Source organism: Magnolia sinica, chromosome 11, assembly GCF_029962835.1.
Source record: "Magnolia sinica isolate HGM2019 chromosome 11, MsV1, whole genome shotgun sequence".
Taxonomy (NCBI): Eukaryota; Viridiplantae; Streptophyta; class Magnoliopsida; order Magnoliales; family Magnoliaceae; genus Magnolia; species Magnolia sinica.
In genome coordinates this window covers 77273379-77345467 of record NC_080583.1, presented here as the reverse complement: position 1 = coordinate 77345467, position 72089 = coordinate 77273379, and the positions used below count along the sequence as shown (strand labels likewise).

Here is a 72089-nt window from a genome sequence, read left to right as displayed (position 1 = left end):
AGATCGCATTCCTGTATTGTTTTGCATGCTATGTTGTTTTTATGCTACTTCTTGTCTAGGGCGGTGATATGTAATCTTGAGGGGAGATCACACTGAGTTGGCCACTCATTCATCAATATTCAACTGTACAGAGGACGTAGGCATAGGAGCTGACGAGTATACGGCAGGCTTGGAAGATGTGGCGGTCGAGGAGGAACTTTATGACGGGGAGCCGCAACAAGAGGCGGCCGCCTATTTTGGGCTAAATCAGTAAATCAACCCTTTTCTTTATTTCAGTACATTTAGAGTTATATAAACTCGAAGTTTTGTAATTGGCCCCCAACTGAGTGGGCCAGAATATTGTTCGTATGTTGGTTCAGATATATATTATGCTCATTTTCCCACTAACTGCACTTTGATTTACTCGTTGATTTACCATCACCTCCAGCTAACTCCTGGGTTCTTGGAATTTGAGACATATACTCGGGTTCCGAAAACTGGGGCGTTACATTACCTTTCTGTGCAGGACCAGGGTTCGTTCTGAGTACTTAAAGCTCAGCGAAGGGTGGTCCAGATTTTTGCATTAACATTTTTTGGCACCGTGTATGGGAATCAAACAAGAAGACTTGGTTGCTCTACATAAAAGAAGGCCAGAGGAAAGAAAAAAGCGATCACTATGGAGCCCGAGCCAAATGAGCAAGCATGCTCCTCCTTGGTACTTCACGCTGCGTCGGCTCCAACGGGACTGTCTCAGCATTTTTGAAACCGAGGAGGCAAATACCGAGCCATGCAAAATGAGCTCCAGGCTTTGCGGGACGAGATTAACCAGATGAAGCAACGACAATGACAATCACATTCCTTTCGGGAAGTGGTCGTACTAGCAGTAGCAACTGAATCCGCGCATCTGAGCACAAGGCCGGAGGCATCTCAGAATCCGTCTGCTAGGGTCCCAGATTCTACTCGGAATCCGACAACTTGGGCTCTGACTAACATTTCGGCCACCTCGGTGCTAGCCCCGACAGATCTTCGCCATGAACTGGAGAGGAGAAGAAGGGGCAAAGCTCCAGAGGTTGAGGCTCTATGAGAGACTAGCCGAGAACCGAGATCCTTGGGAAGCCCAGCTTACAGAACTCCACATCCAGATCCAAACCTTACAGCAGAATCAATCGGCCCCCGTCCCAACCGTAGTACAAACAATGATGGAAGAGACTAATCCTCCCTTCACCTAGGAAATCATGAATGAGGTGATGCCTCCGAGGTTCAGGATGCCCCCTGTCATTCAGTACTCAGGGTTTGGAGATCCAATGGAGCATGTAGAATCTTATCGCTCCTGGATGCAGATTTAGTCAACTACGGAGGCGATGTTATGCAGAGCCTTCTTGATAACCCTCTATGGGGCCGCCCGGAATTGGTATCAACAACTCAAGCCGAGGTCGATCAGTACCTTTGCCAAGCTCAGCAAGGCATTCATGACACAATTCATCGTCGGCAAGAAGAGTCGTAAGTCGTCGGCTCATTTGCTTACCCTTAAACAGGGAAGCAAGGAGTCATTGAAGGAGTTCATTTCTCGCTTCAACGAGGAAGCTCTACAGGTAGGCGATTATGACGAGAAGATGGCCTTGTCCGCCATAATTAGAGGACTCAAATAAGGAAAATTCCTCTTCTCCATAGGGAAGAGCCCGCCGACCACCATGAGTGAGTTCATGAGCCGAGCCTAGAAATACACGACTGCTGAGGTGTTCTTTAGTTCACACAAAAGCGACCAGACTGCTGAGCACTCATCATCCAAAGAGAAGAAGCGAAAAGATGAAGCAGAAGCGCCATAGCAAGCTAGTAAGAGGAGGTCCAACAACGGTCCTTCCCAAGACCGAAGACCGAGTAAGAAACCCAAAAGCAGGTTCAGCTCGTATACTCCTCTCAACACATCCCCAGAGCAGATCCTACTCGACATCCAGGATCAGAAACTATTGCATTGGCCAAGCTGCATGAAGGCAAATGCCGAGTACCGAGATAAGCGCAAGTACTGCCGTTTCCACCGAGATCACGGCTACAATACCAGTGATTGCGTCGATCTGAAGGAGGAGATAGACCCTCATTCGTAAGGGTCATTTGTGCCAGTATCTGAAGGAGGAGAAACCCACTCAGAAAGACAGTCAGCCGAGCAAGGCTACGGAAGAAACTACAGAGATATGGACGATCTATGGCCGACCGTCTGGAGGTGGTGACTCAAATAGGGCTCGGAAGGCACATTCCTAGAGTTCCAACCCTGAGCATCACGTATGTTCGGCTGAAAGGCCGAGGAAAGAGCCTCAAATAAGCCTGTGCAATCTAACCTTCACAGAAGATGATGCTCGCGGGATTCAGCATCCTCATGACGACGCCCTGGTGGTGGCTATGACAATAACTAATTACAAGGTCTACCGTATTCTGGTCGACACCGGAAGCTCAGCCGATATAATTCACTCTGAGGCGTTTGATAAGATAGGGATCAATAGCTCGCACCTCCGACCTGTGAAGACTCCATTTAAGGCTTCGTCGGAGATAAAGTGATCTCTGAAGGCGTCATCTCCCTCCCAGTGACAGCAAGAGAAGGACGACATCAAGTAACTCTCCTGGTGGACTTTTTGATAGTGAATGTGTCATCGGTGCATAACGTCATATTGGGTCGGCCATCTCTTAACACGATGAGAGTGGTAGTGTCTACCTATCATCTGATGATGAAATTTCCCGCGGAGGGAGGGGTCAAATACGTCCGAGGAGATCAACGTGAGGCACGGAGGTGCTACTTAGTGGTAGTCAGAAAGGGCACGGTGAGACATGCCCTCACCATAAATGTGCTTGACCCCAGAGATCCTGCAGAAGACTCCCTTATGAAGGATTTGGTGACCGTCCCCCTCGAGGAAGCCAACCCGAGCAAAACAATCCAACTCGGATCGTCGCTAGATCCCGAGCAGCGGGTCCTAGATGCTGACCTTTCTTCGGCAACATAAAGCGTCTTCGCATGGTCGCACGAAGACATGCAGTGCATCTCTTCAGATGTCATAGTCCACAGGCTGAATGTGGACCTAGAGCACAAGCCGATAAAGCAGAAGAGGGCATTCAACCCCGAGAGATACTCGACCATAGCAGAGGAGGTGTCGAAACTCCTCAGCGTCAAGTTTATCGAAGAAATACATTACCCGGACTGGATCGCAAATGTGGTCCTCGTGAAGAAGACCAACGGAAAGTGGCGAGTTTGTGTAGACTACTCGGACTTGAACAAGGCCTGCCCCAAGGACAGCTTCCCCCTACCTCAGATCGATCAGCCGGTTGACAGCACGGCTAGGCACGAGCAGCTCTCCTTTCCTGGACACTTATTTCGGGTACAACCAAATTGCAATGTACCCCCCAGACAAGTAGAAGACGATCTTCGTCACAGACAAAGGGCTCTACTGTTACTGGGTCATGCTATTTGGCCTAAAGAATGCTGGGGCAACGTATCAAAGGCTAATGAACCAGATATTCGCCTGACAGATTGGTCGGACCATGGAGGTCTATGTCGATGACATGCTCGTCAAGAGTATCAAAGCATCCGACCACATCACAGACCTCAAAGAGACCTTCTCGATGCTCCGAAAGTACCGTATGAAGTTGAACCCTGCCAAGTGTGCCTTCGGTGTAGGCTCGAGCAAATTCCTCGGGTTTCAAGTCAGCCAGAGGGGCATCGAAGCGAATCCTGACAAGATCAAAACACTGCTCGACATGAGCTCGCCACGGACTAGGAGAGGGATTCAATGCCTCACAGGACGAGCAGCAGCACTCGGACGGTTCATATCCCGAGTCCCTGATAAGTGTCTTCCCTTCTTCCAACAGTTGAAGGGTCACAAGAAAGCAGAATGGACCTCGGACTACGAGCAGGCTTTTCAGTAGCTAAAGCAATACTTGGGCTCGCCAACTCTGCTTTCCAAGCCTGAAGAGGGCGAGCCCCTATTCCTGTACGTAGCGGTCTCGGCCTCAGCCGTCAGCTTCGCACTTATTCGAGAGGTGGGGGGTAGACAGCGTCCCGTCTATTATGTGAGCAAGGCAATAGTACCAGCCAAGACCAGATATCTGAGTATGGAGAAGTTAACCCTTTGCTTAGTTGTCTCGGCTCGAAGGCTACGTCCGTACTTTTAAGCACATTCCATCATCATCCTCACTGACTCTCCCCTCCGACAAGTTCTCCAGAAGCCCAAGGTATCTAGGCGGCTTACAAAGTGGGCAATATAACTCAGAGAGTTCAATATCCAATATCGATCGAGGACTGCGTAGTCGACTTCATAGCAGAATTCACTAATCCGAGTGTCAGGATCGAGGATGCGGGTGCGAAGACCATTCCCGTGGCCCCTCCAATCTCTCGCTTCTCGAAAGTATAGAGGCGGATGGGGGAGATAGCAGATGGGCTCCCTTTATGGATGGATCATCTAATGGTAAGCGCTCTGGGGCAAGGATCGTCCTGGTTGTGCTCGACTCAACCACCATTCAATACGCCATCAGGCTCGGCTTTAAGGCCTCCAATAACGAGGCAAAATATGAGGCTCTGCTAGCTAAACTCAGACTGGCGGCCAGTTTGGGAGTTCGGCTCCTCAAGGTACGATACGATTCTCAGCTCGTCGTGAACCATATATCCACCGAGTATGAGGCCAAGGAGACAAAGATGATAGTTTATTTGACCGAGGCCTGAAAGCTGATAGAAAAATTCAAAAACTGCACCATCAACCAGATTCCGAGGACCGAGAACTCTTGGGTCGACGCCCTCGCAAAGCTAGCCTCGGCCACTGAAGGGAAGATTCCTAGAATTGTCCCTGTGAAATTTCTGAATAGCCTAAGTATCGACCAAGCCAACCAGGGGATGGTCAATCTAGTGTAGGCAACTCCGAGCTGGATGGATCCGATCATCAAATATCTTACTACTGGCGAACTCCCTCAAGATAGGTTAGAGGCCCAACGCTTAAAAATCAGTTCAGCGCGATACATAATCCTAGACAAGACCCTATACAAGAAGGGGTACTCACAGCCATACCTCAGGTGTCTTCGACTTGATAAGTAAGACTATGTGATCCGAGAGATCCATGAGGGGATCTGTGGAAACCATTTTAGGGGTCGAGCCCTGGCTCAGAAGATACAATGCCAAGGGTAGTTCTAGCCGACCATTCGAGAGAAATCCAAGAGTTTTGTCTAGATGTGCGACAAGTACCAAAGGTTTGTTACCGTGCCGAGGCAACCTGCGGAAGAGCTGACCCCTATGTGCGGGCCATGGTCGTTTGCTCAGTGGCGGATCGATATCATTGGACCTCTGCCCCCCGGACAAGTCAAATTCGCCATCGTGGCAGTCAACTACTTTACCAAGTGGGCCAAGGCCGAACCAGTGACAAAGATTACAGAGCAGAAGGTGACTGACTTCGTTTGAAAGAATATCATCTGTCGGTTCAAAGTCCCTGACAACGGGAAGCAATTCGATAACGACAGATTCAGAGGCTGTGTAGGGGCCTCGGCATCTCAAATGTGTATTCCTCGCCACGTCACACACAGTCCAATGAGCAAGTGGAAGTTGTGAACAAGGTCATTAAACACCACCTCAAGAAGAAGTTAAAAAAAGCTAAGGGCGACTGGGCGGACGAGTTCCCATTCATCCTCTGGGCCTACATGACCACAGCCCGGTCGTCTACAGGAAAACTGTAAGGCCTGTATCCTAGACCGTACTGTTCCTTAGGCTTCTGCGGTCCTTTCAGTCAAATTCCGACAACCCTCGACCCATATCTGACGTTTGCGCGTGATCCTAAGCCGAGTCCTGCATACCTAAGTCGACTCAAGCCGAAACTTGTATCTTAGCGACCGCGCCGTCGCCGCTGTTCCAATGCCGCGACTGCGCACCAATCCGATACCCAGGTTAAAAGATGTAGACCTGCGTTCATTTCGAGGAAAATGCCATACGTTGCGAATTCTGAGAAAATCTTTACAACATGTTCCATCAATCAATCAATCAATCAATGTCAAGTACAAGTCAAGTACACTACATACCCCAAGTACAACAACCCATCCCTTCCCATTCTCAAAGTCAACTCTCTCTCTCTCCACCCATCCTTTTCTTACAACCCCATCACTCCACCCATCACACATCATCCCATCCCTTTTTACCCATCACTTTCCTCTCTTCACTCCCAAACAACCCAAAAAACATCCCACGTCCAAGCCTCCCCAAGCTCTCCCAAAACAACAAGTGTATCCCACCCTCTCATCTCTCATCCCCACTGCCAAAACTCCATCATCCACCATCAAAAGTTGAGCATGGGAGCTAAGGAGGATAAGGGAGCAAGAAGAAGGCCAATAGGTGGGTGATCTAACTGTCAATTTTGTTATTCGAAGGCCCACATATGGTGGGACCCATCTTGATGTATGCTTTGTATTTAGGGAGGGCCCATAGTGGCTGGGTCCCTCCCCTTCTCACCAATCTCTTGTTCTCTCCCTCTTTCTCTCTCTCTCTCTCTATCTCTCTTGCATGGATGATAGTGTGGATGTGTGTGTGGCCCACCATACACCTAGATCCATAGCTCAACTGGCAGACTGAGTGGAGATACCTCGTTTCAACACTTGAGGTCTTGGTATCGATCCCTAGCGAGGGTGGCTAACATGGAGTGTGTACACTGACATGGGTGTGTACTAACAAGCTAACCCAAAAAAAAAAGTGTGGCCCACCATGAAGTGTACATTTTATCCATGCCATTCACCTTCATGGGACCCACCCAACGGATGGATTGGATCTACGCCGTCCATCCCATTAGCGGGCCTGGATGGAAAGAAAAACACAAATATCATATTGACCCAAATCAGGTGGGCCACGTCCATGTGGAACCCACCTTGATTTTATATTCAAGCCGTCTGTCCAGCATCCCTGGACGCTGGACGTGGGTTCAGTGAACGTGAACTAATAGTGGGATGTCCTAACAAGCAATATATATATATATATATATATATATATATATATATATATATATATATATATATAGGGAAAAGGTACTATGCACTCGACCTCACGAGTCCGTCCCATGAGGTCGAGCTGTGTGGGCCCCACCGTGATGCGTTTCGAACATCTACCCCATCAGTCAGATGCACCATTCCATCATGGGCCTAGGTCTCAAAAATCAAGTCAATCCGTGACTTTTGTGGGCCACACCACATACAGAAGTGGGGAGGGGCCGTGCACCATTAAAACATTCATAATCATTTTTTGGGCCCACCGAGATGTGGTTTACAAATCCAGCCCATCCATTATGTGTGTCCCACTTGAATGAGGGTTCAGACCAAGTTTCAGCAGCATTCAAAACTCAGGTGGGCCCCACCAAGTGCTTTTATATGTTTTAACGGTGTCTTCACATGATTTTAAATGGTATGGCCCACCTGAGTTTCGTATACGGCTGATTTTTGGGATATCCCATAATTTAGAGGGCACCCATCAAATGCACGGTGTTGATGGTCAACACGCATCATGGTGGGGCCCACACAGCTCGACCTCACTGGAGTTTATCGTGAGGTCGAGCGCATAGTAACTTTTCCCATATATATATAATATATTTATTCAAGGTTTGGGTGGACCACTCATGCAGACCCCACCTTGATGTATGGGGCTAATACACGTCGTTCATCCTATTTCTCTGCCCATTTTAGACGTTAAGCCAAAATATGAGGCCAATCCGATAATCAAGCGGGCCATACTATAGAAAACTATGATTACTACTATTCAAGGGTGCTAGGGCCCACTCTGACGTTTCTATACACCAAAACACATCGCATATTGGGCTCATTTGGTCGATCATGAGCCGTAGAATTTAATGGGTAGAGTGGATCCACTTGATGTGGGCCCCACCTAGGGAAAACCACGGAAAAACATATATATACACACTAAGCAGCAGGCGTTGCTGCTACTGTCGTCCAGAGGATGGCGCAGCAGTGTCCTCCAGCGCTGTGGAAGGTGGCCAGGGACCGTGGGCCCCACCGTGATGTGTGTTGAACATCAAAGTTGTAACGCCCTGAAAATAAGGGGTCGAGCAGACGCCCAACTCCTGAGTTCCAATGCATCACTTATGTAACATAGATAATGATGATTGAATGTTGTCCGTATTAGTGCATTAACATGAATGAGATTATACCAAAATAGCATATCATACTCTAGAGACATTTAGATTACGCAAGCGGAAGACTGTGATAAATATATAAAACATATAAGTGATCGCAAGTCCCCAGAGCATGAGCATGTCACTAGGTTAAATAATTACAAGTATAGTTCCAAAATTCACAAAATGATACAATGTAATGTTCAACTAGTTTACAACCCTGCAATCCTGTCAACGTAACTCCAGGTCTACCTAGACCCGCCAGAGAGTTGCATGTAAGAGAACTCCTCATCATCATAAAAGTCAGGCTCTGCTTCATAAGCATCGTCATCATTTGCAACTAAACTAGAGTCTGGTTGGTATTTTAAAACACTGTCCCAGAGTGGGAGTGAGTGATCAACTCAGTGGAACTATAAGGCAAAGGTTAACATATTATCAATTCAGTTAAGCAGTAATGATAAAACAGTACAACAATCATATCCTAAGTACTCTTGTTAATGCAGGAGTGATATGTCGTAATAATGTATGCCCTCGCCTGCACTCCCTCAGCGATATCATCTTACGGTCGCGCATGACAAACTCCCTAAACGTGCGCTTCCTCGCCAAAGCATATGCAATGCGGTATGTGATCATGTTAGCTAATATTTAATTAGGTTTATTCATACAGCAGATTTAGGAAGCTAAGGTACCCCCCTTTATATCATTTACCCAAACGATGATCCATTTAGGGTCGTCAATCCTAGTTCATCATATACGATAGGCAAGTTTCAGGTCGCTATGGAGTGGCTCGTCACCTCAGCGCAGGCCTAGTTTATACTCGAAGTCACTACAGAAAGGCTCGTCACCTTAACATAGTCCTAGTGTATACTCGAGGTCACTACGAGAGGCTCGTCACCAGATCGTAGGCCGATAGCTCGAATACAGTGTCCCATACCATCGTATTCGGCTCACGAGTTTGGCTTGCTCACTGGACACTACGGGGAGGCCCATCGCCCCAGCGTAGGCCGACAGCTCGACCACGGTGTCCCATACTACCATGCCCGGCTCATGAGTCTTGGCGGATCGTGGTACCAAGGTTAAACGGACTTTTCACTGGTAAGTTGGTACCTTAGATTCAAGCAGTAACGTCCATACATGGTGAATATACATTAGGTCAATCAGGTTACTTGACAAGCTCGACTGATACGAGCGTACGCTGACTTAATCGACATGGAGCGCGTAAGCACTCCATGTGGCCTAACCACTGTCGACAAACAGCGTACGACTCGGATTCATTGAACGTGTTTTATGTGGCGAAACGACCTCGGCCACTGATTCGGGAATCATTATCGATTGCCTGGATTACATCGTAGCCCCAGTCACACTCCAAAACAATTGCATTCACATGTGATAGTCAAAGACAGCATATGATAACCAATCTAAATATAAATCTCATTTGAGCGTTTCAACAAACGCATAGTGCACATGTTATTATACATAGGCATTTCATCCATAAATCACGTAGTAGTAAGATAGGTTACATAAAGGAAACTTTAACTATAGATAAGGGAATTGAGAATCCTATCTCAACACCCTCATTAAATACATTTTTACAAGCATTTTCTCATTCAGGCATTTTATCAAACAGTTAGACTTCACATATCACATACATGTGATAAATTAGTTATAACCAATATTATAGTAAATCCTTTCACAAGGGAGTTGCCACACATACAACAATCATGTATTCTCAATCAATAATCATGGCAAGCACAAATCATAATTCTACTTTCATTCAGATATTTCAACAAACACATGGAATACACTATATTCAACAAAATTCATATATATGTGTAATACACGAAAAATATCGCATCTAGGTACATGTGACAGCAATCAAGTCAGTTATAAATCATTAACTGACATTGAAAGCCTTGAAAATCATAACCTAAACGTTTATAGTCCACCTTCCATTGGTAAACTTGTATCGAACTCAGTTTGAACACTAAGTCTTCCTCTACGGCACAACGGCAACCTATAGCATGAAATAAGTTAGCTATTTCACCATGTACTCTATTTAGATACCTAAAACAGATTAGGGTTAGGATTTTTTACCTAAAAACGGAATCGGAATCGTCGGTGTAGCGATCCAGGTAGGAGGATTCGGTACGTGGAGTGGTGGGATCGAATCCCGGCAACGAACCCCAACTCTCTCTCACTTCTCCTCACTTTCTCCTTCCCTTTTCTCTCTTCTCTCTCCTAGGGTTTTGAAAATTCGTATGGAATGAGAGATGGGTGAGTTAAGGCCCTTATATAGGCCCAGAACTGATGTCAATGGCCCCAGGGCCATTGTATACTTAGGTTATAGCCAAAGGGTGACTGTTTCGGGCCAACGGAACTCATCTGGAGGTCTATTTTCTGCATACGGTTTAGAGAAAGTTCCTTGACAATGGATCTATGTCAGGTTAAGTTTTCGGTCCGATCGGATTTACGGATCGACCGCGGAGGACCAGTTTTAATTCAACGGCTATCGTCACTCGATCAGGGCCACAAGTACACTGACATGTGTTGAAAATTTTTTCTGATCTGAGGGTGTAGTTGGGTTAGAATCTGATGGTCTGAAACCTTAAATTTGGCATGTAAGCAAACAACCTAATTCACTTAAGTTTGAGTTCATTTCTAAAGATATTCGCATTTCTCACACACTTCGATCCGGGCTCAAGTTGTGCGTTTCTGGATACATTTGGATTTGATTTCCGAGATGGTTGTCAAGCCCAGTAAGGCGGTCATAATCGTATAGTTTCGTGGTAATCGAATTTTCGATGAGCGGTCCAAGTCCAATACAGAGTTTCAAGATGCTCCCAAGAGCAACTAGGTTTTGAGATGGATCCTAGATTTTTAGGTAATGTAGAGTTAGCAATTCTACTGGTTTTATGTCTTACAGATCGTATTGAAAGCAGTTCAAGCTAATCTACCTGTAATGACCCAGAAAATTTTGTGCCAAGACCCGAGTACTACCTCTATTTTTCCTTAGTAGTTAATTGGAGTAATTAGTGCTAAACTTGATTGCTTGTGAAATTTGCATCAATCACTTTAAATTTGATCTGCATGAGTCAAAATCTGTAGAATAGTTAGCGCTAGGTTACTCTGAAATCTGGGATTCATTGCTAAATCCAGTTGCTCTTGAGAATTTTTGGAAGTTCTGGATCGGACCTGGACTGCGCGTCGAAAGTCCGATAGCAATGATCTTAGGTAGCTTTAGTCACCATGTTGGACTTGACCATCACCTCAAAAATCAAGTCCAGATGATGTTCTGGGTCAATTTATCTGAGTCCAGAGTGAAGAGTGTGAGAACTGTGAGAAATTAATAAGATTTTATGAAATCTGAGTCGGGTCGCTTGCGCGACGATTTTAAGCAATCTGACTGTTGAATTCTGACCCAATTTCACCCTCTGATCAGGAAAGGTGGCCCAGGCATGTCCTTGTGCTTGTGGACCTGATCGAATTTCGGCGACCGTTGAATTGAGTGTGGTCCGCCACGGTTGATCTGAAGATTCGGTCGGTACGAAAACTCAACCTGACCAAGATCCATGATCAGTGAGCTTAAGTCCGACCTCTCGTGGAAAAAGGCCCACCGGAAGTGCTCCGTTGGATCGAGAGAAGACTGTTTTGGTTATAACCTAAGTATACCTTAGCCCTGGGGTTATTTTCATCAATGTTAGGCCTATATATAGACCTTAAAACCCTAACTCTCTTTTCCATACGAATTTCCTAACCCTAGCTAAGAAAGAGAGAGGAAAAGAGAGAGAAAGTGAGAGAGAAGTTGGTGAATCATCTTAGATTCTTTTCTGTTCTTCTTCATCCTTAAACCTTCACTTTAGAATTGTTATTCCGGCGATTTTAAGTTCATCCTTGGGTAAGTTAACCTAACCCTAATCTGTGTTAGAGCTTAGAATAGTCTTTGTATTGTTGTAGCTCACTTCTATTCTTGCTTTCGGTTATCTTGTCGCCGTTGACGAAGACATATCGTCTAAATCAGTTCGGTGTTCCATTTCTGGTTAAGGTGCGGACTTTAATCGTATAGGTTATGGTTTTCAAGGCTTTCAATGCTAGTGAATGGTTTATTCTTGCTATGGATGAAATTTCACATGTCAAATGCCATGTTTATCTTGTGTTCCTGATATGCATGTGTTATATTGCGATTTGTGTATTCTATGTATATGTAGGAAGTACCGTATACGTATAAAATATGCACATGTGTTTGCCATGATTATTTGTCGTGTATTTATGCAAGATGTATGTGTGACAACTCGGCAAAAGAAATTGTCCAAATGCGTGTATTTCAACATACATTATGTATGTTGTATTATGTATTCTAAGTGTTTGTAGAAATGTCTGAATGATCTAAAGTGTAATATATCAACCTAGTATGGGCGTTGAGAAGCGATTCTCAACTCTCCCACTAGTGTGTATGATTTCCTTCATGCAAGTTACATTCCTTGTTGTTTAATTTCAAGTATTACTTATGTGAAAATCCATGTTAAGTTGATATTCTTCAACTGCTCATGTACCACATGGTTTGAGTTGTTATTCCATTACTATCCTAAATTGTTGACATGAATATCTGTTGTAGTGGAATATGTTTGGAACTATGAGTAGTCCAGGAAATCGGTAGTCGGTCTTAAGATTGTGGCTGAGGCTGCTTTCGCCACAAAGGACGTGTTTTGACGATCCCGAGTCGTATTAGAGTTGTCGGCAGTGGTTTGGCCACACGGAGTGTTTGCGCACTCTATGTCGTTCAACCCAACGTGCGCTCGTGCTAGTCGAGTTCGTCAAGTAACCCGATTGTCCGATGTATGTTCACCATGTATGGACGCTATTGTTTGAATATAGGGTACCAAACTTACCAGTGCAAATCCTGTAAACCGTTGTACCTTGATCCGCTAAGACTCATGAGCCAGACATGGTAGTATGGGACACCGTGGTTGAGTTGTCGGCCTACGTTGGGGTGACGAGCCTCCCCGTAGTGACCAGTGAGCAACTAAACTCGTGAGCCGATTATGGTGGTATGGGACACTATATTCGTGCTGTCGGCCTACATTAATTGGTGACGAGCCCTTTGTAGTGACCTCGAGCATGCCTGGATACCGCATTGAGGTGACGAGCCTTAGTGTAGTAACGAAGGTATGATAGGCGTGCATTGATTGGTGACGAGCCCTTTGCAACGACCTAAAACTATATGATCGTCTGAGATGCTTAGGACTGACGACCCTAGAATGGATCACTGTTTGGATGGTGATAAGAGAAGGGTACCTTAGCTTCCCAATCCTGCTGTATGAAAAAGACTAATAATAACTTGGTAATTATGTTCATGCACCACATTTGCATGTGCTTTGTAGACGTGGCGCACTTTGAGGCAATGTCATGCGTAACGTAAGATGAAGACGCTGAGGGTGTACGCGTAAGGGCACATATCATTCTACATACATCCTTGTATTAACAAGAGTACTTAGGACATGTTTGATTATCCTGCTTTATCATTACTACTTGATTGAATTGATAACATGTTAACCTTTGTTTTATTGTTCCACTGAGTTAATCACTCACTCCCACGTTCTAGGGCGGTATTTAAACACCCACCAGACTCTGTCTTAGCTGCAGATGTTGATGAGACCTCTGAGGCAGAGCGGGAGATTGAGGATGATGAGGCTGCTTTCTCTTTTATGCAGTTTTCAGACGGGTTCTAGTGAGCCTTGTTCTGATGCGCAGGATGCTGGGATTTCTTTTGGGATTAAACGATGTAATTTGATACTTGTAATTTTGATAGTAACACTTATAACACGACCTGGTATGTATATGTATTTCAGGGATTTGCACATGTACACTTATATTTCTTTAAGTCTTCCACTTGCGTTCTTCACTTATCCCTGAATTATATTTGCAGTTTGGCTTAATCTATTCCATGTTTTATGCACTTATAAAGACAACATACATCCATCATTCAATATGTTGCATAAGTGATGTTTTGAAACTCGGGAGCTGAGTTATGCTCGACCCCCGAATTTCAGGGCGTTACACTACCGATTAATTCAGCTTAGTACTTAATTAATTTTAATCTAATTTCTAAAGGATTCGGTCCTTAGCGATTTCTGCCTGAGGTGGTACTCGGGTCTTTGTATGAATTTTTTCGAGATGTTACAAAAGCCGTGTATTTGATGGGCCCCTTTTAGTCATGGGGCATGCCAAAAATCAGTCATACTTGGGAGCTCAGGTGGCCCACACGACAGGAAACAGTGATGAATTGAACGTCTACCATAGGAACTCCACTGTTCCAGACGTTTTGGAGAAATATGAAATTTATATTTTTTTTTATATATGTCTGTGTGACCGTATCTGCAGATGGATGGAAAATAAACGTTATGGTGGGCCCTAAGTAGGACCCACCCGTGATCGGAGGTTTGGCTAGTGTACCACACATTAGCCCTATAGCTGTTGACATGGTAGGTCATGTGGAGCCCACCTTGCTTACATGTGCACCCAATGTGTGGGATCCTCCTTTATATATGTGTTTTATCCTAACCATCCATCCTATTGGCAAGCCCGTCTTAAGGCTTAGGACTAAAAATAAGACAGATCAAGGATCACGTAGACCACACTGTAGAAACAGTGGGTTTGAACGTCCACCATTAAAACCCTTGGGCTACAAGGTTGGACCAATATGATATTTGTTTTTCCTCTAAATCCAGGTCTTTGTGACCTTAGGAAATAAACCCTAAGGTGGGGCCCACTGGAATTTAATCGTGAAAAATCATTGTCTCCACTGCTAGTTATTATATGGTCCAGTTGATCTTTTGATATGATTCATTATATATATATATATATATATATATATATATATATATATATATATATATATATATTGATTTCTAAAAATCGATGAGTTGGGTTTGGTCTATTTGAACTCAGCCCATTCGACTTGGCCCAGTTGATTCGGCCCATTGTTTCAGCCCATTTGACTAGGCCCGATGTGATATATGAGGCCTGATGTTGAGGCCCATGTGATGTGGCCCATTTGATGTATTTGGAGCCCTTAGGTCGAGGCGCAACGGGATGTACATAAGGCTCATTGCAATGTGTGATTTCACCATGGTTTAAGTAATAATGTTCATAGCAGGCTGTGCCTTGGGAGCAATAATGGTTTGATGTCCACATTGTAAGGATGATGTTGGTTAAATGTCCGCATTGTCACTCTCCCTAGGGCCCATTGATAGGCCCATACTTATAGTGTGTAGGCCGTCTAGGCCCATCTTCGCTATGAACAAAGTCCATCACCATATAACATGTTTAGTATAGATCCATGATTCATGCTCATACGCATCATATGTATGCTTGATATGAGGAGTGACTGATCATAACATATGCCTTCGGGCAGATTGTTTTTGGGCTCCCTGATAGGCGGAGTTGCCCTTCATGAGCGCGCGGTTCGCTCAGGATAGTTGCATGTTTGGTAGGGTGATTCATGCACATGCATTTGTGTGATTGTGATTATTGTATGCCCTAGCGACATCAGGGCCATAGCCTCCACAGACACATCGTGGGTGGCTGGATTGAATATCGAAAATATTATTTCTAACATCGGGGCGCCATAGATGTCCCTAGGTAAAAATTTTTAAACTCGATAGTACCAGAGGATGACTCCAACGTCGAGACAGAGTGGATGCATGAGACCGCGAGGGTCATATACCAGTAGACCGCGTCTCCCACTGTGTCATGGTCGGTTAGAAAGGGGTATGACCTTACCCTCCTAAGTGAGGGGGCAATTTCTAGGTTGAGTTTGACCAGCTTAAGGAATGGGTCCGCTATCGACGAGCCGGGCCCGATATTGGCAGGCGGATAGTAAGGTCTCTTCCACTCTCCCAGTTGTGCATTTGGATAGGGGCGGCAAGCTGGCGTAGAGTGTATTAGACCCCGGTTATTATCTAAAATGAGAACTGTACTGATATTATTATCCAAAATGAGAACTGTACTGATATTTGATAAGCTGTATTGATATGTGGATTTGGATGAGGATTAGCATGCTTGGGTTGCATCTTGCATCGCATGGTCTTGATATGGCCGATAGTATTCATATCTTGCACCACATAGCCTTGGTACAGCTGATTGCATTCGTGTACCCATCAACATGATTCTGTATTACTCTGGTATTGCATTCTGAGCACGTTCATACTACGCACACACTTATACCACCCTCTAAGCTTTCTACAAGCTTATGCACGATTGATGCATGTAGGTAACGTTAGGACGCAGCCATAGCCTCGCCGCAGTTGGAGTGTGCAGTCGAGCTTCTGGAGTTTTTGTTATTTTCATTATCTTGTATTTCCCATTCATACGTATTGTACTCAAAGTTTTTTATCATAATAGTCGATTTTGTTATGGTGTTCTTGTGGTTATTGTTTATGGGTTATGCTTATGGTTATGCTCATTACGAATCAAATCATGTTTGAAATTCTCCTTCTAGGATCCCAAGATCAGAACCTGGTGTATGGGTGCCAGGAGGCGAGAATGGGGTACTATGAATGCTGTCAGCGCCGAATTCGGCGATCGAAAATTTTATGAGCCCGGTTTTCGAGTTTGGGGCGTGAAAAAATCCCTTTCTTGTTGTCTTATGGATTGAAGGCAATCGTTCTGGTCGAGATCGACCTCCCTACAGCTCGGGTAAGGAATTATCATGGGGATCAGAATGCCAAGCAGATTGCGGCGAACCTCGACCTAATTGAAGAAGTTAGAGATATTGTCAGACTCCGAGTCGTAGCTTGGCACCAATAAGTCACCCGATTCTATAATTCAAGAGTCAAGATGAAGCGGTTTCAACAAGGTGACTTAGTCCTTTGTCGCGTCTTCCAAAGCACTGCGGAGCCCGGGGCAGGGACGCTCGGACCGAACTGGGAAGGTCCTTATCGCGTGGTCGGCTCGGCAAAGCCTGGGTCTTTCTGTTTAGAAGATCTAGAAGGGCATCTGCTATCACATCCCTAGAACGCCGAGCATTTAAAAATCTACTACCCCTGAAGAGGAAGGAGCTACTAGCCTTTTAGGGCTCTCATAAAAGCTATGTATGACTTAGATCTACTAGCCATCTAAGGTTATCAATAAAAGCATTATCTATTTCCCTTCTACCTGCTCTTGTTCTACTTGATCTATTATGCAAAGAGTCATCTCTCATGTGCAGAGACGAGCTCGGCGAACCGATCCCTTAAAGAAGGGGTCGGCTCGTCATTTGACAAAGGTCTACAGAATCGATAAGCATCACCTCTCATGTGCAGAGATGAACTCGACGAACCGATCTCTTAAAGAAGGGGTCGGCTCGCCACTCAACAAGGGCTTATAGAACTACAAAAGGTCCTCTCATGTGCAGAGTTGAAGCCCTAAGATGAACTAATCCCTCAAAAGAAGAGGCCAGCTCGCCACTCTACATATGCAACAAACCACAACACAAGCATCCACAAGTAAAGCTTTCAATAAAACAAAAAGTATTCGACGATATCCGACTTGTTTATCACAAAAAGATAAAGAAAATTGGGGGAGTTAACCCAAGGTTGGCTCCACAGGGGGTTCTGCTTCAGGGGCCTTCTCCGGGGGCTCGGCTTCAGGGGTCTTCTCAGCGGTGGCCACCGTTGGAGGAACTTCTGCCTCTATGCCTGGAGAGTCCCCAGCATCTGCCGCCAAGACGTCCAGATTTGGATCTGGATAAGCATCTCAGACCTCATCTAAACGTACTTTGTGGCCGACGTTGTACACAAAATCATAAATCTTCTCCAACTCGTTGTTCCGCTCCTTAAAAGACTTGAATCCCTCCATAGCCAAGACGACCTAGGACGCAGGCAAGGCCTCCAGCTCGAAGCGCTGTCTGGCAAGAGCCTCAACAGCCTCGCGCTTTACCGCTTCTAGCTCAGTTGCCAACCAAGTGTTGTCCACCCTCGAGTAATTTAAGTCAGACTTAGCCAAGTCTGCACGAGCCTGTAACTCGTTGATCTCCCCCTGGAGAACCAACTTCCTTAAGTGACCCGCTCCCAGCTAGGCCTTTAGCTGCTCTGCCTCCGACACCGAGGTCTTTAATTGGATCTTCAGCTGCTCCACCTCCGACATCGAGGCCCTCAAGCGTTCCTCAACCTCGGCCTTCTCCCCCTCAAGCTTAGCCATCGTCCTCAGCTTTTCTCGAGCAAGGATGAGCAATGACAGTAATTGGAAGGACACAGATGATCAGATCGACAACTAAAAAAAGGGGGGGATAAAGTAATCAAGATTGAAGTCTACCGTGTAGCAGCATGATGCGAAGTCGTTCACTACCCCATTAAGGGGTCGGTTCAGAGTGTTGACGGCGCTCTCCTTTGCATGCTTTGCTGCCTAATCATTTAGTAGTGCCATGTGGTGACCTTGCGCGAGCGACTCCTACTCCTAAGAAGGTGCGGAATTCGCGAGCTGCCTAAGGTCAGGCGCAGCCGAAGCCCGATCCTCGACCTCAGGCATGGCAAAGTCTCCGACCAACGCCTCGGCCTCATCCATCAACTCCTCAACAGTGAAGCGGAGGTTAGGGTTGAGGTCATCAAAAGGATGAGGAGAAGGCATCGCGACTGCCACTGCTTTTCCCCCAAATCCTGGGGGGTGATGATGGTTGAGCCGCAGAAGCTGGAGCACGTGTTGATTTGGCACCTACACCGCAGCTACCTCGGCCGTAGGAGCCTCGGCCACAACGACCTCGGGTATGGAAACCTTCTCCCGGGCCTCAGATTCGGGTGCTGGGGTCTTCTTTCTCCAAGCCCTCACTTTGACCTGAGCCACCGACGCCGACACCAAAATATCATTGAACGAGGGACGCACTGCCCCCTCCCCCCCACCTCTCTCTCTCTCTCTCTCTCTCTCTCTCTCTCTCTCTCTCTCTCTCTCTTCCTCTTCAACCCCGCGGCTTCAGACATTCTCAATCAACAAAAAGGGTCAACCTCATCGGGAAACTCAAGCATGAGATCTAGTCAAAAGGCTTACCTAGCACAGCTACGAAAGGTCAAAATCTACAAAATCCAAACGAAATAAGGTTTTCTGGACTGATCTTGTAGTGTCAGGTGCGTCCTTCCTCGTCGAGCAGACGAGCCCTGGCTATTTGGGCTCGGAGGTGGGAAGACAATTCTGATGCCCCCTTCATATAGTCTACAAGCAAGAGAGAGGCTATTAGAGTAAGCTGCGAGCAAAAAAGACAAGAAAATCAACAAGTACTTGGTTCAGTACCTTGGAGGCTGAATTGGGTAGGTACTTGGGTTCGGAGGTGTCCAAGCTTGGATGTCGGAGCCTCCCACTCTCCCGAGACCCAAAACCATTTCTCCTTCCAATCTTTGTTGAAAGTAAGAAGTTTGGTGACAAGGCCTAGAGTGTATTGTGCCCGGGCAGAGAAGTAGTACCAATATGGCTCGGCTTTGTCATGCTTTGCCTGGTACATTGCCAGGAACTTGTCCGACGAAAGCTCCTGGTTCTTCACCTATCACCAAATGATGTACAACGACACCAGAATACGCTACACATTTGGAATGAGCTAACCCGGAGCAAGTTTCAACTGTACCAGCACCTCACGCACGAAGGGATGAAGCGAAAATTGGAGTCCGCACTATAGGGCGTAATGGAAGATGGCTACTTCTCCATCGGAAGGGGCTCCCGGTCCATCTATGGCAGAAGGAACCCTCATGTGCACCGAGTCTGGGATCTAGTACTCGGCTCAGAGACGAGCCATCTGAGACTCAACAAAGATCGAACCCCACGGAGTTCCAGCTTTGGACCGGCCACCCAAAGGCCCGACCAATGACCTCCCAGCAGGGTCTCGGGATATCCTCGTTGTCCCCTTAGCCCAATTCTTAGACTTCGCCCCAGCACTCTTGGGTGGGGGGTAGAGTGGGATGGCCTCAAGAGGACCTTCCGAGCTCTGACGCTCGGAATCTGTACTCTCGGGCTCCAACCCGTTCAAGGCCTCGCGGATTTTGTCCGAATTGCTTGACATTGTAAAATGAAGAAAGAAGTGATAGGGGACTCACAGTGCTGTGGCGATTTACTTCGGCAACGATATCCCTCTCCAGCAGGTGAGCTCGGACGGAACCCTCTACACCGGCAACAAATCTCGGGAAGAAGGGCGGGGACAAGAGAGCCATAAGAGTATTCAAATGTGCGGAAAATGAAATGGAAGAGGCGTCGGGATTTTTTTATAGCCCGAGTCCGCCACCTGCCATCATGATGAGCAGTTATAGCCAAAGCTAAAATGGCTCGGATCCAAGCCCTCCTGTGCACGTGGTAATCCATAATATGAGTAACTAAACATCATCCCGACCCGCGGGCAGTCAATAATTAATGCCTAGTTGTCTTTATGCATCGTTCCAATCCACGAGCCGCCAGTGCTTAATGCGCTGACGATCCTTTGTATTTCGAGATACACGTTGCATCCCCTGATTCACTCGGCCGAGCCGCTTCGACATCTGCGGCCATGTGGCCGATGCACAACGGTAAGAGCAAGAGCAACAGCCAACCCCGTGTGAAACATGGATCCCAAAGACCATAATGAGGATGCTTCGCCCAGCCCAACCGTCATAGGGAAATCGATAGTTCATCTCCCCAGGCCTCGATTCGCTTTCCATCACTCTCTGAGTCTGAGCTCAGACTTAGAGTGTAGGGGCTTCTGTTATGGGGAAATTTGAATCAAGCCGAATCGAGGTTAACTCCAACATCAGTGATAGAGCCCCTGAGCAAACGCATATCCAACCCGAGGCAAATGTCCAATCCGAGGATGCTGAATGATGACATCGACCCTGGACTCGTCTCAAGTTGTGCACTCTACAAGATGGGTCGGGCCTCGAAGCCGTGATGTCACGACCAATCCGATTGAGACAGTTCGGAACGCAGGAGCATCTGTTCGACCATTATACTACCGAGTCGAGGGTCCGAACTGAGGACCTAGTATTCCAAGTCGAGTTTCTCATTAATCCGCTTCCATACATACATAAACTCGGATCACCGAGTGAAGTTCGGACCATGAGGTCGGCTAGGATAGAGACTACGTCTCGATGGAGGCAGTGTTCGCACCATGATCATGTAGTGCTCGTGGTACGATCGGCACGATCTTGGGATAATTGCCAATTACCGCACGCACGTAGCCCTCGCGTAGTGGCTATGACCACGCCTAGATTATTGAGAACGTCCTAAGCGACCCTTAAGTATAAAAACAGCACATTTCTATAGTAACAGGTAAGCAAGATCTCATACCCTCTCTACTCAACACTACTTAGAACCAAATTTCCTAGCCTGACTTTGGCATCGGAGGGTCCCCTGCTTGAGCCAGTCTCCTTTGCTTACCTTTTTGTGCATGACCAGGGTTTATTCCAAGTACTCAAAGCTCAGCAGAGGGTGGTCCAGATTTTTGCATCCACACAACACACCCCCATCATATGATCATATTTGTACTTTTGGTTGCCTGTTTTGTTTATTTACCTTCTTCTGAACGCACAAAACTCACTGCTTGGTCTTCCAAATGTGCATTCATTGGATATACGCCCTACTAAAAAGGATTCATTCGCTATGATCCTCAAATTCATAATATCCAGATTTCTAAAAATATTTTTTTTAATCAATATTTTTTCCAACTACATCTTGAGCCTCCTGATTCTCTGTCTACCGTTTCCTTGCTTGATTTTTCCAACAAAACAACATTTACTCTATTTAACTCTAATTTTGTGTATCAAAGGAAGAGGAAAGACACGACTATATGACAAGTAGGGCTATGATCCTGAGTAGTATCTTGTTAAAATTGTGACACCAAAATCACTACAAGTGTATTCACTCTTTTAAGTTCACATGACACGTGTTTCACACAAGTAAACAAGGCCCAATTATTCGTAGACCATCTGGAGTGGTATTTTTTACAATTTCTTCCAGAAATGTGACCTTTAAAATAAGGTATATAAGGACTAAGGTAGAGTTTGGATTTTTTAAGTGAAGGAGGAGTTTTATCTTACACAAGAAAAATGTTAAAAAAAAAAAGAAGAATTTATTCAAAATAAGATTCAAGATTCCAAAGTTTTCTAAAAGATATTCTAAAGTTTATTTTATTTTTCTCAAGGTATCTAATGCGAGAATATCTATTGCTCGTATTGCAATGGTTGAAGGTTCTTCTTTTTAAAATTTGATTCAATAATATTTTGTTGATTCTAGCAAAAAAAGTACTTCATTCCTTGATTTTATAATCTCTCCTTGTTATGGTGTATTTTTTATTATTAGATTCTATGTGAATATAAGTCCAAATGGTGAACCAAAATTGTGATTTTGTGTTTGTGTTTTTCTATTTCTTCTTTATATTAATTGCACACAATTATTTTATATTCTATATGTCATTAACATTAAGGGGTGTTTGATTTTGATAGCACTTTGCTTAAAAAGTAATTTTAGTCACATTAAATAGGCAGGTTTTAATCATATTAAGTGGCAAGTAGTGATTTTAATCACTTCACATCTCTAACAGGTGATAGTACATAAAAGCCAACAAACCTGAATATGATCGCAATATCTTCATCGAATAAGTGGCATTTAAATGGACTAAGCGAAGGAAAGTGATAGATGGACCATTGTCTAATATTCTGGATTTTTAAATTATACACCGTGGATGACAGGTAGGACCAGAATGGACGGCTCTAGGGATATCCAGAACTACAGAGACTTTGATACCTGCATTTATTCTCGAGAAGAGATCAAGCGAGCGGCTTCCGCGGATCCCCGATCCACTGAGGTGGGTGGGATCCCTTACCATGGGGCCCACTGTGATATATGTGCCTTATATCCATGCCGTCCATCCGTTTTGAATACTCATTTTAGATCATGATCCTAAAAAAGATCCAACTCTCAGATGGACCACACCATAGGAAAAAGATGTAATTGAAGGGCCACAAAAGTTTTGGATCAAGCTGATATTGTGGTCTCTTCATCCAGATCTTTGTAACCTTATCAACAGGTTGGATGGCAAATAAACATTACGATGCCCCCATGGGTAGCAGGATTGGCTACTCCCCCTGACACCAGCTCCGTGGGTGGTGGTCGGTGCTCTGTGGGCCCCACCATGATGTATGTGTTTCATCCATTCCGTTCATCCATTTTTACAGATCCTTTTATTATTAGATCCCAAAAATAAGAGGGATATAAATCTCAGGTCGACCACACCACATGAAAACAATAGTGATTGGATATCAACCATTAAAATCCTCCTAAGGCCCACCATACTCTTTATTTGACATCCAATCTGTTGATTAGGTCATACAGTCACAGATGAAGAGAAAAAACAAAGATCAGCTTGATCCAATACTTTTATGGCCCCCAAAATGTTTTTAATGGTTGACCCTCATTCAACACTTTTTCCTGTAATGTGGTCTACTTGAGATCTGGATGTACCTCATTTTTGGACTCACACCGCAAAATGATCTGTAAAAATAGATGGATGGCATGGATGAAACACACACATCATGGTGGGGCCCACATAACACCGACCATCAGCCATTAGCTGGTGTCAGGGGGAGTAGCCAATCCGTTTCCCCCCATGGAGTTTTTAACTGTGGTGATTCAATCGCTACTGCTTTCTTTGGAATGGTCCACTTAAGATTTGTATCAGCTTCATTTTTTGGATCATGCCCTAAAATGAGCTTTCAAAATGGACGGTATGGATGTAAGGCACATACATCACAATGGCCCCACAGGGATCCACCCAAACCACCCCCCGAGATGGACGCGGATTAGCCACCTACACGTTGAGTAGCGAGACTCACTACTGAAATGACGTCACCAAGTTCTGTGGGGCCCACCATGATGTATGTATTGTATCCACACCGTCCATCCATTTGGAGAGATCATTTTAGGGCACGAAGCAAAGAATGAGGCAGATCCAAAGCAGTAGTGGATCCCACCACAGAAAACAGTGGGGAGAGTGACGCCCACCGTTGAAACCTTCTTAAGGTCCAACGTGATGTTTATTTGAGATCCACACCGTTCATAAGTTAAAAAGGCATGAAAGAAGGGAAAAAAACAAATATCAGCTTGATCGAAAACCATTTTTACCCTCAGAAGTTTTTAATGGTGGACATCACTCTGACCACTGTTTTCTGTGGTGATGTCCTCTGGAGCTTTCGATCTGACTCATTCTTTGGCTCATGCCATAAAATGATCTTTCCAAATGGATGGACGGTGTGGATACAAAACATGCATTATGGTTGGGCCCACAGAACTGGTTGACGTCACTTCAGTAGCGAGTCTCGCTACTCAACCTGTCAGTAGCTAATCCTCGCCCGCCCCAGATCAACCCCCTACATTAATTTCAGCGTTTGGAGCTTTGCTAAGCCCACACGCGTGTGCAATAAAGCTCATGCACATGCGTCGCATGTACCAACATGGCACAATAGGTCAAAGATCCAATCCATCCATCAGAAAGGCAAGGCTTTATTAATATCCTAGTCCAATAATCAGTTTGATCCACTGATCAGGTGGTCCACATATGTACGGCTCTGAAAAGCTCGGCTGAAGATATTCAGCCCATGTACACGTCTCCAATATTGGGCCCACACGCTGACTTCACCAGAACTATTACTGGATAAGCATGTAAAAGAGCGGATCAACCTTATGAATGGGTTGGATCTCGCACATGTGCTAGACTGGCACGTGTGACAAGTAGATGGGCTTTGTTGCACAGATGTATGCCCTTAGCAAAGCGCTTGATTTTGCATCCAATTTGCAAGGATCGGGTAACTTCACTGTTGGTTTATCCAAGCCATTAATCCAATGGCCCCTATCTTGGACGGATACTGCAGAAAGACCACTCAGATTGGAAGGATCCTGACCATCAAATCTTTTGCCTTTTCCCCATCAAGTGTGTAGTGTTGGTGCAGCTCTTAACCATGTAATTTTAATGCCAACAATGTAAATGTTACAGTCGCTCAAACGAAGAGATTATCAATCAATGGATGAGATAAACCAAAAATAGGGGATACTGCCCCACCTAGCGAGAGACGGACGGTCCTGTCGTGATGTATGTGTTATCCACGCCATTAAAGATGATTTTATGGCATGAACCCAAAAAGGAGATAGTAGGGTCGAGTGGACCACACCACAGTAAGCAGTGGGGATTGAGAAGTTTAACTTTGAAAACTTCTTGGGGGACACAAGTTTTGGATAAGCAGATATTCATGCTTTGCCCTTATGCAGGTCTATGTGACCTTATGAATAGGTTGGATGGCAAATAAACATCGATGTGGGCCCTAGGAAGTTTTCAACCGTAGGACTTCAACGTGACCTTCTGAATAGGTTGGATGGCAAATAAACATCACGGTGGGCCCTAGGAAGTTTTCGACCTTAGGATTTCAATGTGACCTTATGAATAGGTTGGATGGCAAATAAACATAGGAAGTTTTCAACAGGACTTCAATCCTCACTGATTCCTGTGGTGTGGTCCGCTTGAGCATTCCATCTGCATCATTTTGGGCTCATGCCTCTCCAAATAGATGAAGGCCAGGATAAATGGATTTCCAGTAAAAGGCCTATGTTGTCTCAAGAGAAACTGAGGTAAAAGATGGAAGTACCTAAGCTGAAAACCTAAGTGGAGCCCACCGTGATATTTGTGAGAAATCCGTCCATCCGTTTTGTGAGCTCATTTTAGAGCATGGGCCCAAAAATTGAGTAGGATCCAAGACTCAAGTGGGCCGCACTAAAGGAAAAGGTGGGTAGGGAAATTCCTGCTGTTGAGATTTACATGCCATCCATACCATTCATAACTACCGTTACGAACGTCACTCCTGCTAGGATGAACTAAAAACACAGCTATTAGCATTCAAAAATTCTGTAGCCCGACAATCAATCGTCATGTTTCCTGCCCACTTAGAGTATTGGATCCGGCTCATTTTGGGACCCATGCCCTAAAATGAGCTCACAAAATGGATGGATTTCTCACAAATATCACGGTGGACTCCACTTAGGTTTCCAGCAGCTTTGTCAGGAAATCCGCATCTGGATAAAACATATACACAACCAGGGCCCCTCTCAAATGCCCCATTTGAGAGCCTAGCAGACCTAGATCCAATGTAAGAAATGATTTCCTGTTGTGATTTACAAACACTTGAAATTGCTGCAGCTTCAATAATGGCATGGATAATGAGATAACAAATGATGCAGATTCACATGAAGGTAGAAACCTGAAACCTCAATTGTAGATTTGGGATTGGACCAACCTTCAGAGAAGATAAAAGGTGAAGAAACCAGCCCTGGGACAACCTAGGGCTTGTTTGGGAGCTTGTAAATGGAGGTAAATAGGAAATGAAATTGGAGGTAAAGTTAATGACTTAGTTGTATTTAGACGGGGAGTAAATGAAATGCATTCGAAATCCAAATATTCTGTTTGGATTGGTGTAAATGGAAGGAATTAGAATGCATTGAAATTTTTCAATATATTCCCCACAACATTCGTGATATATCCCAAATTAGTGTACATATGTGATATTTGGCAGAATGATTATAATAAGCCCATGGAAATATATACTGTAGCTAAAAATGAGGAAACTTCAAGCTCAAACCAATATACTAGACTCACCATCCACATTTCAACATAACCAGCCCTCTCAACATTCCATTGAATCTATCCAAACACCCCCATTAAATAATATCAATCCAAAATTATCAAAACAAACCTCGACAAATCCAAGCAACAAAATCCAGCATTTCAACAATCCAATCCAATCCAACATTTAGTCCAAACCAAACGTTCATTGTTCCTAGTGAGAGTCGTATGTGGTGTGGTTCACAATCTGTATGAATGCCTAAAAATTAAAAATAAAATATAAAAAATAAGAAGTATGAATGCCTTCAGTCTTAACTTCTTGATTGTTTTCTTGGCGTGGTCCTTTCCATTACCTTCTTGAGGTACTTGGCTATCTATTCAAGTAATCCATTTAGTTTTGATTACCTAAACCCCGAATGGATTATCCTACTTATCTGATCAAAGAACTTTCAATTGTCAAATAGGGACAACAGCCCTTTTATTTCCAAATGTCCATTTGAAGGTCACCGATTGAATGATCATACCAGCTGGTCAGGCAATTTTTTGGTTGATAGCTTTTGCTCGGGGCTTTTCTTGGGCAATGACATCATTCAGGTTGTAACTGTTTTATAATACCATGGGTTTCATTGTCAATATTGTCAACATGCGTCAATTACAAATGGAATGCATTGTAGCATTTACATGAATAGGCAAAATAAAACTCTAAGAAAATAATATTGCTAATGAATCCATAGCATTAAAACTCAGCTACGTTAAGGTCGTACTGCCATTACGTAAAGTGGTGCCCATTACACAATACAGGGCCGTAACGCCCTATTCGAAAAAAGGCCCATAGCAGGCCTGTAACATGCTGATACGGAACCAAAACGGAACAATACAGGGACAAAACATTTTTTTCCTTTAAAGAAAACAAGTGTTACATGACCATAACAGCCGTCACAGCCCATATGATAACTCATAAGGCTGGCCACTATGAACACTTTTACCAGTATTGAATACTGATGCAAGACAATTAACCACTTGCTCCAAAAGCTCGAACTGTTAGAGCACAGCGAATCAATCCATTTATCTCATCGCTCAGGCCCCACATCTCATAGGTTAGGACCTCAGCCGAACCCCCCTCGTGAGCCCTAAATCACATGGGTACCGCCTTACATGAGCCACCCACCCCGAGTGTGCCCCTGCATCCCACGAGCAACCCATCTCAAGCCCAGTGTGAAAATGCCCTTGCATTAAATACTTTGATATTGAAATCACAATTAGCATACTAAGAGAAAAACTAACATACAGGCACCGCACATAATCAAGGAGATCACATGTATTGGGCACCCTAGACATGCAAAAGATGGGTTGATACATGACGTGAAAATCAGGCCAATAAAATCAGGCCAATTCAGTCCTTAGGTTGAACTACACCTGTACTCAAGCCATCAGCTATCCATTGATTTCAACGTTCTGGCCTGCACAGCCAGAGGAAAGCCTTAATTTTCACCCCCAACCAATCTTCCTGGTGCAGTCCACCTGCATGGCTTGGACATTCTGCACAGGTGGCATGCTGGTGGGAAAGATGGATCAGTTTGCGAAAGTTCACATAACATGTAAACTAATTATAATTAGCCACCATTTCCAAATTTCGCAAGACAATCCTATTTCCATTATTTTGGTTCCTCCATAATCAAGTCAAAAGAACATCCATCATCCAAGAACATAAGCAGCTCCTAGAAATACAATCCCCATACTTCAAACCAATAAAAGCCTAATTCACAGTTTCACCTGTCCAACTAATGATAGCATCATGCAAAGTAGCACTCAACATAAACATGCCAAAACTAACCCCCACACCGGAATACAATTAACTGTTTCACTATTCCATCAAATTGATGGAGAAACCCTAACATCAAATAATCTCAATCTCATACTAAAATCACCAAAACAAACCTCCATCAAATCCACACAGCAAAACTAATTCTGCATTTCAACAATTCACTCCAAACCAACATCAACGCATTTCACAAAACTCATTATCATGGTATGCCGTAACGGCAGCAATCGTTATGCAAAGGCTGTTATGTAAACGTAACGGTGGCAATCGTTACACGTTACAGGGTTGTAAAGGCCGTAACGAAAAAAATAACCCGTAAAGGCTTACAGCCCCCATAACCCCCTGTTATGCCCCCCATAAAGGCTGTAATGGTCCCATAACAGTCCAATACGGGGCTAATACAGGCTTTTTGGGTTTTTTGTAAAGACCGTACAACCGTTACGGAGGCCGTAACGGCTATTACAGCCCGTATCGTAAAGGTAACGATAGTGGCTGTTACAGCTACTGTTACCGTTATGGATACCTTGCTCATGATAAAAGATCCTAACTATCATAAAACCCAAGATGGAACTAATTTCACCAGTCTTACCAAATCCCAAATCAAAGATCCATTGATTCAATCCTAACGTCCCATAAGATGAACTTAAAGCTAAAGTTAGCGTTCAAATTATCTCAAACTAACATAAATTGATAAAACAAAAACTAAAATCCAAGAACAACTAATATGTTTAGATAGGGTGAAATCCTAGGGAAAAAAGAGGAAATCAAAAGGGTTTTCCCCAATGGGACAGTTTCACTTGACTGCGAATGCAAACTAAACGTGTCAAGGTCTTACCCTTTCCACCTTTGGATTGAAACTACTTCACATCATTCCATTTCTCTAATTTGTAAAGAGGAAAATGTTTGCATAACTCACCAAGGAATCAGAGTTACTTTCTCTAACATGGGAAAAACAACTTAACGTGCACAAAATCCACATTGTCCATCAGGTGTACCACTCATTGTTTGATCTTGATCCAAAAATCAGGTTTATTCAACAATCAAGTGGGCAACTACATTAAAATATGCCTAAATTCTCTAAATTCGCATGATACTGCCCACCTGAGTTATGGAATACTATGATTTTTAGGTAATCATTTCATCATGATGAGGCACAACAGATGAATGGATTGGATTGGCATATGAACATGATTGTCATGAACCGCCATGGCATGTATATGAATGTATATGTCACGGTTATGTGGCGCATCATAACATTTTGGGTTGGATTTCAACATGTCTGCATGCCACTCAAAACAAATGAAAGGGAAATTGAACCACATTTCCACAGCAAATATTGTGCAAAACAAATAAGTGTACAAAGTTTGCTTTCTTTGCATTGATCTCTGCTCCTCCACTTATCTCAGCAAGTTTCTTTATTTTCCTTTCTCACATTCTGTTTTCCAGCAATCCACACATGCCCTAAAAGTAAATGGGATCGGTACATTTCGCACAACATATATTGCACAAAACAATAAGTGTAAAGGGTTTGCTTTCCTTTTTGTTGATCTCAGCCTCTCTACTTATGTCAGCAATTTTGTTTTCCTTTCTCGTACTCTATTTTCCAGCAATCCTACTTTGGGACCTAAAAGTAGAAGGGATCGGAAGTTTTCCCTCTTCCCCTCATCGGCTGACATTCCCAGTTTCAACAATCCAAAATAACAAAAGCCCAATTCAAGGATCCATCCATTCAATCTAAAGATCCTACAAACTAAGCCCAAACTAACATAAGGGCCTGTTGATAAGCAATAATCCATGCCAGAAAGGAAAAAAAAAAGAAGGAAATGTGTGATGTGAATTCCACTGCTAGATGAAATCACAAGATTTCAAAAAGAGAAGTATGTTTGATTCGCAAGCGGAAATACTATATTCAATAGACACAGGTCACCACATAGCTCGTGCCTAAGAATTACCATTGATGCTAAGTCTAATGAGTGTTGTGTGGAATCCACGGTGTTCCCCGCAATGCTTATCAAACAGCCAAAAATGTCCCATGAAGGAAAATGTTTTTTTCCCATATGATTCCTCACAATCAAACAGGAGCAAAGAAGGGGACCAAAAGCAACCCTTCTAATTCCCCCTCATCAGCAACTCAATTAGCAGGAATCCCAGCTCATCCTCAAAACTAACCTCCAAAAATCAAAGCAACATCAACCCATTTCACAATTCATCAACCCCCTACAAAGACCCTACCAAAGTAACACCAACCACATTCAAAACTAACTTCAAAAATCTAATACAACAAAATCACAATTCAAAAGATCAATCAATTCAATCTCAATATCCTTTGAACTGAGCTCAAAACTAAAGTTATCATTCAAATTATCCCAAATAATCCACGAACAGCCCAACCAATACAAAAGGGATCAAAACAATCTCTCCCTCTTTCTCCGCTGGTGACTTGGCAGGAATCCCAGCGGAAAACAAAAATAAAAAACTAACTCCAACAATCCAAAATAACAAAATCCCAATACAAATATGCATTGGCTCAATATGACCAAAAAGCTAACCTCAAAACTATTGTCACCTTCCGAATTATCCCAAGCTAATATAAGTGATAAAACAAAAACCAAAATCCAAAAACAACCAAACGTAAGAAAAAAGGGATTGAAACAAGCCGATAAAGCCCGGCCAAAAGATACTTCTATCAACTATCTAACTATCCAACTACTTATGCAGTAAAAGAAACGTGATTATCCTTCTTGCTTTCCAACCAAGAAAATACAAATCTATACAAGACTCTTCTCTAACAACTCTTGTAGCTTGAACTCTGTCTAAGGCAATAGATATCTATATACAAGACTCTTGTATCCAATAATTCTCCTAACATAGCTTGGAATCTATCTAAGGCAATGCAGATCTATATAGGAATCTTATCCAACAACTCTCCTAGCATAGCTTGGACTCTATCTAAGGAATCTCTCCATATAGTATGCGGAGATCATTACTAACAAAGCAAATCTAAGAGAACTGACTGGTGGCACAGGGCATCGTTACACAATCTCTCCCTCTTTCCTCATTGGGAAATGTCGGAATCCCCGTGCAAACAGAACTGTCTTATATGTGAACTCGCTGGTTTGATCCAGGATCCTATAAACTAAGATCAAAACAGAAGATACCGTTCAAATCATCCCAAGCTAATATATGTGATACAATAAAAACAAGAATCAAACAACAACCCACCAAAAGAAAGGAGATGAAAGCAATGTCTCCCTTTCCCCGCTCGTCAGTTAGCGGGAATCCCAGCGCAAACAAAACCAACTTCAGCAATCTAAGATAACAAAAACCCATTTCAAATATCCATTGGTTCGATCCAACGATCATATAAACTAAGCTCAAAATTAAAGTTTTCATCAAATGATCCCAATCTAACATGATTGATAAACAAAACAAAAAAAGACAGAGTCCAAACTCAACCCAACAGAAGAAAAAGCGGATAGAAACGACCTCTCCCTCACCCCGGCGGGAATCCCAGCGCATCCTCCTAGAACCTGAGCTTGGTGAAGAACCAACGGTTCTTGCCTGTCTTGAACCGCTCCTCGAAACGGGCCTTCGTGTCCTTGGCGGCGGTCACCTTCTTGTCCTTGGATTGGAGGGAATCGATGGTGATGACATCCTTGAGATCGACGTCGAGCGTGTAACGCGTCGGCATGATGTGGTTGTAATTCACAAGCTTGATGAAGGCCTTCACCCTCGATTTCTTGGCCGTTTTCTTCGCAGAGTCTTTTCGGATCACCTTCTTCGGGTACTTGGCAATCCCAGCCACGAGGCAGTGTCCGTACGGGCGGTCGCGGGTCCCATCGTCGAACGAACGGACGATGACCGCCTTCCGGCCAGCGAATCGGCCCTGCAAGACGATCACGACCTTATTCGGCTTCAGAAACTTCACCATCTTGATTGGCCGGAGCTGCTGCCGCGTCCCTCTCTCCCTCTCACTCTCAGCAGCAGAAACCCTAACCCTAGAAAAGCCCTTCGCAAACCCTAAGATGAATATATAGAGATGGTACCTTATTGTAATTTAGGCAAGGAGCGAGGTCAATTTCTAGGAAAGGAGAAATGATAGATGAGGGCCGGGCCTGTGCTGGGCCCGGTTTCTCGGAAATAGATTCGGTCGGGTCGGGGTGAGACCGAGTTCGGTCAGGCCGTGTCGTGGGCCACCTTGATTTATGCTATGCCTTGTATATCCACGCCGTCCATTCGTTTTACTGATAATTTTAGCTCATGGGACCAAAAATAAATCATATTCATATTTCAGTTGGACCACACTGCAAAAAATAATAGTGATTGAATGGCCACCACTAAAACCTTCTTGGGACAACAAAAGTTTTGGATCAAGCTGATATCTATGTTTACATTTATCTACATCTGTGTGGCCTTTATCAACAGATTGAATGGTAAATAGACATTACAGCAGACCTTATGTAGTTTTTAACAATGGGCGTTCAATTACCATTATTTTCCATTGGTGTGGTACACCTTAGATTTGGACTCATTTCAATTTTAGATATATGCCCTAAATTGAGTTGAAAAAATAGATGGATGGCATGGTTATACAACAGATACATCAAAAGGTTGATTGTCAAATAAACATTACAGTTAGCTTAGGAAGTTTCTACTTTCCTAGTGTGGTCCACCTCAGATTTAGATCACTTCATTTTTGGGTTTATGCCCTATATTGAGGTAGAAAAACATATGGACCGCATGGATATACAACACAGTTCATCAAGCTGGGCCATGCACTTTCTCTTGCCATTTATCTTGCCAGGCGAAATAAAATAATGTACATATCCACGCAGTACATCAAGGGACGCGGATTAGAGACTGACAGGCTGAGTTGCGAATCTGCTACGGAAGTTATATAACCAAGTTTTGTGTGCCCAGTATGATGTATGTGTTGTATCCACACCGTCCACCCATTTTAAGATATCCTTTTAAGGCATGAGCTAAATAATGAGGTAGATAAAAAGCTGTAGTGGACCCCAGCATAGAAAACTATGAGACACAGAAAACAATGAGGAGAGTGATTCCCACAGTTGAAACTATCCTAAGACCCACCATAATGTTTGTTTGAAATTCAATTTGCTCAAAAGTTAAAAGCAAAAAACATGAAAGAAGGGAAAACACAAATATCAACTTATCTAAAACTTTTGTAGCCTTTAGAAGTTTTTAACGGTGGGCTTCACTGTCTCCATTTTTTTCTGTGGTGGGTCCACATGACCTTTGGATTTAACTCATTCTTTGAATACTGCCCTAAAATGATCTCTCCAAATGTTTGAAAGCATAGATGCAAAACATACATCATGGTGGGGCTCACGGAACTTGGTGATGTCACTTCATTAGCGAGTTTGGCCCTATATCACCCAGCATAAATCTCAAAAATCAGGCTAATTTGATGCTGATGTAGGCCACATAACAAAATTACACCTAAAACAGGTGCAGGTTGGATACTGACAAGGGCATTAGCCATGATCGATACTGAATTAACATCCCCAAGCTTTGTGGATCCCACCATGATGCATGTGTTGTATTTATATTGTCCAACCATTTTTAGAGATCGTTTTATGCCATTACAAAGAGAATAACATATATTTAAATTCAAATGGACTCACCATAGAAAACCATCCAACCATTTTTAGAGATCGTTTTATGCCATTATAAAGAGAATAACATATATTTAAATTCAAATGGACTCACCATAGAAAACCGTGGGAGCAGCCACACCCACCTTTGAAATATTTATAGGGCCTACTATGATGTATTTTTGAGATCCAATCTATTCATAAGTTAACATAGAGATATATGAAATGAAAATAAAAATATTAGCTTGATTGGAAACTACGGTGGCCCCTAAGAAGTTTTGAATGGTGGATGTCAATGTCCCACTATTTTCTATGGTGGGGTCCGCTTGAACTTTAGATCTATATTATTCTCTTTGTAATGCCATAAAACAATCTCTAAAAATGGTTGGACGGCATGGCTACAACACACTCATCATGGTGGGGTACACATAGCTTGGTGACGTAACTTCAATGGCAATTTGCGCCCACCTAAAACTGCTAAATTCACATGGTGGGACCCACCTGAGTTTTGGAATAGCACGATGAGTGGATTGGATGTCATTAAAATCCTCCCCTATGCAAAACTAATATTGGGTGTCTGATCCCAACCTTTTTTTTACTTGGATGTGGCCTACCTGAATTTTGGATGGTCATGATTGTTGGATTTCAAGATTTCAAGATGAAGATGAAGCAACGTACCTGATAGACGGGGATGATCTGATGAAAGTTTCGCCCAAGTGGAAACGGCCTGGCTACTCCCCCCTCCACTAGCCCGTGGCTGATAGTCGATGCTCCGTGGGACCCACCATGATGTATGTGTTTCATCCATTACCTTCATCCATTTTTAAAGATAAGTTTATGGCTTGATCCCAAAAATGAGAGGAATATAAATTTCAAGTGGACCACACCAAGGAAACAATAGTGATTGGATATCCACCATTAAAATCCTCCTAAGGCCCACTGTACTGTTTATTTGACATTCAATCTGTTGATTAGGTCATACACACCTAGATGAATGGAAAAAAATAAATATCAGTTTGATCCAAAACTTTTATGGCCCCTAAAATTTTTTTAATGTTTGAAGTTCATTCAACACTGTTTCTGTAACATGGCCACTTGAAATTGGGATATAACTAATTTTTGGTCTCCTAGCCTAAAATGATCTATAAAAATATATGAACAGCATGGATGAAAAACAGACATTATGGTGGGCCCACATTGCACTGCACACCAGCCATTGGCCAGTGGCAGGGGAGTTGCCGATCTGTCCAAGTGGCTCTCGTTGTGCACTAGGTAAGCCGAACGCGGATTGCGTCCTTCCCCCACCTGTCTCCAGCTGGGAACGGGCAGGAGCTTTGAGTGGTGACCCTGATGTATGGGTCTCATCCACACCGTCTATCCATTCTTTTCATATCATTTTAAGTTATAAAACAAAAAATGAGATAGATTCAAAGCTCAAGTGGACTACACAATGAGGATTAAACTCTTACCGTTGAAAACTTCTTGCGGTCCACAGAAGTTTTGGATGGAGATGATATTTGTGTTTTCTCTTCATCCAGGTCTACGTAACTTTATTAATAGGTTGGAGGGAAAATAAAATTAACGTTAAGCCATAGAAAAGTTTCAACGGTAAGAATCATTATCACCACTGATTCATGTGGTGTGGTCCAATGGAGCTTTGGATCTATCTTATTTTTGACATTCTACCCTAAAATGATACGAAAAAAATATATGAACGGTGTGGATAAGACCCATACATCATGGTGGCCGCTCAAAGCTCCTGCCCGTTCCCACCTGGAGACTGGCGGGGTAAGATGCACTCCGCGTCCGGGCCAACTTGAGTTTGGTAGGCCATGTCCATGTGTATGCCATGAGGACTTGAAAGGGTACTTTTTTGTGTAGACCGAGAGCCACGTGGGTGGGACTTTCATTTGATCAAGACCGTTCATCAGGTAGAATGCCTCATGTCCACCCTAGAAGTCAACAATAATGTTATCCAAAACTCAAGTAGGCCCCACCACATGAAGCAGTTGAGATGGGCACGCCACATTTAGTTTTGTGTAGGGACCATCGTGGTTTTTACATGCCATCCAATCCATTCATGTGATATTCCTATCCATGGTTAACCCAGAATCACACTGTTCCAAAACCCAGGTAGGCAATGTACCTGATGGACAGCATTGATATCATCCACGTGACCTATCTTGTGATATAGTTCATCATCATTTAAAAAGTGGGGTTTGCTTCAACTATCCAGCCGATTGCGTCCAAACCCGGGTCGGACAATAGGCCGTCCAACCAGAGCTCCTGTGGGGCCCACTGTTATGTATCTGGTTATCCAACTTTCATCTATTTTCTCGTATCATTTTAAGACATGAGCACAAAAATAAGGTAAATGTACCACGCCAAGTAACGAGCTTGGGTTGCACAAATCATTAAAGTGTAAGATGCATTAAATGAAAGAGTGGTCTCCTGTTTGGTCCATTGAAGTGTTGGATCTGCCTTTCTTCTTTTTTCTTTTTTCTTTTTTTATTATTATTATTTTACACACGCACACACACCCCACACACTCACACTAGTGGAATTTCACCACCTATGGGTACTCGAACCCTTGACTGGGAGTTGAAACCCCTGAGAGTCTACTCTTTGCATCAAGAGTAAGGACCGGTGTTGGACTTGCCTCATTATTGGGATTATATATTAAAATTATTTGAGAAAATGAATGGACTGCGTGGATAAACAGATACATCACGGTGGGCCCTGCAAGAGCCCTGGTCGGATGGCTTGTTGTCTAGTGGGTTCGCTTCCTACCTGGCCCGTCTCTAGCCACTAATGATGAACCGGCAGATTTGAGTGGGGGCTCACCATGATGTATCTATTTATCCACACCATCCATCCACTTTCTCATATCATATTAAGGTATGAGCTCAAAAATGAGGCAAATCCAACACTCAAGTAGACCACACAGCATATGAGTCTTGCATTTAATGTAACCCAAGCTTACTATTTGGTGTGGTCCACTTGAGCGTCCAATCTGCCTCATTTTCAAGCCCATACCTTAAAATGAGCTGAAAAAATGGATGGAGGATATGGATAAACAGATACATCATGGTAGGGCCCACACAAATCTACATGTTCACGGTTAGAGACTGGTGGGGTAGGATGCAATTAGAGGTGGGCACGGGACGACTCGATCCAGCTAACTCAGCTCGTCTGACTTGGTCCAATCCAACTCAAGCCGAACCGAATGAGTGAATCGGCCTGAAACAAGTAAGCTTTGCTCAATTCGAACTCAAACCAAGTCGAGTTCGAGTTACCCAGTAACTCAATCCGGTTAGACTCGACTCGATTCGAAACCCGACTCGACTCGACTCTCTAACCCTATCCCGATCCAATCTCAACCTCTCTCTCTCTCTCTCCATCCCTCATCCTCCTCTTTCAAGCCTAGCAACCACCCACCACCATCACCCTCCTCCTCCTCTCTCTCCTCTCCACTCCCTCCCTCCTCCTCCTCCTCTTCCTCTTCCAAGCACGGCAACCACCCACCACCATCACCCTCCTCCTCCTCTCTCTCTCTCCTCTCCACTCCCTTCCTCCCTCATCTCTCAATCCGACTCGGTGCCAATTCGACCCAACTCGGTACTTCTGACCGGATCGGACTCGATTCAGATCAGTCCGGGCCAGATCGAACTCGGATCGAGTCAAGCATGTTGGACTCAGTGTCGAGTCGGATCGTGTTTGAGTCAGGCCTATTTCAAAACCGGATCAAGTCGAATCAGCCTTAATTTGGTCTGACTTGACTCGATGCCTAACTCTAGATGCAATGCATGTAAGGCCCGTATCCTAATCCGTACCATTCCATAGACTCCCACAATCCTTCCTGTCGAATTCCAACAACCTGCGATCTATAGACAACGTTTGCGCACGACCCTAAGTCGCATCCTGTATATATAAGTCGACTTGACTCGAAACTTGTACCTTAGCAACCGCGTCGTTTTTGCGGTTCCAATGTCGCGTCTTGCGCACCGATGCGATACTCAGGCCAGGATATGTGGGCCCGCGTTTATCTCGAAGAAACACGACGCATTTGCAAATCATGAGAGAATCTTTACAACCCATCCCATCAATCAATCAAGTCAAGTCAAGTACACATCCCATCTCTAGCCCATGCTTTCTTTCTCCCCAAGACAAGCAATCTACCAAAGTCAACTCTCATGTCACTCACACCCATCACTCCACCCATCACCCATTACCTTTCTCTTACAACCACCCTCTCTCTCTCTTTCTCTACTCATTTTCCTAACACCAAGAGAGGTGACTGTCCAAGCAAGAGAAAAGGAGAAAAAAACCTAGGTGTGGCCCACTTCCTTCCCTCGAACCTTTCAATCCAACCCTTTAATTCTCATCTTCTACCATCAAAGAAGAAGCCAAGGCGCTTAGCTTTCCGAGCAACCAAGAAGAAGACCATCAGTGGGTGTTTTATAGGCTTAGATTAGTGTTTTGATGATGGGCCAAGTGGGGCCTACCGATTGATAGTATGAATCTCACTTTGGACCCTAGGTGTGGCCGATGGCCCACCATGATTCACATGATCATTCCATGATGGGGCCATTCTCCATGGACCCCATCATGATGTTTATTTTCCTAGTGTGAAAGGGTCATCTAGACCTTGCTTTTTTGTAGAGAAGGAATCTCCACCGTTGATTTTGATTGGTGGGCCCACATGTAATGAAACCCACTTGATGTATGTATTGTAATCCTAGGAGGACTTATAGTGGCGGAGCTCCTCTCCACCGCACATCATCTCTCTCTCTCTCTCTCTCTCTCTCTCTCTCTCTCTCTCTTTAATGTGTGGCCTACCTGATGATACATGTATTTTATCTATGTCGTCCACCGAGTGGGCCCACCTGGCAATCCATTTAGACGAACCTGATTGAAGGAAACATAAATATCAGCTTGAATCTCAAGCTGGTGGGGCCACACACGTGGACCCCATCCTGATGTATATGGCTGCCCACCGTCCAACAGGTCTGGACGGTGGGAAAATATAAATATCAGCTTGGTACAGTAGCTGGTGGGCCGCACACGTGTGGACCCACTGATGTAAGTGTTTTATCCATATCATCCACCATCCAACAGTGGACAATGGGGCCCTGCACATGTGGTATCCACCATCCAGCTGCAAGGATGGTGGGACCCACCTTATGTATCTGTTTTATCCACACCGTCCAATCCCTGGACGGTGGGGATAATCGGATTGGCTGGGGTACCTCACACCAGCTATATAGCTGTTGTATGACGTCATCAAGTTCTATGGGTCCCAACCATTCATCTGGGACCCACCTGATGTATGGATCTCATCCACGCCGTCCGTCCATTTAGATGGGACCCACCATATATATGTTTTATACCCACACCGTCCATCTATTTTATATCCAAACCGTCCGTCTGATGGACGGTGGGCCAGCACACCAGCCCATAGTTGCTGTATTTACGTCACCAGGGTCTGATCATGAGGTATGTGTCATCTACACTGTCCAACCACTTGGGAGATTGTTTTATGGCATTAGAATGAGATAGATCTAAATTTCAGGTGGGACCCACCTTAATGTATGTTTTATATCCAAACCGTTCATTTACGGTCCCACCAGCAGGAGAACTGTATTTAACGTCAGCAGGTTCCATGGGCCCTGACCATGAGGTATATGTTATATCTCAACCGTCCATCAGTGGGTCCCACCACTGCTGGACTAACATCAACAAGTTATGTGGGTCCCCGCATGATGTACGTGTTTTATCTTGACCGTCCATCAAGGATGTGGCCCACCAGCAGCAGGGCTGCTGTATTGACATCAACAATTCTGTGGACCTTGATCATGAGTTATGTGTTAGATCCAAACAGTCCATTCACTGTGAGAGCTCGTCTTAAGGGCTGAGAAGAAAAATACGACAGATCTATCTATCAGATGGACCACACTGCAAAAACAGTGGAGGATTGAACGCCTAGCATTGAAACCCGTTTGGGGTTCCGGAAATTCTGGATCAATATGGAATTGGTTTTCCCCTTAATTCAGGTCTTTGTGACTTTATGAATAGACTGGAAAATAAACGTTATGGTGGGCCCTGAGAATTTCAGACGGTGAAAATCATTATTTCCACTGCTATTTGTGGTATGGTCCAGATGATCTTTCGATATGATTCATTTTTTTAGGTAATGCTCTAAAATGATCTCTAAAAATAGATGAATGGTGTAGATAGTAGAATACAGGACTGTGGGTCCCACTTGATGTGTATGAGGCCCGTTGTGATGTATTTGAGGCCCATCGTGATGTATATGAGGCCCACGTGATGCAGCCCACTTGATGTATATGAGGCCCATGTGTGAGGCCCAATTCTATGAGAGGCCCATTGTATGTGTGAGGCCTGTTATGTGTATGAGACACACCATGATGTATGTGTTATATACACACCGTTTAGTTTTCCTAGGGCCCATTGTTAAACCCATTTCTACCCTTAACCTAGTGGGCTAACCCAAACCGTTAGGCCCCCATTATGTCAGTAATACCCATTGGGCTAACCCAAACCATTGAGCCCCTATTGATGATGATACTTTCCACCGTCCTTTAAAGTGAACCCCGCCTTAGGATATATGATATATTAGTATCTCGAATAGATTATGATAGTCTAACATGGACCATTCCATATAGACTTTTATACCATTCAGCCCCTATTCTTGTAAGTGGCATACCGGGTAAGACCGACTATCGCCTGCTATATTTGATAATCATGCTATTATACTTAGTCAGCAAGACACACTGAGAATATGCTTAGTATTACATCATGATATATGCCCATACGCATCATTTGTATGCCTGTTATGAGAAGTGTTTGATCATAGCATACGCCATTGGGCTGAGACATTTATGAGACTCCTTATGAGACGAAGTGCCTCACATGATCACGCGGTACGTGTAGGTTTGATACATGACTGGATGGTGTGACTCATGCATTTCACATTTTGTGTGACGTGATTCACTGTATGCTCTAGCGACATTAGGGTCGTGGCCTCTACAGGCACATCATGGATGACCAGATTGGATACCCGAAATATTGGCTCTAACACTGTGGGCACATAGGATGTCCTTGGGTAAAAGTCTCAGAACCTTTTTGGTCCCAGGAAATGCTTCAACGTCTATACTAATTGGATACATGAGTGCACGAGTATTGAATACTAGTAGGTTGTGTCTCCCACTATGTCGTGGTCAGTTGGGAGGAGGGTGGCTTTATCCGCCCGAGTGAGGGGGTTGTAAGCTCGGTTGAGTTTGACCAGCTCACAAATGGGTCCTCTATCGACGAGCCGGGTAGGTATTGGCAGACTACTGATCAGGCGGATAGTGTGGTCTCTTCCACTCACTGGGATATTGTTGAGGGTTAAATATTGCATATTAGACCCCAATTATCACATGATTTTACATACATAATAATGCTTATTTTAATCGTGTTTTTGTTGCAAGGTGAATTTACGAGCTTAGACTGAAAAAGGGTGCTAAAGGCACGAATTTAACACTTTGAAGTCACAAAGGCAAGGGATGGACCCTAAGGGACTGAGATCGAAGAATTTACACGTCAGATATTCGAGAAAATCAAGCCATTTATGCTAAAGAGGCTTGAAAATCATCTAGAATGCAAGATCACAGGGTTCCCACCATCTGTTCGGCTCAAAATTTTATACATGGCCTGGAGACCATAAATTAATCGTACATATCAAATTTCAGCCATTGGATCATTGAAGAAGTGACCCGGTGGATAGATCAACCCCTAAAATCTGGATTCTGGGCCCTGCTGCAATCTGAATATGCCTCAATTTTGGTCCCAACTGTTTAAAAGACATGAGAAAAGAGATGGATGGAACGGATTTCTCAAGAACATCACAGTGGACCCCACTTCACGTGGCTGGTGTACCGGACCAAACGAAAGAGTCAAAGTCGGTTTGACCGACCTTCTCTCGACAAAAATGGAAATTTCCATTTTTACAGCGTCCGTAGGCCGATGGTCGGTTCGCAGTTGTGCGCCTCATCCATTGTCCAAATAGACAATCCAAGCCGTCCATTAGAATTCCAATGCCCATATTACCAACACCTAAGTGATTAAATTTGAATAAAAAAAAAGGATGGGATTCCAGCCGTTCAAACGGAAGATGGACGGTGGCTTTACAGATTCCGTGGGCCGCATCAAGGGATGGTAAAAAATACCCTTTCCCAACCAAAATTTCGAGTAGAATTCAGTGGACCCAATGTTGATCATGGGCCCCACCACCAGCCAGCGCAAGAGGTGCACCTCTGTTTCGCCACCAGGAAGAACCGGACGTCCTAGAACGTTGTGGTCCACCATATTTCATCAGTTCATCTGGACCATCAAAAATCATCCCAAGGTGGGGCTGAACAAGCTCAAGAAGTCTGAACGGAGTGGATCTTACGTCAGATTTCTATTTTTTCTCAAAAACCTGTCGCTACGCAAGGAACGTCTGCTGTTGCTGCGTAAAGAGTTTACGCACTCCATGTTCGACTCCAACTCGGTCGGTTCTCCAAACCGACAGCATTCCACCGCTTCACGCTACTATAAAGGAAAGAAGACGAAAGAGAGAGATCTATCCAAGTTTTGGATGAGCAGCCGTGGAGGCCGTGCACACGTGAAGAAGAGTTTTTTTTTTTCCTGTTTTTTGTTTATTTCCTTTTCTTTTGAGATTTAGTTAATCATGTTTATGATAGGCTAAACCTTTTAGCTAGGGCTAATAGGTGAAGCTTGTAGCATGATGGGAGACTTTTTGCTTGATTTCTTTGTTTAGATTGAATTGATGTTGATTTTAGTTTAATTAAGGAAATATTTTTAGTTTTTAATGGTCTGTTGTGACTAAAATTACAATGGGTCTGCGATGACTTTGAGCATTTTCCTTCCCTTTTTATGTTTATGACGTCGGGAAGCCCTGTTGTTGACCATCGTCTCCTGGGCATGGTCGGATGACGGTACCCTTCCTAACCTTTATACGTTGTTGATTGGTTGGTAATTAGTTTAATTCTGTTGTTTACTTTGTCTCCATGGCATGGTTTGGTGATGGAATCCATTCTAATTCATATACCTTTCATCTCTTGAAAACTATATCAAAGGAAGTCCAGTCTTGATTTCCATGGTTACACTCTTCAACTGTATGAAGATGGGACTCTAAGTCCAGTTGAGTTCTTGAAGCAGGCATAAGATTTTCCTGATTTCTATAAGTGGATCCTCTGAATCCCTAGTTTCCTACCTCTGAATTCCTTAAGTTTTAAATTAATATTTCACCATTATTCCTTCAAATTACAGTCGAATTAGATTTCATATTAGTCTAGTTCTAGTTCTACTTAGTTTCAGATAACGTACAGGTTTCAGTCCCTTGGGATTCGACCTCGGTCACCGAGTTTATTACTACATCACAACCCTATGCTTGGGGAGTGAACAAGTTTATGGCGCCGTTGCCGGGGACTGACGGTTACGTTTTTCTGAGCTTAACTAGATTTAAAATTAGGTTAAGATTAAGATTTTACTAACTTTAGGTTAAAGTTTTTCTATTTTATTTGTAGAAACTAACATGTTTTCCTATTTTGTAGGATCCTGACATAAACTTCTAATTTGGTAATCCCTTTCTAAATTCTCTTCTTTTTATATTTTTAGAATTAGAGTTTTATTTTTTAGAAATTTTCTAATTCTAGGCTTTTTTTTATAGAAATTTTCTATTTTCTAATTTTAGATTTAGATTCTCCCTTTAAGTAACTTTCTATTTTTTAGTTTTAGAAATTTTTCTCTTTTTATAAACTAACTTTCTATTTTTATTTTTAGAAACTTTCTAATTCTTGGATTTCTTCTGTTTTTATAAACTAATTTCTTTTATTTCCTTTTGCAGGATTCTAACGTAGGAACTCCAATTTGGTAACTTCTTTCTAACTTCTCCTCTACTTACTTTCTATATTACTGTAGGATTTTTCCTTTAGAATTAGATCCAAAGTTAGGGTTTTACCATGTATATGCACGAGTGGGAACGTCAGTATGCTGAGAAGAATAACATATATTGAGATGATGATTACGATAGAAATCAATCAATGTCTTAAAACTTTTCTGAAACTATCATCAAGAACCGATCGGAATATAAAGATCCACCGGTTAAACAGTCCTTACGTGATCATATGCAGGAGAACAATTACACCCCATGGATTAACAAAATAGTAAGTGAGTGTAGGAGTTATCATAACTATGGGAGTGAAAATTATTATTACCCATCCGATAAAAAGAAGACAATACATGATTATATTATGAGTGATAACATGTATTACTAGCCATCAGATTCTCCCACCTATGACCCGTATGATTATGATCAGTGGAAACAGAAATATTTCGAAGTTGAGTCAGTAAAACATCATGGTAAAAACCCTCATGAATCAGCCACTTTTGCATATCCACCAGAAACAATCCAAGAGGAGTCATCTCCGAGTTACATAGACTATGTTACTGGCATGAAGAAATTATTAGAAGCACTTAAATCACGCCTTGATAGGCTAATGGAGACTAATTCATCCCAACTGCAACCTGTTGATCCTGTTGGTTATACCTTTGGATTCCCTACTTATAACGAGATAATGGAGGCTAGTTCGTCTCAGCCACAACCCAATCCAGAAATACAGTGCGAGGAAAGTGATCCTCACTCGCTTTTGAAAAACTCTAGAATTTGGAATGAAGAGTTGAATTACGTTAATGAGCATGTGGTTCAATTTCCCGATGAGTCGATCTTAATGACTGTTCAAAAGAATGGTGAAGAGACATGAGTGTCGTTCAAATATAATGATAGCAATACACTTCACTCACATGACACATAAGATTTCAATGATGAGGAAGATGTTAGTTTATTTGAACCTCAACCCAATATAGGAATAGAATGTGAGGAATGTAATCCCATCCCAAGTGCACACTACACGAAACTGGACGATGATGAGTATTGAGATTCAATCTCAAGTGTAGCCCCTGCCAATGATCAAGAGGCTCAGGAAGTTGTTAACCATAATGATCTACTCCACTTGTCTGACATGACTGATTTGAATGTAGAAAATGAATTACTTTCAACTAACCCCTCCAACCCTTATGATGCATGTTTGGACCACTGCCCTGAATTGAATGATGATATAATTCAGGTGATGGACGATTTACTTGATATGACTCTGGAATTTGAAACTACCCAGTTGAGGCCACAATCTGAGCTACACACTTTAGACGATTCAATGCCTCCATTGAGAAGCTTCAATGACCAGAGTCTTCACATCAATTCTTTGCTTATTGATTGTCCATCTGTCTGTAAAGGGCAAAAGCAAACGAGTATGCGTCGATTCACTTCAAAAGACTATGGAATCCTTGAACAAATCATCACAGACTTCGATGCAGGAGACGAGTCACTCTCAATTGATTGTCTCAACCCTTTGACTACATGCGTGGCACACTTTGTGTATTTTAACGACCCCATGATACATGAAATAGTGGATGTCTCACAAGACAATACCTCAGTTCTTATTACTAACCGAGAGAGCCCTTACTCTGAAGCCCCTTCTTCCCCAAATCCTAATTGTTTACCATTAAGGGATGAGGAGCTGAAAATTGAACCGACGTCTGAAACTTCAGAATGTGTCGAGACTACATCATTTTCTGAGAAGTTTTCTGAGTTTTATTTACTTGTAGTCTCTGATTCACCATGTGATACTAACATTGAAACTTTTTCTATCACAGGTGAATCATATATACTTTGGATACCTCAGGCAAATCAATGACAAATTTTTGCTGAGGTACATAAGTTTCTCTGGACATTCATGCTCTAGGGCATCTAAGCCTATTGCAAAAAGGGCTTTTGGATGATCCTGTTGAGAAACCTACTAAGAAATTTATCAAGATACTGGTCAGAAGAAGAACCTTGTGGCAAAACTAAGTAGTTTTTTCCCTGCTTTCATAGGACTAGGTTAGTTTACTTGATGTTGTTCTAAGTTAGTTGGTTTTATGTCACTAGGTTAGTTTGTTTTCCCGTTGTTTTAGGATAGTTTGCTTTACTCTTGTGCTGACCCGCTCTCATGCTGCAATCTCTTTGGTAAAAGCTTCTTAATTCCTTTGTCCAGGTACTATCTTCTTATCACTTTTCATTTACTTTCATTGTCTCATGTGCATTGCATTGCATGCTCATATCTTTTACATTGAGGACAATGTAGACTTTCGATTGGGGGTGGGAGATTAGGTTACCTAATCAGTGTTTGCTTAGTCTTGAGCGAAATTTGTGAAAAAATTTCAAAATTTTTGGACTTTCTGGTGCATTCGATGTTATTTTGAAAGATAGTCGTGATTTGAGAAGTACGAGATATGTCATGTTAGATTTATAACTCTTGGATTCAGTTATTTATTAGTTTTCACAGTTTAGTTTGAATTGTTAATCCATGATTAGAATTTTTAAGTATTGATTGAATCATGATTTCACCTCTATTGAGATTTCAGTTCGATATTGAAGGATTAACTTGGTAATCACTAAGCATAAAAGGAACCAGCCTGAGAAATTTGACCACAAAAAGGGTTGGGCGAATGGTCTTCATCATAAGTTTGCTCCCTATAGGTGAAGGTTTAATTCCCCAAGGTTGACATTTCAAAAGGGTTGGACAAATGGTCTTCACCATGGGTTTGCTCCCTATAGGTGAGGACTTGATTCCCCTCCTTGGCGTTAATTTTAATGGAAAAAATCAAAGGTTGGTAGAATGAAAAGATGATATGAGAGGCAAGTTTTGATTTAGGTATTGGTTGTCATGAATTCTCTTATTGGTTACCAATGATATCATGAAATAGAAAAGTGAATCTTTATGTTGATACGCCAAGATTACACCGTACACCCATGGAAGTCGATGTTTAGAATTTTTCTATTTGATGGATTAATACTTTGAACTTGATTATGAAATTTACCGTGCACTTGATTCTAGGATAAAGTACTGCCCAACATTCATGAATCTTAGAATTCTAGTATCTGGATTGTTTTTCAAAAATCACTCAAGCTTATGGAAATTGTCCTGTAATTCTCAACTTATCTTTCGCATACTTTGCTCGGGATTATCAAAATGCTAGATGGGGGTTGTGTTGAGGGTCAAATATTGCATATTAGACCCCAATTATCACATGATTTTACGTACATGATAATGCTTAACAACCTATTTTAATCGTGTTTTTGTTGCAAGGTGAATTTACGAGCTTGGACTAAAAAAGGGTGCTAAAAGCACGGATTTAACGCTCTGAAGTCACCAAGGCAAGGAATGGACCCCAGGGGACTGAGATCGAAGAATTTACACACCAGATATCCGAGAAAATCAAGCCATTTATGCTAAAGAGGCCTAAAAATCGTCTAGAATGCAAGATCACAGGATTCCCACCATCCGTTCGACTTGAAAATTTATACATGGTCTGAGGACCATAAGTTAACCGTACATATCAAATTTCAGCCATTGGATCGTTAAGGAAGTGGCCCGACGGATAGATCAACCCCTAAAATCTGGATTCTAGGCCCTGCTGCAATCTGAATATGCCTCAATTTTGGTCCCAGTTGTTTAAAAGATATGAGAAAAGAGATGGACGGAACGGATTTCTCAAGAACATCACAGTGGACCCCACTTTACGTGACTGGTGTACCGGACCAAACGAAAGGGTCAAAGTCAGTTTGACCGACCTTCTCTCGACAAAAACGAAAATTTTCGTTTTTACAGCGTCCGTAGGCCGATGGTCGGTTCGCAGTTGTGGGCCCCATCCATTGTCCAAATGGACAATCCAAACCGTCCATTAGAGTTTCACAGCCCATATTACCAATACCTAGGTGATTAAATTTGAATAAATAAAAAGGATGAGATTTCAGCCGTTCAAACGGAAGACGGACGGTGGCTTTACAGATTTCGTGAGCCGCATCAAGGGATGGTAAAAAATACCCTTTCCCAACCAAAATTTCGAGTAGAAATTTCGAGTAGAATTTAGTGGACGGTGTGGATTTCCCAACCAATGTTGATCATGGGCCCCACCACCAGCAAGCGCAAGAGCCGCACCTCTGTTTCGCAGCCCGGAAGAACCGGATGTCCTGGAACGTTGTGGTCTACAATATTTCATCGGTTCACCCATCTGGACCATCAAAAATAATCCCAATGTGGGGCCAAACAAGCTCAAGAAGTTTGAACGAAGTGGATCTTGCGTCATATTTCTATTTTTTCTCAAAAACTTGTCGCTACGCAAGGAACACCTGTTGTTGCTGTGTAAAGAGTTTACGCATTCCATGTTCGACTCCAACCCGGTCAGTTCTCCAAACCGACAACATTCCACCGCTTCACGCTATTATAAAAGAAAGAAGACGAAAGAGAGAGATCTATCCAAGTTTTGGACGAGCAGCCGTGGAGGCCGTGCACACGTGAAGAATAGTTTTTTTTTTTCCTGTTTTTGTTTATTTCCTTTTCTTTTGAGATTTAGTTAATCATGTCTATGATAGGCTAAACCTTTTAGTTAGGGCTAAGAGGTGAAGCTTGTAGCGTGATGGGAGACTTTTTGCTTGATTTCTTTGTTTAGATTGAATTGATGTTGATTTTAGTTTAATTAAGGGAATATTTTTAGTTTTTAATAGTCTGTTGTGACTAAAATTATAATGGGTCTGCAATAGCTTTAAGCATTTTCCTTCCCTTTTTATGTTTATGACGTCGGGAAGCCCTGTTGTTGACTATCGTATCCTGGGCATGGTCGGATGACGGTACCCTTCCTAACCTTCATACGTTGTTGATTGGTTGGTAATTAGTTTAATTCTGTTGTTTACTTTGTCTCCATGGCATGGTTTGGTGATGGAATCCATTCTAATTCATATACCTTTCATCTCTTGAAAACTATATCAAAGGAAGTCCAGTCTTGATTTCCATGGTTACACTCTTCAACTGTATGAAGATGGGACTCTAAGTCCAGTTGAGTTCTTGAAGCAGGCATAAGATTTTCCTGATTTCTACAAGTGGATCCTCTGAATCTCTAGTTTCCTACCTCTGAATTCCTTAAGTTTTAAATTAATATTTCACCATTATTCCTTCAAATTACAGTCAAATTAGATTTCATCTTAGTCTAGTTCTAGTTCTACTTAGTTTCAGATAACGTACAGGTTTCAGTCCCTTGGGATTCGACCTCGGTCTCACCGAGTTTATTACTACATCACAACCCTATGCTTGGGGAGTGTACAGATGTGCGGCTAGGGAGGCGGCAGTCAGTGTAGAGTGTACTAAACCCTGGTGATATCCCAGAGGGGAACCATACTGATATGTGTATTTGATGAGGACTGGCATGCTTGCGTTGCATCTCGCATATGATATTTGACTACGTAGGCCTCGCATCAAATGACCTTGAATGACCAATAGCATTCATGTCTTGCATCACATAGCCTTGGTGTGACTGATAGTATTCATGGACTTACAAGCATATTTCTGCATTACTCTGATATTGCATACTTGGCACTTGCCTTGCACACACACTTATACCACCCTCTAAGCTTTTCGTAAGCTTATGCATGACCGTTGCGTGTAAGTGGCGTTAGATTGTAGTAGCGCGGAGGTAGGGGCGTGTGACAAATTATTTTAGAGCTTTTTGATCACTTTGTATTTCCTCTTTTCGCATTGTACTAAAATTTTATGATATAGTGGATATGTGGTAATGCTGTTTTGTGACTTGGTTATGCTTGTGGTTATACTTCATTACAAAAAACAAAATTCATATTAAAAATCCTCTTTATAAGATCCTAGGATCGGAATCTGGCATATGGGTGCCAGGAGTCGAGAATAGGGCACTATAGAGGCTGTCGGTGCCGAATTCAGCGATCAGAAATTCTGTGAGCCCAGTTTTCGAGTTTGGGAAGTGATAATGCACTTCCTATCATGTAGCATGGTCATAAGGCAACATCTAAACTTATAAATCAATTGTGGGTGGAGTATTTGAAAAATTAAAAAAAAAAGAAAAAAAAAAAAGAAAAAAAGAAAAAAAGAACTACACTATAACTATGATACTTTTTTATTTTCCTCGTAATATTAACATTTGCTATTAATTTCAACCATCTATGTAATAGCCATCAATTGGATGGTTGGGATTAATTTATCAGTGAAAATCTAAAAATCTAAAGATTTGTGCGATCCACAGTGTTCCCTGCAATTTGGATGGTCTAGATATTTATTTCCACCTACAAGGAGATGTGTCACCTCCATTTCAACCCACTACTTTAGTTTTGACTACTCTTCTCATAACTATGTTTTTGTTATTAGTGTGTATTTAAGAGTATAGTAAATTGGAAATGCCTGAAAATGGGCCCAACTACAGGTCACTACTCATGGCTTAATGATAGACTCACAAGAGTTTCAACACTTAAGGTCATAGGTTCAAGCAACCATTGTGGTGTGTGTGCGTGCGTTGAAATAAAATAGTTATATAATAATGACGTATTTGGATACCACCAAATAAGTTATTATTTCTACTTATGGCAGTAGATGAGTGATTTATTTCAGCTAAGTAAGTTTGGTTTATGATTAGTTATAATTAACTTTTTTTAACATAAAGTATATAATCACTTCAGTTAATTTTTTTAACTTTTATACGTTTCATAAATTGCTGAAGAGGAGCGTTTGGAGAGACAAAATGGAAAAGAAGCTGATAAGTATGTTGTTTGCCAAACATACTTATCTTCTTAATAAATAGCAACTAAGATAAACTAGTTGTGCAATAAGTCTTTTAAGTCTTAAAAGAGATTCAGTCCTATACAAAATGCATTAACTAATGCTTGCTGCAACACACCTGACAAGTTTTTTTAAGTCTTAAAAGAGATTTGGTCCCCAACTCTTCTCTCACGCTATTAGAAAAGCCTAATCTCATCACTACGTGAGAGAATAGAGGAGGAAGATTGCCAAGGTGATTGATCGTGCTTGGTAAAGGCAATCGGCTAATGACAAAAGACGCAAACAATAGGGCCATGTAGTTTAGCTATGGAAACATTAAGGGGAGAGCCTCACCTAAGATGGTGTGGCCCTTACCATGGGGCCTATCTTGATGCATATATTTTGTTGATGCAAAAATCTGGTTAGCCCCTTTTGGACCTGCTTACCTGCACAAGGAACGGACAAGGAAGACCCTGGCTAGAGCAAGGGACCCTCCAATGCCTAAGTCAGGAAAGGGATCTGGGTCTAGTTGAAGATTGCGAGTTTAGGGCTAAAGATAGTGCATCCCCCTTACCATTAGAAGTACCTCTATTTATAGTTTAGGAGAGGCGGTAGTGTAGATGCGATTTACCTATTTATTAGGTGTGTATTGTAGAGGGATTCAGATCTCGAACTAGTAGGAGGATGTTCTGAGATCTTGGGTGAGAATCTGGGGATTTGAGAGTGTCGCAAATATCCCTCGAGATCTTTGGGAGGACCTCGAGCAGATCTCTCTTGGATGAGGCTTGACTCCCCAGAACCATCGAACCATCGGAGCCATGCAGTGGGAGGCCGAGGTGGTCTTGGCTGACTTGGGCATGTCGACTTGGGCATGTCAACCCGGATAACGCCAACTTAGGTCATGCTGACATGCCTTCTGAATCAAGTATGAAGACAGGGGATCCTGACGAACTCTAGAGATCTTAGAGTCGATGAAAGTGGTGCTCTTGTGGGCATGTCGCTTTGTCACGATCTGGGAGTAAGGAGCGGACCCTCGTAGGATTCGAGCTTCATGTTGGTCTTTCGCGATGCTGAACTCACAAGGTTCTGACCTGACTTGGGTTGGCCCATTTTTCCCGATAACATATTTTATATCCACGTGTCCATTCATTTTGCCAGCTCATTTAGGGCATAAGCCTAAAAACAAAGCACATTCAAATCTCAGGTGGACCATACTATATGTCCATACACATGGCTTAGTGGTAGACTCATATGAGTTTCAACGTTTAGGTCATTGTAGTGTGTGTGGGGTGCAGTGTGTTAAAAAAAAAAATGAACAGTGGTAATTGAACATTTCACTAGTAAAAAATAAATAAATCTTAGAACCCACTGTAATGCCTTGTGATGTTTATTTATCATCCAACACGTTGATTAAGTTATATAAACTTAGAAGAAAAAAAACTCCAAATCAACTCAAAACTTTTGTGGTCCACATGAAGTTTTTAATAGTAGATTAGTCTTTGCCGATCCACATGAGATTTCAATATGCTTCATTTTTTAACTCCTTGGCAAAAATGATATGGTAAAATGGATGGACAGAGTAGATAGAGAATACATACATCAAGGTGGACCCCATGATAAGGGCTACACTGTCTTGGGTGAAGTGAACCCAACCCATTGTCAGTCCTCTTACCTATAATGGCTTCCATAAATTAGCAAGTTTTAGGTGACAGCATATCAATGTTTTTTTTTAAAAGATGCTGAAGTACCAAATAATTTCAATGATATTGTTGGCATACCACCGTTCACAAACTCAACTTCAAGCGGGGCAGAGCGGGTGTTACCCTTACCGTAGGGCCCACCTTTATGATATGTTGTATTTCTACTCTATTCAGTCGTTTTTCCAGCTCATTTTAGGACACAACCCCAAAAACTAAGCACATCTAAATCTAAGGTGGACCACACCATAAGAAATAGTGATGATTGAATGCTCACCATTAAAAACTTCCCAAGGCCTATTATAAGAAGATACATAATGTTTATTTGTCATCGAACCTGTTGATAGGGTAAAAAAAGAATGGGATGAAGTAAAAATACAGAGATTAGCCTGATCCAAAACTTTTGTGGACTAGAAAAGCTTGTAATTGTCGTTCGCCACCTTTTCCAGTGGTGTGGTCCACCTGGAATTTTGATCTGCTTAATTTTTGAAATAGCATCCTTAAATGAGCTGGAAAAAAAATGGATAGATGGCGTGGATATGAAACACATTCATCAAGGTGGGCCCCACACAGTAATCTGCTCCAAGTAAAACTGTTTGTAATGCATGCTTTAACATGAATTATGGAATAAGGGTGCACACGGGTCGGTTCGGTCCAATTTTGGGGTGAAATTGGAATCGAACAGTTCTTAACGGTTTCAGGAAAATCGGAATCGAAACTGGACCGTTTGCACCCATAATCGAACCATAACCTGACCGTAAAAACCGGTTCGGTTCTATGGATCTGGCCAATGTGGAAAACAAAGATAGAGATAGAGAGATGGAGAGAGAGACAGATATGCAGGTGGCGAATGGCGATCGGTATAGAGAGAGAGAGCCAGTTAGCGAGAGAGATAATTAGAGAGAGCGAATCAATGAGAGAGAGAGAGAACCAGGGAGGGAGAGAGAGAGAGAGAGAGAGAAGAATAAGAATGGAATGGGGGCAGCACTGCGATAGGGGGAGTGTGAAGAGAACGAAGAGTTGAATTTTTTATTTTTTTTTTAAATATATGGTTCGGTTTTAGGTTCGGTGGTTCACAATTCGGTTTCACGGTTTGGTTCACGGTTCGGTTTAGTTCTACATAAACCCAAACTGAGAACTGAACCAAACCAAACTAATCGGTTCTTTGATTTTCAGAACCGGTGCACTTTAAAACCGGACTGAACTGTAAGGTTTGGTCGGTTCTGGTCCGGTTTACCGGTTCTACCGGTTTCATATGCACCCCTACTATGGAATATGCTGACTAAATTGATGAATGGGCGTTTATTTGGACCCTTGAGTTGTGGACCATTATTTATTTCAACTACCCCTTCAATATTTATTATAATTTAATTTTGAAAATTAAATCAGCATATCATTTACACTATTACACAATGGTACATCAATTTGGGCCCACGACGTGGACCGTTTAATTTGAAGTACTTACATGGGATTGGATTATGTGCAGCCTGCCCTCACCCAAGATGGTATGGTCATCGGATCACACCTTGATTTATATATTTTATATTCATGCTATTCATTAATTTTTTCATGATTCAGTCATACATAGAAGAAAAGTGGTGATTAAACATTAATGGATTACAGGAGTTTTAGATCAAGTTAATATTTGTTTTTTTTTTTTCTTCCTATCATATAAACATTAGGAAAAACATTATGTTGGGCCATGGGAAGTTTTAATGGCACGGCATTCAATCGTTACTCTTTCCTATGGATGAATCCACTGAGCTATGGATTTTTTTCATTTTCGGGCTCATTCCCTGGAATGACTTGAAAAAAAATAAATTAATGATGTGGACATAATATACATATATTAAGGTGGGCCCCCGGTCAGGGCCACATTATCTGGATGAGGCCGGGGCACGCTTTATCCGCTCCCTACTTTATCGAGTGACGTATGATATATCTGAGCACCGGCAGCACCAGCTATCCTTATCTGTCAGATATATCTCTCGAGAAAAGGACTCGAATTATGGCATGAATATTTAAAAAAAAAAAAATTCATCAAAGTGGACCCCACATGGTTATAACCATGCCCTTCGTGAATTTTGTCATATCATTTTAAGGAGAGCTGATTAGCTGTTTGTTACTCTGCTAACAGCTGAGTTGGTGTTTCCATAAACATGTGGGGCCCACCTTGATGATTTTTATTTTATTACTATTATTATTATTTTTGTATATTCATGCCATCCATCTGTTTTCCCATCTTATTTTAATACGGTTCTAATTCGAAGATCCAAATATGAGGGGGACCATACCAATGGAAATAGTGATGAATAATTATATTAAAAACTTCCTATAGGCACAAAAGTCTTGGATCAATTTGATCCTTTTGTTTTCCTTTCATCAAGATCTCCTTAGCATTGTCAATAGGTAGGATTGCAAATTAACATACAAAAACCTTACGATGGCCTTTCAAATATTTTAATGGTGAGGCACTCAATGAGGCTGTTTTTTGTGGCGTGGTCCATTGGAGATTTGGATTTGCATAATTTTTAGAACCCCATTCTAAAACATTGATAAGGTCACACAAACTTAGATTAAGTAAAATAATATGAAACATATCGGAAGCTTTTACCCAGATAACACCTAATTTACATTATAGAAAGCAAGAAGAACATTAGCATATAACGGTAAAACCTTTTTAGGGTTAAGATGTTGTTTATTTGCTATCTAATCAATTGATAAAGTCACACAAATCTAGATTAAAGAAAAGTATAAAAATCAACTTGATCCAAAACTTTATAGTTGCTGGAAAGTTTTTAATGATAAGTATTGGATCCACACTCTCTCCTGTTGTGTGGCGTACTTGAACTTTTGATCTGCTTCATTTTTGAGCTGGTTAACCAGAGATCACCTAAAAAAGTAAGTGAGCGGTATAACACATACATCATGATTGGCCCATAGAACTTTGCTCTCAACACAAAAGGCCCTCAATGCCCCCTATTGTTTGGTAGTGCATCAATGCCAGTAAGTTTTGTGCATCCCACCATAATGTATACGTTATATCCACGCTCCATCCTTTTTGTGAGATCATTTTATATCGTGATTGGAAAATGTAATAGTTCCAAATCTCAAGTTGACCACACCAAAGAAAATAATGAGAATTGAACTTCTACTATTAAAAGCTTTTCCTACCCACTGAACTTTTTAGATGAAGCTAATAGCTGTGTCTTTCCTTCATATAAGCCTGTGTGAATAGGTTGGATGACAAATAAATATCACGCCAGGGAAGTGGATTAGCTGGTGTACCACACACAAGGGATGTATCCAGTGTATTAATGTCAGCAAGTTCTGTGGGTTCTATCATGAGGTATGTGTTATATCCAATCCGTCCATCCATTTGACGAGCTCATCTTAAGGCTTGATAGGAAAAATAAAACAGATATAAAAATCAGTTGGACCACACTGCAAAAAGCAGTGGGGATTGAATGTTTACCACTGCAACCCTTCTAGATCACGGAAGTTTTGCATCAATATGATATTTGTTTTATAAACATTATGGTGGGCCTATGAATGTTTTACTGGTGAAAATCATTATTCCACTGCTATTTGTGGTGTGGTCCAGTTGACCTTTGGATATGATTCAATTTTTGGCTCATGCACTAAAATGATATCGAAAACTGGATGAACGGCGTGGATATAATAAGTACATCATTTTACGCCCATGCAACTTTAATCTCCCATGAACCGTTCGTACAACTTGGAGGTCCAGGAGCGTTTGCGCTCGTCTTCACACGACACGTACATAAACCAGCTATATAACTGGTGTGTGGTACACCGGCCAATCCGCGTCCATTAAGGTCAATGGTGCAAGTCACTATGGCAAATGGATGGACGGTGTGGATATAACCGTACATCATGGTGGCCAACAGAACTAGTGACGTCAACACACCACCCATTATGCGGTGTGTCCCACACCACCCATGTATTTTCAACAAACACGTGTCATCGATTCAGATGTTAGGACCGTTTAAACCCAGGCACTGTGACTATGATACAGCGTCCTAGACAGTTTAGTCGGTTTAATGCACGGCTCATGTACAATTTTTTAGTACCTGCGTATCACGCATCGTACGCTGCCCGAGTATCGTACAACTCCCCCTTATTTGATACTCTGGCTATGTATGGTGCTTGATACACTGGCGCTTTGAAATGGTACAAATGAAGTATATTGACTCAACCTAAACCGTCTAAATTGTGGAAAATGATGTCACCAGCTTACACTCAATAAATCGGATTGGTTAAAAACATACTGACCTCTTATTCATGGGCACTTATATATTGAAATAATACCGTTGGGTAGTTATCATTACTAACCGTCCAAGAAACGTCCAACAATCTGATAGATAGATGAATAAGTAAGGGTAATTTTTAGTGTATGATACATCTAAACAGGTAAAAATAATTTGGACGGTTTGATATAACTACTTATATAAATCGCATACAAATTTAAGTGCCTGCGTATCATCCATCGCCTTTCACCAGAATATAAAACGATTTTCTCTGGAAAGTGGAGTCTTCGAGTTTTCCGCTCCAAAGCAAGCAGAGGAGAGAGAGAGAGATAGGGAGAGAGGTGAAACCAGCGTCTATCCATGACTGAAGCGATCCAGGTATGTTTCATTCCTCCTTTTTTTCTCTAGTAGCCGATCTCAGTGGGGTCCGTCATGATCTGTATCTGAAATCCATTCCATCCATCAGGTGCGTCCTCTCCATTTCACTTCGTGTGTAAAAAATAGATATGATCTAAAACTCAGGTGGGCCACACCGTGGGTAACAAACTAAAATATTCCTTACAGCTCTTCAAGCGGTGTGGCCCGCTTGAGTTTTGGGTTAGGCTGGTTTCTGGAATGTTACTTCTTCCTCATGAGGCCCATCCAATGAATGGCTTTGATGGAACGTATACGTTATGGTTGTCCCCATACTCGAACCTATGGTTGGTGTCCCCGTACATGTTGTTCCTAGATGTGTGGCCCACCTGAGTTCTAGATCAAGCTGATTTTTTTCCTCAGGACGTTACATCGATGGACACACCTGATTGACGGAATGGATGTTACATAGAGCCTCAGTTCTTGGCTAGTATCATGCCATCCTGCTCTCTTCAAAAGGCAACATGGGTGTGCAAGTAGTGGTTACTCGTGTGTCGCGCTTTAGTATGTGCAAATGCGGCACGTGGGTGCGAGATCAGGGCCGTTCATCAAGACGGCCCGCTGCTGATGTTTGTTAACCATTCAATTTTTCTATATATCCGTGGTCGATTCGATGATCAGATTGGCTTGATCAGGCATCTTTGGGGTGAGGTCTGTTCCATGATCAGCTTGGATCTTGTACAGGTAGGCCACATCCCATGTATTGGAAGTGATCTTCCAATCTTGGGACATGGTCCATATATGGTGAAGCCTATCAAATCAACAGTGTGGATTTACCAAACCAAAGGCCCAACTTGCCAGGCTCAACAACTGAGGACACCAAGGCTACTATCATACATGGGCTAATGCTTGAGTGGACAACAATTTGCGAATTTTAAAATGGTTATAAATATTAGAAAAAGGGAAAAATAGTAAAATAGATAGTGCCTTGCCTATTAGTAGAAGACTTCAGTTATTTGCTTTGAGTTCATAGATGGGTTTAGACCTCATTGGCCTCCTTTTCCTTTTGGTACAAAAAACACTCATTGGCAAGTTGGCTGAGTTTTAAGTCGAGTCATTGAGTTTGAGAACTATGTAAAAGGATCATATCATCATCATCATCATCATCATCATCATCTAAGCCTTATTCCAACTAATTGGGGTTAGTTACATGAATCCTATTCTGCCATTCCATTCTATCAAGGGCCAGAACTTCAGTTAGACCATAGATCATCAAGTATTTTCCTTTTTGTACAATAAACACTCATTAGCAAGTTGGCTGAGTTTCAAGTTGAGTCATTGAGTTTGAGAACTATGAAAAAGGGTCATATCATCATCATCATCATCTAATCCTTATCCCGACTAATTGCGGTCGGCTACATGAATCTTATTATGCCATTCCATTCTATCAAGGGCTAGAACTTCAGTTAGACCATAGGTCATCAAGTATTTTCTTACTACCTCCACCCATGTCCTCATGGGCCATCCCCTTGCCCTTTTAGTGCATTCGACCTAGCTCACTCCTAACTGGCTTAGTTCTTGGTCTCCATTTCACATGACCAAACCATCTAAGTCTATTTTACCTCATCTTGTTACCCGTGCTACTCCTAAATTCCTTTGAACAAATTCATTTCTAATTCTATCCTTCCTTGTCCTGCCAGTCATCCATCTCAACGTCTTCATTTCATCTACACTCATCCTATGAACATGTAGTTCCTTAACTAACCAACATTCTATCCCATAAACATGGCTGATCTTATAGCCATAGTATAAAATTTTCCCTTTAGTTTGAGTGGTATATGATGATCACGTAAAACTCTAAAGGCGCTTCTCCATGTATTCCCACCCGCTTGAATTTTATGGGCAACACCCTTCTCAATCTCCCCACTCTCATGAATTATCAACACAGGATATTGAAAGTGGTCATTTTGGGAAACTTCTTGGTCAATGATCTTACTAATTCCTTGTTCCCACTCCTACTGTTACTAAAATTGCACTTATATTCTGTTTTGGTCTGACTAATTTTAAATCCTTTAGATTCTAAAGTAGCCCTCCATAAATCTAGCTTTGTGTTTACACCATCATCTTGTCAATCAAAACTATGTCATTTGCTAGCAACATACACCTTGGGATCTCTTCATGCAAATGCCTCGTTAACTCGTTTATAACCAATCAAAAAGGTACATGCTCAACGCCAACCCTTCGTGCAAGCCTATAGTAATTGGGAACCCACTTGTCTCTCCACTTTTTACTACTCCCTCATACATATCCTTAATCATATCAATATGTCCTTTTGAAACTCATTTTTTCTTTTTTACCGATACCCACCTGATTATCTCTCTAGGGACCTTTTTTTTTAAAAAAAAAGCTTTCTCTATGTCAATAAAGACCACATGAAGATCTTCCCCCCTCTTCCTATATTTCTCCACTTTCTTTATGAGTAAGGAAGCCCGTGCAAGTAAAATACTAGGTGGGAAAAGGTCCCTATATTTCTCCATTAATTGTCTAATTAGGAAAATGGCTTCAGCGGTAGACCTCCTTGGCATGAAACCAAACTGATTTTCTGATACATTTGTGTCATGCCTTAGTCTTGACATGGAAAGAAATTAAATCTTAAAAATAAAAGGCAAAAAAATACCAAACATGATGTTTAATTAGGAACAGGGAATCCTCATAGGAGATTTGCATATCCAACACAAATATGAGTTGCAAGTGCAAATCCATGCGTCAAAGTGGAAGCGTTAGGCTTAGGCTTAAGGAATGGATCCTACAAGAAGGCATTTGGGAAGGTATATCTGTCCATGCTGCAGGGTATATTAGTCCATCAGAGGTATTTGTTTGCCTTCAAACCTACACATCATGCAAGCCTCACCATGATGAATGGATGATCCAAAAATCGGCCACATGTCTATGGCCTACTCTCATTAGGAAATGGATAAATATATGTTGATTGTGTGCCTTTTTGTGAGTACTTTTGGTGCTATTAGCTTGCTCACATGCATTATCTATTTGACAACGTAAATGCGTAGCCATGTCAAGAAGGAAATGGTGATTTACGATTCCTTTGAAAACGAATAAACAGATGCTATAATGTCATAGTTGGAATACCGATTTCGAAGCCACCCCTTTAAATTTATTTTATTTAAGATAACAGTTAAAGCCCATTTCTAAGCGACCAATTTTTTAATTTGGGGGCAGGGGCTGTTTGGATTCGGACAATGCAAAGGAGATCGGTAGAGGAAAGAGTACTGTTGCTTGTTTTTTTAATAAGATTTTCATAAAAATAGAGGCCCACTTTCAAATATGTTTAGCAAATAAAACTTTTCAAGGGAAATTTATTTGGTAGTTGTTGGCATGTGCCACATTTTGACATGTGGCACATGAAGGGTGCTTGAAGATGGACAACAACACGTGGAAAACTGCAACATTGGCACATGTGGGTACTTGAAGATGGATGGTAGCACATTTGGCAAAGTTACACATTGGCACATATGGGGCACTTGAAGATGGATGGTGGCATGTGCTGCACTTGAAGATGGATTGTGGCATGTGTAGTAGATTTGTATATGGTACATCAGGGTGCTTAAAGATGGACAATGGCACACGTGGTGCATGTAACGTGTTTGAAGATAGACGGTGGTAGGTGTAGCACATTGTGCACGTGTGAGACATGTCGGGGCGCAAGGGATGATCGATGGAAGTACTTGTGACATAAATGACATATGGGGTGCTTGAAGTTGGACTGTGGCATGTTGGTGCGCATTGGTCATCGGCACATGTGGCACACATGGGGCGTTAGAAGATGGACGGTGGTACATATAACACATGTGGGAGCTTGAAGATGGACGTAGGAGTGTCATTGTGTTTGGTCGGTTCGAGTAGGGTTGAAACCATAACGAGGATATGTCCAACCCAAACTCAGTCCTTTGATTAAATTGGTTAAAAATCTCATCCCCAACTCAACTCATCTATAAATGGGTCAACTCAAACCCAAACACCTAACCCATTATTTAATTAAAATATAAAAATAAATGAAAAAGAAAAATATTGTCATTTTGTATAGAGATATAAAAATATCAACCACATATTTAGAACACTCAAGTAATATAAAATTAAATTGTTACTACAATTTATATTACAACCATCATAACCAAGTTTAAGGTAGTGTATATATATATATATATGTATATATATATATATATATATATATATATATATATATATATATAGTTAGTTAGCATTAAGTCAGGAGGTAAGGGCTAGATCATATTCATGACCCATCATGTCCGGCCTAATAAATTAGAATCCAATCTATTTATTTTTGGATTGACAAAATATAACTTGAGCCCAACCCATATCAGAAATGAGTTTATCCAAATCTTGACTTCCTAGGCCGGGTTATCAGGTGTGGTCAAGTTTTTCCACCCTTAGCTATATATGTCATTTACCATTTTCAAGCACCCCACATGTGCCATGTGTCATGTACCACAAGCTACATTGACAATGTACCACATGATACATGTGCCATTGTCGATCTTCTTGTACCTCACATTTGTCATGTGCCAATGTGCTTGGCAAAACTTGACAGGACCTACCAGCCTAACCTGGACCCGATTCGGAAAGTTAGTGTTTAGGTTGACTCATTTCACATATGGGTTGGGTTTGGGTTATGTTTTAGTAACCATGAATTAATTGAGTTGGTTAGTGTTTGCTCGCCTAGACCTGGTGGTTCATGAATATGATCCGCCCATTGCCTCCTCGCTAAATGCTAACCATATATGTATCTACATATGTATGATGACGACGACGATGATAATAGTATCATTTAAGTTTAAAAGGCCCTAACTTGTTTGTGTTGGTTGTAATTTAAATTATAGTAAGATTTTTATTTTATATTAATTAAGAGATCTAAATATGTGGTTGATATTTTTATTTTTATTTTATGTAAAATGACAATATTTTTTTTTTATTTATTTTTTAATTAAATGGTTCCGGTGGGTTGAGCTTGGGTTAATCTATTTATGAATGAGTTGGGTTAGAGTTGAGATTTTCAACCTGTTTAATAAATGAGTTGTGTTTATGTTGGATCCACCCTTGTTATGACCCAATCCAAACTCGACCCGATCCATTGCCACCCCTACATGTATCATGTTGTACGTTGTCACATGTAGGATATTGGCACATGTGACACATTGGGTGCTTGAATGGACAGTTACATGTTGCACACATGGCATATTGATACATTATCACATTGATAATCCTATTCCCACGAGTATAGAAAATGCCATTTCTTAAGAGGGAGGAGGAAATAAATGATCCATTTTCTAAGAAAATTTAAAGTGCCTCACCTACAAAAAAAGATGCACAAATAGAGGAAAGTTTCATAGAAAAGGGCCTTTCCCGTCCTTTCCTTTCTACAAATTCGATCAACACTGTAGAGGTCAAACTTGGACTGAACCACTAAATTTGCTGGTTTAAATTTTAGTTTCGGCCCTCTTTCCTCTTGAGGACCCTCTTCTTGATGTGTAGATAAGGATTTTTGAGCTTTTTTAATAAAAATTCCAAAAAGCAAACAATCATTTAATCACTTGCCCAATTTGTCTTAGAGAGAAAATGAATGAAAGGTAAGGAATGATTGTATACACTTTTTGGAGGATTTTTTAATTAAAAAAAAAAGAGTGCAAGCATTTAATACATGTCAAATTTGCATTGAAGAGAAGGAAAACGAATGAAGCATTAGGAACAAGGAAGCTTTTAGATGCTTTTAGATGGTGTTGGTGAAGCATTGAAGAAAGAGTATTCACTTGTTAGGGAAGTAATGGAGGGAGCTTCACAACAATCTCATTTGAATTAAGCTTATTCTACAACTTTATTACGTGCCACCATGGTGTATGGCATCCAATCGTATAGTAGGGTTGCTACACTATGAAAGTGGGACTCTCCAAAAATCAGGTTGATAGAACCATCATGTGAGCTACCACGTGAATTTGGAGGTTTTGGGGTGGTTGTCCATTGTTTTCTATGGTGTGGCCCACCCGATGATTGAATAGGGCTAATTTTGGGGCATCCTATCATCATGGTGGGTCTTACTTGATCCGAAGGTCAAACATCATACACATACAGGTAGTTGAATGACTTTGAAGGGAGATATTTGGCACACACTGCACGTTGACACATGTAGGACATGTGGGATGTTGGAAGATGGATGGTAAGACATGGCACATGGAATAAGTGGATGCGTGAAGATGAGTGGTATCACGTGGGATGATTGAAGATGGATAATTGCACATGTAGCATGTGGTACATTGGTACATGTACCACATGATTGAATAGGGCTAATTTTGGGGCATCCTATCATCATGGTGGGTCTTACTTGATCCGAAGGTCAAACATCATACACATACAGGTAGTTGAATGACTTTGAAGGGAGATATTTGGCACACACTGCACGTTGACACATGTAGGACATGTGGGATGTTGGAAGATGGATGGTAAGACATGGCACATGGAATAAGTGGATGCTTGAAGATGAGTGGTGTCACGTGGGGTGATTGAAGATGGATAATTGCACATGTAGCATGTGGTACATTGGTACACATGTTGCATGAGTTGCTTGGAATGGGCAATGGCATATCTTTTGATGATCTGGCATATTGATACATTGTCACATTGGAAGTCTTCTTTCCATTAGTGTAGGAACCATTCTCAAGGGCTCCGTGAAAAAATAAATGACCCATTTTTGTTTTTATTTTAAAAAGAAAAGTCATTCTATAGAGAAAAAAAAGTCTTCCCTACATAGAAAGGATACACGGAAAGAGGAAAGTTGGTTTTTTGGGAAGGGATATTTCCTTTCCTTTCCACGAATCCAAACAGATTGTAGAGACCAAACTTGGACTAAACCACTAAGATTAGTGATTTAGTTTTTGGTGGAGGCCCTCTTCTTTCTCGAGCTTGGCAATCCCCAATGGAGAACTTGTTTCAAGCTCCATCGAGGGATCTGTTTACCTCTTCTACTTGTTGGGTTTCTTTGGGACGCCAAGGAGTCTATTGGGAGGTGAACCAACATACGTATCAATTATCACAATGCTAATGGAATTTTAAATAACTCCTTTCAACTACTAGTACGGGGCCCATCGCATTGTTTATATGTTATCCAAACTGCGGATCAAGTGAGACCCACTATGATGATGGAATGCCCTAAAATCAGGCTATCCAATCATTAGGAGGGCCGGACCATAGAAAGCAATGGACAACCACCCCAAAGCCTCCAAATTCACGTGGTAGCCCACATGATGGTTAGATTGGCCTGATTTTTGTAGTGTCCTACTTTTATGGGTTGAAGCCCTACTATACGGGTTGGATGCCATCTCATGCCAGCGCCAAATTGAGGATCGTGTGAAAAATCATTCTCTGAATGCTTCCCACTGAGCTCATCCTAAAAAATCTAATGTTTTTCTCTTTCCATGACCCCAGATGATCCCGAAAAAATTTGAAATATACACTTCTTCTGAAGTTTTTTTTTTTTTCCTATCGTTGAATGGCCCATCTAGCCATTCCACCATGATATTCCCTATCAAGTTATTGAATGTCGAGGCTATTCCAAATAGGGAAAGAAAGAAAGCTCACACCTCTGTAGTCAATAAGCAATGAAAGAATAGATGGCTAATCAATTCTTCATCAGCTTTACACGTTATGCATCTGTTGGAAAGTGCCTTGTCCTGCTTCAGATTATCTAAAGTGAGAATCTTATTTGCTGTAGCAAGCCAAGCAAATGCTTTAACCCTTGGCAGGACCGGTGCTCTCCATACTTTTGCAGATGGCAGTGAAGTGCTTTCCTTGTTGTCAATACTGAGAAGACCGATTTTGCCAAATACTATCCATTTGCCGACCACTTCCACACCTCCCTATCTTCAACCGAAAGATCCAATTGAACTTTGTTCAACTTGTTTAGAAGACTCGCAAGCTGCTTCATTTCTGCATCATCGAGATTTCTCCACATCCTGATGTCCCAAACCATAGAGTCCCTCGCCATTTCATAACATTCTTCGATCCAGTTTTAAATTGGGTTTTATGTGAGCCTTGAACAGGGTTTTATATTAGTTTTGTTTATTGTTAGCTTGACCAGATGTTCCCATTGAATTGAATGAAATTATGAAATTGGTTTTTGTTGTCGTTTGGATTTTTGTTAGTTTTGATGTTTGAATTGAGGTGATAAAATGGTGATTTGGACTTTTGTTATTTAAATATGGAGATTAGGTCGCCATTCATGAAAAGAAAAGGTGGAGGTTAGGTTTTATGAGTTCTAGCTTGAGCTTGTTTTATGCGATAGTTGGAATGAACCTATGGAACTCTAAAAGGCATGGGTGGCAATGGGCTGGATTGCCCACCTGACCTGACAAACCCGACACATGCATGGCCTGAGAAATTTTTGGGTTGTGCCTGGTCTCAAGTCACACCTTCATATGAATCCCCTATTTCTTAAGATGAACTTGTGCCATTCTAAAGAAAAAAAGTTGGTGGGGCATACAGGGGTGTATTCCTTTGTGCGGTGTCTTTGTTGATTATTGGTGGTTCACCTGGGCCCTAGATATGAACTCGCACCATAATAAGGTACAAACAATTCACATGATATCATAACTCTATATTTGGATATTCATCCATAACTAGGTAATGTTAATGTTTGCGATTATAGGTGTTAGATTACCCTGCGTTTGGTTGCATCAAATATCATGAAATTTCATGTGCTACCAAACTTGTCCTTACATAAGCTATTAATGTTGGATTGAATGTTTGAAAGTGTTTTTTTTTGGTGTATGTTTGGATGAACGATCGAATTGGATTGCTAACATCTAATTTTGTGGAGGGGATCACTTGGATGATGTTTCTTATCGTAATAATGATGGTCTAGCCCTTAAATTTCAGTTACTTTCCTTTCATGTCCAACTCAAACATATCCAAATTGCAGTCCAAACCTTACTCCTCGATATGGATACTTAGGGTGATAATTGCAATTCAGTCATTTCTGCTTTACAAAATTAATTATTGCGATCCAATCCAATAGTGCCTCCAAATGCAAGAAAGCTTGTATCTATAGTTATGGCAGGTGTCTGTCTACTTTGCTCCAAGCCATTTTAATTGGCTGTGAAAATATCAAGTCTATGATCGGCTCGATAGTCATGTTGGTTCAATTGCTCTCTTTTCGCCTTTTGTGTAACCATAGTTCCAGAACTCGAAAACTCGACTCTTATGTTGAGCTGGGTCTGGTGGACTCGAAGACTCAGATGAGTCTTTACTTGACTTGACTCGACTCGATATTTTATAATTAAATAATATTATTTGTAAAATTTTAAAATGTTTATATATCAATAAGTAGGTAGAAGATCGAAGTATAAGCAAGCATTGGTTGGTTTGCTGGTTCGAGACATCAGCTCATAGCTGTTGGTCTCAGGTAGCTCCAAAATCTCGAGTTGAGTTGACTTGGCCGAATTTCGAGTCAAATAACCAGGTTTTAGAGCTATGAGTGGAACTTAAATTGTTATGAATTAGGAATAACACCTTGGATAAAGAACTATAGATCCATCTGTATGGCGAGAAACAGAAAATTGAAGATTTGCCTGTGTTATGTTTTTTATTGTGGTCTTTCCATGTATTATTTTCTTGTAGTTTGGATAACTTCTCATGCCTATTGCATTTTTAAAACTGAATTCTAAATCATTTTGTATTGGTTATATCCTTGCGAGAAATGATTCAATGTTCTGAGAGAACTCATCTGGTGGCCACACATTTCATTGCATGGCCTACCATGCAAGAACCGCACCGGTTTGATTGTAGAAGATGTGCATTGGAAGGCTACGGTATTTCGAATTGGGTGATTTTGAGGATGTCCGCAAACCATTGTGGGGCTTATTAAGCGAACGGAGGAGGAGAAGACTTCGTGGGAAGAACGCTACAGAAAACTGGAGAATGTATGTATTTTGATGACTAGGAAATCACAAATTCCAAATCCCACATTTGAAAAAGAAAATGAATGGCACATTTGCATGAGCAGTGGGCTTGGATAGGACCATTTTCGTGTCGTGGGGCCTACAATGAACTTGATTTCAATGCGTAGGCAGTGGGCCTGGATAGGGCAGGGCCAGGGTTGGCCCCCTAAGTCCTGGTGATGGCCTTGTCCTTAATGGAGCTTGGTCTAGTCCCCTAGCTCTGGCACTGACCCTACAGAGTAGGGCTGGGCTAGATTTAAGATGGTTTCAGATAGTCTTTTTCCTCTCTTCCTCTTATGGTTGAGTCCCATCAAATAAAAGGTTTGGATTGTTGAAACATGACCAGGGCTCAGGGCATGTTCAAGTGTCCAAGACCTGACCCTACCGTGCTGGCTGGGCCGGCTGGCCCATTGTATCTAGGTTTATATCATTAGGCTGGCCATTGACAGCTCTGCCCCACAGCATTCTATGATCTTGTATGCAGGGGTTGTTGATTGATGTCTTAAATCTGTAAATCAACATATCTGTCGATGACAGTTCGATGCCATCGCAAAAATCGGGAATATCCCCTGTTGGTTGGTGGACACTTTTCATGTCCCCTTCAATGCCATCGAAGGAAGTTCGATGCCTTATTCATCTCCGTGTGATTCCATGGTTCTGTGTGATTCCATGGTTTCCCAACAGGGGTGGCGTGGACGGTCGAATGCCTACTGGCATTTGACTGGGCTTGGACCTATAGCTTAGCCCATGGCCGGCTGTGGTTTCGCATATATGGCCTTACAAATTTCTAGGCTGGGCTTGGGCCTAATTAGTTTTAGGCTAGCCCGGCCAGGTGGTTTTCAGGTATTCCATTCCAATCCTTGGTTAGGCAACGGTCATCTTGAATTTAGACCGTTGATTTCGTTTCTCTAAATGTCTATTTATTTATGCACGGTGGCCCAATTGATCAACGGATGGATTAAGAGCTTTCACACAGGAAATAGGGATTTGGCCAATTTTCGTGTTGGTCCAGGTTGACTGGGCGCAACAAACTGTTTTGAGGTTCGGTCTTGGGCCGGGCCGGGCCTGGCCATGTCAACATGCCACCTATTTAAGAACTCCATACCATGCAAATAAAATCAGGCCGGTCAGGTAATCAGGTGAGCCATACTCGTCTCTTGAATGAGACCGTTAGTAGTCCATTGATTCCAACAGCGGCACCTCATCAGCTGAACGGACTGATTTTAGTGGCAAGTGATCTTGATGGTGCGACCTACCAGTTGGTTGGCTCAGATTTCGTACACATGTGGCATGTTAGCAGGAAAGGTCTGGTTGGACGACAAGTTATGGTGCCTCTGAATGTACCTGATCAATTCTCATCTTTTATATACATAACAAGAGAAACAGAAGGAATTTATTAATAGGGAAGAGCGTAGCAAATGAAAACAACCGTTTCTAATATATATATATATATATATATATATATATATATATATATATATAGAGTCATGCTCCCCTACGCACCTATGCACGTGCGCGCCTTTTCACACATGTCATGGGTGTCTAATATGAACGGTCCATGTGATGCGGAATTCCATGAAACCCCATGTGACAAATTTTCACCCTGATCTAAAATTCTGTTGGGCCATAGCAAAGAGAAATGCAAATCAAGGGAAGAAAACGTTTTCATTTTTCATGAGCCATCAAAGTTTTAGATCAAAGTAAAACTTGGGCCCAGGGGTTTCACGAGGTGCTGCTTCACATGAACGGTTCAGATTTTGGATCCACAACACGTAGGATGGGTTCTTAAAAAAGTTCGTACGTAGTACGTACGAACTGGTTCGCAGATGAGCGTTTCCGTGTGTGTGTGTGTGTGTATATATATATGTGTGTGTGTGTGTGTGTGTGTGTGTGTGGAAAAGGTTCCGTGGTCGAGCTCATGGAAACTTCCCATGAGGTTGAGCTGTGTGGGCCCCACCATGATGTGTGTCGAAAATCAACACCATGCATTTGATGGGTCCCCTTTAAATTATGAGATATCCCAAAAATTATCCATATATGGAACTTAGGTGGGCCATAACATCTAAAATCATGTGAAGACATGCCTAAAACATATAAAAGCACTTGGTGGGGCTCACCTGAAATTTTGATGCGTCTAAACTTGGTCCGACCCCTCATCCACACACATAATGGATAGGCTGGATTTGTGAACCACATTTCGGTGGGCCCAACAAATGATTATGAATGTTTTAATGGAGAGTGGCCCCTCTCAACTTATATACGTGGTGTGGCCCACACAACTCAACCTCATGGGAAGTTTCCATGAGCTCGACTACATGGAACTTTTTCATATATATATATATATATATATATATATATATATTAGATAGAGCCATAGAAGATACCTTGTTATTTGTGCCATGAAAGAAAAAGAAGAGCTCGGGTGAGTGCAGGCCATATAACTAAGGTAAGTTGGGCGAACGCTGAATCAAGCTCGGGTGAGTGGCAAAGAGAGAGAGAGAGAGAGAGAGAGAGAGAGAGAGAGACAAGTTAGGTAAAAAAAGGACATTTAAGTCGAGCCAAGCCAGGTTCGAGTCTAAGTTGAGTCAAGCTCTATTATGTTCTAACTTGGCTTGTTTTCAAAACGAGCTGGGTCATATGAAGTTTGTCTCACCTCGAATCAAGTCAATATAGATTGAGCCAAGCAGAGTGAGCTTATCGAGCTAACTTGGCTCGTGTACAGCCCTACATATATGATTTAGAGCTTTTCGAGCTAACTTGGCTCGTGTACAGCCCTACATATATGATTTATGCTGGCTAGAGCAAGTGAAACAGTTTGGATGGTAAGCATCCTTTGCGCCTTTTTTATTAATGTGGCCCACCTAAATTATGGATATATCTTATGTTTGACCTCTAGTTCTAAATGTTTATCACTCATCTTATGACTGGAGTGGATTTTACGTACACATCAAGGTATACCCAACCTAACGCACCCTATTAGCACAGTACGGCACCCACCAAGCACCCTTTTATCGTACTGAGTAGACTATGTTGGGCCCACCATTAATGTATGTCATTCATCCACGTCATTCATCAGTTTTTCCTGTTCATTTTAGGAGTTGAGCCCAAATTTGAAGTATATGCAAAGCTAAAGTGGACCACACCACAAGAAACAGTAGGAAACAGTGGGAATAATTATTTCCACCGTTAAAACTGTTCTAGTGCCTATAATGGTTTTATTTATCATCCAATCTGTTCGCAAGATCACACAGACATGTATTAAAGGAAAACACAAATATCAGCTTCATCTAAAACTTGTGGCCCCTTAGAAATTTTCAACCGTGGACGTTCAATTCCCACGGTTTCCTGTGGTGTGGTCCATTTAAGCTCTGGATATGATTTATTTTTGGGCTTAAGCCCTAAAATTATCTGATAAAATGGATACAAGGAGTGGATAAAATACATAAACTACGGTAGACCCCACCCTTAGCATGCTGAGTAACTCAGTACGCAATCCTTCCCAAAGTACTAACCTTGTGGTACACAACTTGATACAAGCCAGTGTCGGTGGCCACACAATGATCTATGTGTTTGATCCAAGCTGTCCATTCATTTTTCTAGCTCATTTTATGGAAGGAATCCAAAAAATGAGGTAGATCATATCTCAGGTGGACCACACCATTGAAAACAGTGGTGATTGAAAACACTCCATTAAAAACCTCTTAGTGTCTGCTGTAATATTTATTTACCATCCAACCTGTTGATTATGTCATATAGACTTGGATGAAGTGAAAACACCAATATTTGCTCGTTCAAAACTTTTGTGGTCATAAGAAAATTTTAATGGTGGGTGTTCAATCACCACTTTTTCCTGCGTTGTGGTTCACATGAGATTTGGATGTTCCTTTATTTTTAGTACAACCACTAAAATGACATGGAAAGGTAGATGGATGGCGTAGATAAAACAAATGCATCATAGTGGGGATTATAGAGCATTTCCAGTACCATCCTACTACTGGTGGCAGTGTCTGCATGCATTCTGAGCGCCGGGCAAACCAGGGAGGGAGGACTGGGAGTGGGCCACACCATGATGTGTATGTAAAATCCACTCCAATGATAAGGTGTATGGAAAAACTTTAGCCATAGGGCTCAAATCTCATCCACAACCATAATATAGGTGGACCACATTAGTGGAAATAGTGCGGAGTGACTCTCACCATCCAAAATGTTTCAGTTTTTGTAGCTCACATAAATCATGCATGTATGTAATTTTTTGTCCCCATGCATGAATTTTCGCAAGAAAGATAATGGATAGAGTGGATCTCACATAAACATCTCGGTGTACCCTGTAAAAATTTAACAGTAGGTGTCGACGTCTCCCACATTTTCCCTTGGTGTGACCCACCCAAAGTACTAATCCATCTGGATTTTTATCTATGAAAATAAATTACCATCACAAACCTCATGGACGGAATGGATTTGAAAAAACAATCAGTATTTATTGATATCAGACCCAATGCATGAGCCGAAACTTTAGTTGAGCTCGGTCCTGGCCTTGGCCCACTTGAATGTTCGTAATCTATCCTCAATCAAGTGGGCCACACATGCGTAAAAAATATAGACATTTATGGGAATGAAACCAATGGTCTATTTTCAATATGCATGAGTCAAAACGTTCATATTAAGTCATGCCAGGTCGGGCTGGGTTAAAAGAAGTTGAGCCCAAGTCAGGCCTATGTGGACAGCCTGGTCCGAATCCTATTTACTTTGGGACCCACAATTTGGACGGTCTAATTTGATCGAACGTTTGGGGACCTATATAATTTCTAAATGAATGGATATTAAAAATCAACAGTCGGATAAAGTATCGAATACAGCCTAGGAAAAAAAAAAGTGTAAAAAACAATAGAA

At 42.1% G+C, this 72089-nt stretch overlaps 1 protein-coding gene and 1 long non-coding RNA gene across 2 annotated transcripts; one reads left to right on the top strand and one right to left on the bottom strand.

Annotated features, from left to right (window-relative positions):
- Positions 1 to 31817: 31817 nt before the first annotated feature.
- On the bottom strand, positions 31818 to 32543 carry LOC131219419 (large ribosomal subunit protein eL27x-like). The gene has a single exon (XM_058214544.1). The coding sequence runs from the start codon at positions 32445 to 32447 to the stop codon at positions 32040 to 32042; it is 408 nt and encodes a 135-aa protein (XP_058070527.1). The 5' UTR covers positions 32448 to 32543; the 3' UTR covers positions 31818 to 32039.
- Positions 32544 to 57072: 24529 nt separating this feature from the next.
- On the top strand, positions 57073 to 67538 carry LOC131219418 (uncharacterized). The gene is made up of 2 exons (XR_009158196.1): positions 57073 to 57201; positions 66957 to 67538. It is a non-coding gene; the product is annotated as an uncharacterized LOC131219418 (long non-coding RNA).
- The last annotated feature ends 4551 nt before the right edge of the window (positions 67539 to 72089 follow it).

Coding starts and splice junctions, on each gene's coding strand:
- LOC131219419 (XM_058214544.1), bottom strand. CDS start 32,447: ATGGTGAAGTTTCTGAAGCCGAATAAGGTCGTGATCGTCTTGCAGGGC.